This window comes from Centrocercus urophasianus, unplaced genomic scaffold, assembly GCF_019232065.1.
Source record: "Centrocercus urophasianus isolate 14NV4802_14NV808 unplaced genomic scaffold, USGS_Curo_1.0 seq_16, whole genome shotgun sequence".
Classification (NCBI taxonomy): domain Eukaryota; kingdom Metazoa; phylum Chordata; class Aves; order Galliformes; family Phasianidae; genus Centrocercus; species Centrocercus urophasianus.
The window spans coordinates 37,605,966-37,676,417 of record NW_024884711.1 but is presented as its reverse complement, the minus strand read 5'-3'; the positions used below and the strand labels follow the sequence as shown (position 1 = coordinate 37,676,417).

General features: G+C 41.0%; 3 protein-coding genes across 5 annotated transcripts; 2 read left to right on the top strand and 1 right to left on the bottom strand.

Annotated features, from left to right (window-relative positions):
* Positions 1-13,571: 13,571 nt before the first annotated feature.
* GTPBP4 (GTP binding protein 4) lies at positions 13,572-23,660 on the top strand. Its single transcript, XM_042817533.1, has 17 exons — positions 13,572-13,662; positions 13,930-14,100; positions 15,169-15,272; positions 15,351-15,487; positions 16,526-16,626; positions 16,916-17,008; positions 17,473-17,664; positions 17,751-17,816; positions 18,500-18,589; positions 19,254-19,364; positions 19,635-19,712; positions 19,821-19,872; positions 20,296-20,396; positions 21,005-21,202; positions 21,612-21,677; positions 22,808-22,942; positions 23,469-23,660. The coding sequence occupies exons 1-17, from the start codon at positions 13,615-13,617 to the stop codon at positions 23,619-23,621; spliced, it is 1,896 nt and encodes a 631-aa protein (XP_042673467.1). The 5' UTR covers positions 13,572-13,614; the 3' UTR covers positions 23,622-23,660.
* A 1,784-nt stretch (positions 23,661-25,444) lies between these two features.
* LOC122159741 (isopentenyl-diphosphate Delta-isomerase 1) lies at positions 25,445-29,160 on the bottom strand. Its single transcript, XM_042817566.1, has 4 exons — positions 28,910-29,160; positions 27,882-27,974; positions 26,824-26,954; positions 25,445-26,359 (listed from the first exon to the last, which is right to left on the bottom strand). The coding sequence occupies exons 1-4, from the start codon at positions 29,049-29,051 to the stop codon at positions 26,042-26,044; spliced, it is 684 nt and encodes a 227-aa protein (XP_042673500.1). The 5' UTR covers positions 29,052-29,160; the 3' UTR covers positions 25,445-26,041.
* A 4,778-nt stretch (positions 29,161-33,938) lies between these two features.
* WDR37 (WD repeat domain 37) lies at positions 33,939-69,963 on the top strand. Of its 3 annotated transcripts, XM_042817183.1 has the most exons (15): positions 33,939-33,981; positions 39,507-39,538; positions 42,533-42,710; positions 45,661-45,757; positions 47,958-48,053; positions 48,205-48,269; positions 50,808-50,943; positions 52,325-52,396; positions 54,561-54,605; positions 55,932-56,008; positions 57,333-57,570; positions 58,069-58,210; positions 67,687-67,821; positions 68,211-68,325; positions 69,392-69,963. In XM_042817183.1, exons 3-15 carry the CDS (start codon positions 42,573-42,575, stop codon positions 69,521-69,523), a joined length of 1,488 nt encoding a protein of 495 aa, XP_042673117.1. In that variant the 5' UTR covers positions 33,939-33,981; positions 39,507-39,538; positions 42,533-42,572; the 3' UTR covers positions 69,524-69,963. The 3 variants fall into 3 exon arrangements, with proteins under 3 accessions (XP_042673117.1, XP_042673118.1, XP_042673119.1); XM_042817184.1 differs by lacking the exon at positions 33,939-33,981 and having other exon boundaries at positions 39,251-39,538; XM_042817185.1 differs by lacking the exons at positions 33,939-33,981; positions 39,507-39,538 and having other exon boundaries at positions 39,794-42,710.
* The last annotated feature ends 489 nt before the right edge of the window (positions 69,964-70,452 follow it).

Here is a 70,452-nt window from a genome sequence, read left to right as displayed (position 1 = left end):
TGTCCGGCTCCCTCAGACAGAAACCTTGCTTATCCCAGACTGTTTTCCTTTCTTTCAGCTAAAACAGCCAATAGCAGTGCTGGCTCCTGCTTTCTCAGGATGTTTTCCCCTTTCTTCCAGACTGTTTTCACTGTGCCAGATGATAAGCTGCTGTTCCCATTCCTCAGTTTGCTCTTATCAATGGTATCTGCAGGATGCCTCCAGTTCCAAGGTGCTCAGTCACCCTTGAAAAAGGCAGTGGCGTCTCTAGCTCACAGGCCCAGTTCCTGGGCTGGCAGTTCTCACGCTGGCAGGCAGTTTCTTCTGTCTGGGATCAGCAGTCATTTACTGTCAGTATTTTTCCTATTATGGCCAGGTCACCTCTATGGCTGCTGCCCTCACTTCACACCTTGAGCTGTGGCCCCTTGTGATCACTAGGAGTGAGACTACACCACGCCTGGTGCGTCTCTCTTGCCTCCTAATGCGTGAGGCGGAGCAGACTTGTGTCCGTTAGGCCCAGTGTTGCACCTTCTGGGATGGTTTGCTAGCTGAGACATGAGCATACTGTACTGGTTTAGATAAAAGTGACACAGATGATGATTTGACATCAGAAACAATACAGAAAAGCACAAATCCTACAGCTATATCGAGAGCTAATATAATTAAAATTGCCATGTCCGTGCTTCAGGGTCTGCTATGTAAACCACAGCCATGACCAGTCTGCTGAGAGGACTCCAAGTGGGGCTTGTTGGGATTTTTGGTTTAATGTACAGATGTGGCTGAATAATGTTCACATTGTATTAGATTGCTTGGATTTGTTAGCATAAAAGCAACAGGCAGTATTTATTCATTCATTTTTGTGAGGCAAAAAAAGATAGTCCAAGGCCCAGTAATTTTGGATAGCCAGTTGTAAGAATGAATTAATCTCATTTTGGAGCCTTTAAATTAATTTCAAGGTGCGATAGAAAAATTATTTTTCACGGTTTGAGAGATCTGATTAAGAATTTTATCCCAACAAGAGGACCATTCCTTTCAACAAAAACTACCAGCCTGATTCAGAAAGAAAGCCCCACTTCTTGCACTCCCAGAGGCCCCACCACAGTCTGTCCTGAGAGTTAACAAGGTACTTAAGGAGTCCATCCATACCAGGATCATGTTCAGGGCTGCATCCACACAGGAATAATTGGCTAGAGTCCATTCTTCCCAAGAATGTACACCAGGCTTTGTTAACATTAGAACAATTTTCCTTCTTGGAAGCAGTCTGTAAGCTGGGGCTCTGCAACCATTGGGGTAGAGAACATGAGTGCACAGGGGAGTGCTGCCAGATTGTTCTCTAAGGATGATCACAGTTAACAAGGCTTCTGTCTGATGGAACAGAAAAACAAATTAGGATCTGTAAAGGGAAATAGTTCTGTAAACAGCTATAATAACTGCTTAGCCAAACTCTGGTATATTTCATAATTACAACATCTGTACATTCATCGATTATACACCAAGCCAGGCTGTGGCACAAGAGGAGGCTCAGGGGTGATCTTATCTCTCTCTACAACTACCTGAAGGGAAGTTGTGGTGAGCTGGGGGTTGGTCTCCTCTCCCATGTAACTAGTGATAGGACTAGAGGGAATGGCCTCAAGCTGTGCCAGGGGAGATTCAGGTTGGACATTAGGAAATACTTCTCTGAGAGAGTGGTCAGGCACTGGAACGGGCTGCTCAGGGAGGTGGTGCTGCCACCATCCCTGGAGGTGATCCAGAAACGTTTAGATGTTGTATTGAGGAGCATGGTTTAGTGGGAAATACTGGTGATAGGTGGATGGTTGGACTGGATGATCTTAGAGGTCTTTTCCAACTTTGGTGATTCTATGATTCTAAGTACCTGGCAGTTGTCTCTTACCAACATAAGCGACACAAAGCCAGAACCACCCAGGTATTAACAAGGTTGGTCACCAGCTCTATCCAGAGCCCATGCAATGCTTGTAGAATGAACACCATGGATTAGAAAAATAATTAAATTTCATTAAGCACATTTGGCTTAATTGGCTTCTAGTCTGTCACAGTTAAATTGAACGTGCACTTGGGTGTGATTGTAATATTAAGCCTAATTACAATTTTTCATCCTTTCCACCCAAGTTGAACTTATAACCTGGGGCACTGTAATGCTCCCTGGGGAATTATTATATGGATGTGCTACAAAAGTCGTCTTGTCAATAATTTGGAGTACCGGGGGTTAGTATGCCAAATTAGTTTGAGACCAAGATGCCTCAGGGATAGATTCTGCTGACCACCAAAATTTAGCATCCCATATGAGGGTGGTATAAGCAAACCCAACAACTTGATTCATTGCTCATTTGAGCAATCATCTTCATAAATTCAACAACATGACTGCTGTTCCACCCCTGGGATAAGAGAACAAACGTAATGATAATTATTAGGTATGACCCAATCACTGTGTACATAAAATAACAATTATAAGAGGGAAAGAAACTGCTCTCAGTGTTGCTTCATTTCATGGCAATTTGCCAATCAGTCCACGTGTTGAGTAAGGTAGGACTAGGATCCAAGATGATTTGAGCTTCTGGTTGCTGATGTTGCTGTCAGGGTAACCTAAAAGAAAAAACAAAATCGCTTCATTCCTTTTGGGTATTGACTAATTTGGAAATCCACTGTTCAAAGAGAAGAAGCTCATTACCCTGCTGATCTAGCACCAATCACACAGCAGTCTGAAGGAGTGTTTGTAATATGCAAGGAGAACTCTTCTTTGCAGGTGATTAACACACTTTATCCAATAAGTAAGTGATGACCATTTATGCCTGAAGTTGTAAAGTGCAAATGCTGAAGCTTGTCAATATGGGAGCCACTGCCAAGTACCAGCCCACCTGTGCAGGACTTGGTGTTTATACTCAAAGCCAGCAGGGCAACCGACCCACCTAGCTCCTATGTTCTGGCTGCTCCTGAATGCAGAGCCTGCCTTCCCCTCCCTTTCATTCCTCACAGCTGATCCAACCACAGACCAGGCAGCATCTTTCTGTAAATTGAGTGGAAATGATACTTCTTGAATGGGTGTGGGCAGCATTTCCAGGGGGTTCAATGCAGGCCCTTTTGGTGCCCACCATGGGGCTCAAAGCATTGAGATAACAGCAGATCTGTCCAGAGCACATTAAAACAAAATTGCTATAAACACTGTAGTAGAGACATTCAGACACTGAGACACACATTTAACAAAAGCCACCTGGTTAATCAACACCCAGGGATCTGCCAAAATCAAGCTAGTCCTGCCCAATCAAAACTCTTACATATTGTAAAAGGAAATAAATTCCTTGCAGTGCACATGAAAAAACATGCTGGGCGAGACAGTCAGGATTATTCTTGCTTCAGGCAAAAGCAAGCCCATTTGTGGAACTGTTTTTGCTTAAGGGCCTCATGCACTTGGTGGGCAGTGAGGAAGGATGGGGAAGTCAGGTGTGAACCTCAAAGGGATTTGATGTTGGGTGAGAACAGACAGTAATTTGAATTGTATGATGCTGGTCATTACATAATACTGCATGTCATCACTACTATGATTGTTATATCAATGGTATTACAGTAAGAATCACCCAGATTGAAGAATAACTTCTGATGGAACCAAAACTCGCTTTAGCATGCAACAGTCCAACACTTTGCATCATCCTCCCTGCTCTGAATGACTATTGTAACAGCCCAAAGTCATGGACTAAATAAACTCCACAGACTGTGGAGGGCCCACAGACTATGGGAATGATATATGTGTGTATATATCAAAAGGCAGGAAAGGTGATGTAATTAACTGAGATGCATGTGGTACCTGAGCATGATGAATACTATATGGAATAAGGAGTGGGTCTTTGTTTCAGGACCTTTCATTGTTCTTCATCAATGACCTTGATGAGGGGACAGTGTTCACCCTCAACAAGTACAGTGATGATACAAAGCTGTGAGGAGTGGCTGACACACCTGAAGGCTGTGCTGCTGTTCAGCAAGACCTGGACTGGAGAGCTGGGCAGTAAGAAACCAGATGAGGTAAAACAAAAGCAAGTGTAGAGTCTTGCACCTGGGAAGGAATAACTGTGAGTATCAGTACAGGTTGGGACACAACCTGCTGGAGAGGACTGTGTGGAGAAGGACCAGGGGGTCCTGGTGGATGACAGGTTGGCGATGAGCCAGCAGTGTTCCCTGGTGGCCAAGAAGGCCAGTGGGATACTAGGTGATGTGTGGCCAGCACGTTGAGGGAGGTGATCCTCCCCCTCTACTCTGCCCTGGTCAGGCCTCACCTGGAGGACTGTGTCCAGTTCTGGGCTCCCCAGCACAAAAAAAGACAGGGATCTCCTGGAAAGGGTCCAGCAGAGGGCTATAAAGATGATAAAGGGGCTGGAGTATCTCCCTTATGTGGATAGGCTGAGTGAACTGGGTCTTTTCAGCCTTTAGAAAAGAAGACTGAGAGACTATTAGTAAGACTGATCTTATTAATATTTATAAATATCTTAAGTGTGGGAACCAAAGTGACATAGCCAACCTCTTTTCATTGATAAAGGTGCACTTTAACATCTTTATCAATGACACTGATGATGGAATTGAGTGCACCCTCAGCAAGTTTGCTGATGACACCAAGCTGAGTGGTGTGGTTGACATGGTGGAAGGAAGGGCTGCCATTCAGAGGGACCTCAACAGGCTTGAAAGGTGGGCCCAGGTGAACATAATAAGGTTCAACACAGCAAAGTGCAAGGTTTTGCACTTGGGCTGGCAGAATCTCAGGCATCTATATAAACTGGAAGGAGCAGTCCTTGAGAGCAGCCCTGCAGAGAAGGACCTGGGGGTCTTGATGGATGAAAAGCTTAACATGAGCCCGCAGTGTGCTCTTGCAGCTTGGAAAGCAAATGGTATCCTGGGCTACATTAGAAGAGATAGGGCCAGCAGGGACAGGGAGGTGATTGTCCCACTCTACTCTGCTCTTGTGAGGCCCCATCTGGAGTACTGTGTTCAGATCTGGAACCCCCAGAACAAGAAAGACAGAGAGCTGTTGGAGAGGGTCCAGAGGAGAGCCACAAAGATCATCAGGGGACTGGAGCACCTCCCCTATGAAGACAGGCTGAGGGAGCTGGGCTTGTTCAGCCTGGAGAAAAGAAGGCTGCGGGGTGACCTCATTGCAGCCTTTCAGTACCTAAAGGGAGCTTACAAAGAGGAGGGGAATCAACTCTTTGAAAGGGTTGATAACTGCAGCACAAGGGGAAATGGTTTGAAGTTGAGGGAGGGGAGATTTAGGTTGGATGTCAGGGGGAAGTTGTTTACAGAGAGAGTGGTGAGGTGCTGGAACAGCTGCCCAGAGAGGCTGTGGATGCCCCGTCCCTGGAGGTGTTCAAGGCCAGGTTGGATGGGGCTCTGGGCAGCCTGGTCTGGTATTGAATGTGGAGGTTGGTGGCCCTGCATGTGGCAGGGGGGTTGGAGATTCATGATCGTTGAGGTCCCTTCCAACCCCAGCCATTCTGTGATTCTGTGATTTTTCAGTGGTCTGTGGAGACAGGACAAGGGGAAATGGACATAAACTGGAGCATAGGAAGTTCCACACCGATACGTGAAGGAACTTCTTCACAATAAGGGTGATGGAGCACTGGAACAGGCTGCCCAGGGAGGTTGTGGATTCTCCTTCTGTGGAGATATTCAAGACATGCCTGGACACCCACCTGTTCAGCCTGCTGTAAGGAGCTTGCTTTGCAGGGAGGTTGGACTCAGTGATCTCTGGAGGTCCCATCCAACCCCTACAGTTCTGCGATTCAGGTGAGATAGAGCTGATTTTTATTCAGAGTCTCTGTGTTTTGGCCAGCAGCAGTGTTGATAGCACACCAATGTTTTAGTTGCTGCCAAGCAGTGCTGCAGAGAGCCCAAGAACATTTCAGGTTCTTGTGCTGTCCTGCCAGTGAGGGGGGGCTGAAAGGGAACAAGGAATTGGGAGGAAACAGAACCAGGACAGCTGACCTAAACTGGCTAAAGGGATGTTCCGTACCATCATGCAAAAAACAATAAAACTGAGGGGAGTTGGCTGGGAAGGCAGCCACTGCTCAGGAACTGGCTGGGCATTGGTCAGCAGGTGGTAAGCAGTTGTGTTGCAAATATATATAATGTATTTATAGTATATATAGCATATCTATATATATATATGTAATTGCTATTTTTTCTTTTCTCTCTTCTTTTCCTGTCTTAGTAAAGACAGGTTGGAGAGGGAGTAAGTGAATGGCTGCATGGTGCTGAGCTGCCTGCCAGATTAAACTACAACTACCCTGTGCCATTGCATGTTATGCTCCATTCATTTCCCTATAGGCCTGGGTTCTCCTTGAAGGGAAGGCAGTATTAGTAGCCAGTAACTACTTTTTGCCAAGGTGAATATCATACCTGAGAACCTTACCACCCCTTTTATTCAAATCAGTATCTGGAGTTTACTAGGACTTTGCCACTGTTCTTGTTGATTTTCTTTCTGCAAGTCCTAGTCTAAAAGGGCACTGGTGTTATTGGAACCATAGCCTGGTGTTCTGAAACATGGCATACTGATAAGTAAAAGGCTTCTTCATGAGTGAAGTGTCCATTCCTAGGAGCACACTACTTTAACTGATAAGGACTGAGCAACTACACTAAACCCTAAGTGTGGGATCACCAGAGTCCTACAGTTCCTAAGGTTTTTCAGAACTTCTTACTGGAGGTGAATCTAACTCAGATACTTGCTGTAACGTATCAGAGGGAACATACCCTCTGTCACCTTGCCCAGTTATGCCTAAAATTTGAACCATCTGGCTAGAACCTTGTCATTTAGGTTCCAGAACTCTTACTTTCTGAATGAACTGGGACATGATTGTCCATTATTTGGATTTTACTGGGGAGGAATCCCCTTGATAGAAATGTCACCTGTATATTAACACACTTTCACCTCTAGTTCTCGTGGAACTTCCAATTCATTAGCCAAAGTCTGATGTGACAGTATAAGGCTATGCCTCAATTTCTGGGGTAAGCAGGTGAAAGCATATTGGATTCTTCCCAGATAAAAACAAATCTCAATCTTCAGCTTGGAGTGAGACCATGAAAAATACATCCTTCTTGTCCAGGGCAGCCATCCAAGGATGCACTGCAAAAATAACATTTGTAAGAGAGGGAAGAGCAGTATGTAAGAGTCCTCTATTTTCATTCAATTTATGATAATCTACTGACAAATGCCAGGTGCTGTTAACTCCCACAGGGGGGAGTTACACAGTGAGTGAGTTTTCTGAACAACACCCCATCATTCTAAATCCCAAATGATAGCAGTTATGCCTTGTGAGGCTTCAGGGCTAACATAATATTTTGTACACGACTTAAGCTACTTTTAGGTAATTTTGGTGCAGCCTGTAATAGAAAAGGGTTTCATCTACAGAGATTACAGGGATCTGAGTTTGATAGTTTGGCACCCAGGTGCCTAAAGGAACCTTAGTAGTCTGAGAATTTAACATACAAATCTATACCTAATACCTACTGCCACTACAGACTCAATGTTCTTCCATTGGGCAAAGCCACTTTTATGCTGGCTATGGGAAGCTCTTGTCTTTTTCCAGCAATTCCTGTTACACAAATCCTTTCTCAAGTTCTCATTAGCAATCCATGGATATCCCCCACTTTGATCACTGATTTGAGGCTTCTGTATCCATGAGAGAAGAGATAAAATATTTATCTTTCACTACTAATAGCTCACTTGCTAATATCAGTTCTAAAAATACTGGGCGCTTGGGACAGGTTGTCAGAACTCTCTAAGCTGGAAGTTGGGAGTTCTGTCAGTTTCCCGATACCGAGACCAGAGAAGTGCTCTGGTCATCTGGGATGGGGATGAGAGGAGCAGATGGATCAGTGCTGTCTGGCACGCTCTCAGCACTCACACTCGGGGTACTGTCACAATCTATTTTGCGATTGTCCCATAGTCTCTGTAAGAATGATGTGGGCATCTTGTCTAACTGACCTGGTGTGAATCCTATTCCCTGCAGGAGACCCCGTAAGTGCCTCCTCCGTTCCAGATCTCGTTCCTGTTTATCAGGGTCTCTTCTTGTACCAGATCGATTTATTTCAACAGGGAATTTACGAACATTTTGTCCTTTTTTGTGATTTCCTCTTGGTGCCTGGGTGGTTCTGACCCATCCTTCCCTCTGGTGAGCTGTTGATTTGGGGGTGCATTTCATAAAGGCTACCCAATATTGCAGACCTTGAGCCATTATAGTGTTCCAGTCGTAAGTCCTACTGTACAACATTAAGGCTAAGCCCTTTGCTCCTCCATACGCTGCATTTTCCAATAGTCTCGATTTCCCTGCTTCTGTCGCCATCAGAGACATCATGTCCTCAGGTATGGCACCTGGTGCCTTAAGGGCATCCCAGGCAGCCAGTCTCATCGTCCATTTGGCAAACCCATCCCGGGTATTCCATGGAGGAGGTGGACTATATCCCCACCGTACCTGCATTTGTCTAACAGCATGTATTATTGAAGATAATAGAGAAAAGGTATTTTTTCCAGCCTCTGCCTCGGGGTTGCGAAGAACTATTCCACCTCCTAAGAAGATTTGTCTAGCCTCATTCTGAGTAAGAATAAGAGCTCCAGCTCCCATCTGATAGCATCGTGCCACCCACCCGAGCCAGTCCTCACTTGACTTCTTGCTAAACGGTATGAACTTCTGCCATAGCTGTCTTACGTTCAGATTTATCTCGGTCATCGTGACCTGAGGTGGCAGGAGAGAGCCCTCACGTCCACCTGGAGGTGGGAGTTGGGTGATCGGGTACAGAGAGGCAGTTTCATCTGGATTAGATTCAGGCAGTGAGGTGGGGGTAAACAGCCCGTTGCTAAAATCAGAATCTTCCTCATTATCAGTGTTCAGTGTATGTGTTTCTTCAGTGATCTCACTGTCGGAGACTGGGTGCATGTGTTCTTGCTCGAGCTGGCTTAAAGCCAGAGGTGTGAGGTTAGTTTTTAATTGTTGAAGTAAGTGGCTCTTACTAAAACTACGAGACTCAAAGGCAGCACCTTTAGCTTGTGCTTCTGCATCTGTAGCTTGCTGCAAAGCCCCTTGTGAGGCAGTTTCCAGTTTCTGCCTTGCAGTTTTAAACAAACTGCCTGCAGCTGCTAATGCCTCTGTGAGGAGACCAATGAAGGACCCCTTCTCTTCCTTCCCATTACTTTTACTACTTTCTTGCCACTTCTGAAATTCAGCTCGCAGGGCTTCCCAATTGAAACAATTCTCAGCTACCCAGTTCCTGTCCCACTTAGGTGTTTGCCATCCCTTCTCCTGTTGCCATTTTCGCTGCTCTTCTACTGCCTCTTCCCAAGCATCCATGACCTGATATTTTACAGAATCCTGCTTCTGACACCAATTAATAACACCAAGCCTGTGGTTTTATAGAGATCACAACAGTGGGTTCACAGGATTCTGTAACACACAAGGTCACAGAAGCTTTATTTTCCAAGTTTCTCTACTTTATTAAATATTACCACAAATCTCAAGTATAATGCTAAGTAACAAAGCAGGTATATATCAAGCTATTTTGAACCGTTACCAGCAGAGAAAGTGCACATCTACTATTACGAATAGCAGCAGAAATCAATCCTGGTAGCAGTCAATGCAACAGGAAGTATATACATATATTAATACTATTGGTTAGGACAAACACAGCACTTATGAAGTAGCAAATCTACTCATGGTCAGTTACTGAAATGCACATGCATATACTTCTATCTATTTAAATGTTGTCAGCACCAACACTATGAAACAAGAACCACTAAAGACAGCCTGGCAGCAGGCCCCGCAGGGGCAGCAAATAACAAATGCACACAGACTCACTGTGAGGATGAGCCGCGTCACGGTGCTGGAAGCAGCCAGGCGTCCCCAGCAAAGGTTCGATTCAGGTCAGGAATCCTGAAGGGAAAGGATGAGTCCCTGCAGCACGGGGCGTTCTCCAAGAGAGGCTCCATCGGGGTGGAGGGCTGGTCCCTGTTATAGCATGGGGACTGAGGAGAGCGTGGGACACCACCTCTCAGAGCACCCAATGGATGCTGCTCCATGCTTGTTTCCACCTGAAACAACCAATAGGCGATGATGTGTCCAGCTCCCTCAGACAGAAACCTTGCTTATCCCAGACTGTTTTCCTTTCTTTCAGCTAAAACAGCCAATAGCAGTGCTGGCTCCTGCTTTCTCAGGATGTTTTCCCCTTTCTTCCAGACTGTTTTCACTGTGCCAGATGATAAGCTGCAGTTCCCATTTCTCAGTTTGCTCTTATCAATGGTATCTGCAGGATGCCTCCAGTTCCAAGGTGCTCAGCTGCACTTCAGAGAAGCAGCGGTGCTTCTCAGGGATGCTTCTGGCTCACAGTCCCAGTTCCCAGGCTGGGTTCTCAGGCTGGAAGGCAGTTTCTTCTTTCTCATCTGCTCTCACCAAAATCCAAATAATCCCACTGAAATAAAATGGCTGCCAGAACTAATATTTTCTGGCCAGCCAGTTAGTTGGGCTTCAGCTGCTGAAATCAGAGGATGAGAGAGAATGTGTACTGCTGCCAGACCAACAGGTTATCTGATGAACCCCACTCAAAACACTTTCTGATAAAGAAAGAGGAGGGTAAGCTTTTCGTTTGGAGACTGTTCACTGTGTGCAGTGTGTGCCTGGTAAACTAGATTTAAAACTTTAAGACTTTGAACACATATATACATAAGGACTGATGCTGAAGAGGACTTTATAATAGCAATCTGTTGAAATGATTGAAACTAGTTTATTTGGATGAGATTCTATAGAATCAATGTACTTAAAGAATGAAAGAGAACTATACGAATGGGATCTTATCAGTGGGTACAAATACCTCAAACGATGCCAAGAGGATCAATCCAGGCTCTTTTCAGTGCAGTTTGTTGACAGGGCAAGAGGCAATGGGCACAAACTCGAACACAGGAGGTTCCCACTGAGCACCAGGCAGCATTTCTGTGCTGTGCAGGTGATGGAGCACTAGACCAGTTTGCCCAGAGAAGTTGTGGGGTCTCATCCTTGGAGATCCTCAGAAGCTGTTAGATGTGGTGCTGGGCACCCTGTGTTGTGCAGCCCTGCTGGGACAGGGGTTGATTGAGATAGACCCAGAGGTCCCTTCCTACCTCAGCTACCTTATTCTGTAACTGTGAACTAGTCTTTTTATTTTGTGGGACAAGAGGGCAATGATTTGGACCATCTAAATGAAGCACACCTATTTGCTAAGTATATTCAACACACACACACAAATCTTTGTGTACATTAAGTGCAGACCAAAGAGTCTAAGGCTACTTTGGGAATTCTGGGATAACATTTTTGAGATACTATGAGTATTAAGCTAAAGTCACAGCTAGGCACTGTGCCAATGTCACACGTATTGTGCTGGAGTGCTTCCATGGTCCCCTTGTGGTTCCCCTTCCCACAGCCTTTTCTCCCAAGTGCTTCTCTGGACAATCAGCACAGAACACAATCCAGGTCTTGCTGGGTGTCATCAGCTGCTCTAAAAGCACCAGAAACTTGAGATACCTGTGGATATGCCTAGAGAAGAGCTCCTTCTGCTCAATGAAACTATGTTTTGGAGGCAAAGAACAATACAAATAAAATATGAAGTCATATCTCACTGCTTCAAGAATGCTTCAAAAAAGCAGACAGAAGTATTAGCATAAAAATATTTATGAAGAAGCAAACTCATCATAATAGGGCAGCTGTAGTGTTGTTGAGTAGCTACAGCAAACGGGATGGTTCTAACTGCATGTTTATGATTGAATGGTGTTTGTACAGTCGTTACTGAAATTAATTTCTGGAAAGGATTAAACTATTGGTTTGTCTCATTAGAGAGATTTTCAAGCACCTTAAAATTTCCACTGCATTGGACGGCTGTTTGAAGCATTGCAGCAAAATTAGTAAAGCAGTGAAAAAAAGGAAATGCAGAAGGAATTTATGCATTTTAATTTCTAATACTGCAGAAAAATGTGCAGTGATAGAATAATATGTAACTAAATTCTCTCAAGGGGAAAATGTCATGCTTCATGGAGAGAGAGAGGGGAAAATGTGTGGAGAGAATTTTCAGTTTTTCATCTAACTCATCTTCCAAAGTCTATCACATAATCTGTAATTCATTTAAAGCAGATCTATTTCGGTGCATGCCAACTTGCTATCAATGTCAAGTGAAAAAGAGGAACAGACAAGCACACTGCATTTGGGTGTATTTCAATTTTATGTCTTTGGTCTGTGTTTGGATTTCACTGTTTGCTGGAGATACGCAAAAAAGAAAGGACAGAGCACAGGGAGTACACAAAAAAAACTGCTCCAGAATTCACTCAGGCTGCACTTTTATCCGAAAGCTCTTACAGTTTAGTGTGAGACAAGCCACCAAAAGTTACTATTTAAGAAAACAAACAAACAAAACAAAACAAAACGTAACACCACAAACAAAAAACAGCAAAATGAGAGGTGAGAGAATGCATGTTTGGGGTTTCCAAACCCAGCATGCTGCCAGAAGTGAGGCTGCTGCTGCTCCATGGCCCCACGGCCAACTAGAATGAAGGCTGGGTTTGTTCCTGCCATAAACACATATACAGCCAGAGATGGAAACAGCACTCACACACAGTCAGCTGGAATTACCCCATCCTCTTCTCTTCCTGAGCAGCATGAAAGCTTGCCAGAGGATGTGTTTGATATATCAACTAACTGGTCTTGGGCACTCAGACCAGCTAGTTTCAGGGCCTAACTTTTCCAGGGGTCCACAGCTCCTGGCACTCATACTCATGAAGCTGTGGTCAGACACGCACACTGACCAGGCTGCTGACATGCTATGGACCTGTTTCATCTTCTATTTTCACACACCTGTTCCTCCAAACCCACCTTGATTCCTCCATTTTCGTAAAATAAGATTGGCTTGGGCTAGAAGGGACCTCAAAGATCATCCCGTTCCAACCCCCTGCCATGGGCAGGGTTGCCATCCACTACATCAGGCACCAGCTCAGGCTGCACAGGGCCCCGTCCAGCCTGGCCTCAAACACCTCCAGTGATGGGGCATCCACAGCTCCTCTGGGCAGCTGTGCCAGCGCCTCACCGCCCTCACAGTGAAAAAATTCCCGCACATCTTACCCAAATCTTCCTTCTTTTAGTTTAAAGCCATTCCCCTTTGTCCTATTGCTGTCTACCCATGTAAAAAGTTGGTTTCCTCCTTCTTCTAAGTTCCCTTTAAGTACTGGAAGGCCGCAATGAGGTCTCCCAGGAGCATTCTCTCTCCTCCAGGCTGAACAAGCCCAGCTCCCTCAGCCCGTATTCACAGGAGAGGTGCTCCAGCCCTCTGAGCATCTTTGTGGTCCTCCTCTGTGCCCGCCTATCAGCTCCACATCGTTCTTGCGCCGGTGCCTCCAGACACGCACACAGTTCTCCGGCTGGGAGCTCTGCTCCTCTCTGCAAGCACCCACGCAAGGCACGCAAGGCACGCTTCAGCAGTGCGCCTGGCAACGCCGTGTAACCCGCACACCCACAGGCGCAGCCGGATGCACCAATCCACGGCCGCCCCGCCCCGCCGCCCTGAAGCCGGGAGCTCTCGCGAGACTTGCGGCCTGCCTTCCTGTTTCCCGCGGCGTGGCGCTGAGCGGGCGGCATGGCGCTGTACAACTTCAAGAAGATCACGGTGGTGCCGTCCGCCAAGGTACGGCCGCGCGCGGTGCCGCGCTGATAGGAGAGCGGCTCCCTTTCCCTTCCCGTCAACCCCCTTTCGGCTCCGCGCCGTGCGGCTGCCGGCTGCCGTTGATGGCGCTGAAGTGCGGCCCTGGGCCGGGTTGTTCCCTGCCTGGCTGGGGAACTCCGTGCCGGTGGGGTGCGGGCGCCTGCCGGGCCTCCGTCAGAAGGCAGCGGGCTCTTACCGCGTTGTTACGTCGTGACGGCTCGTAGCTGACGGCGCTGCTTTGATTTGCAGGACTTCATCGATTTGACGTTGTCCAAGACTCAGCGGAAGACCCCGACTGTCATTCATAAGCATTACCAAATCCATCGGATCCGGCAGTTCTATATGAGGAAGGTGAAGTACACCCAGCAGAATTACCACGACCGGCTGACCCAGATCCTGACAGACTTCCCTAAGCTGGATGTAAGTGCAACCCCAGTGCTCACAAAGGAGCTTTCTGTAACTGGGGATAATTCTGCAGCAGTTCCAGTTTGCAGGTCGGAGTGGTGCCCAGAAGGTCCTGATGAGAGTAAATTTGGGCAGATGTGTTCTGTAGAAGTGTATGGAGAAGTAAACTCTGTGGGTGCTGAAGGGTGCATTTTGCAGAGATCTGGCTGTTGGACTCTACTGGCTGGAAATGCCGTTGGAAGTGCTGGAAGTCGGAGGTACTCGACCACATCGCATTGCCTCCCACCTTCAGTTCTTCAGAAATGTCACTTGGGTTGACAAAACGAATGTTAAGCCCCATCAGAGGTAGTGTTGGAAATGCACTCTGACACAGTGTGCATGGTCATCACTTCCCAACTTCAGCTGTGTCCAGGTGCCCGCTGGGGCTTCTTTGTGGGTAGTTTCACATACGTGCTTAAACTCTTCACCTGCAGCCCTAATTTTTCCTGCTGTTTTTATACCCACTGAATTCCTGCAAATATCACCTGCATTTTAATATGTCATGATGAAATTTCTCCACATAAATGTGTTAATAGCTAAAAATGATTCGTTTAGAAGAATTGAAAGTGTTGCTTTCTTGGAAAGCCAGGGGATTTATCTGGACATTGAATAAAACCTTATTATCCAGTCTTACCTGTAATCCAGCACTCAAACAAAAGGAGTTAACACTGTTACTGTGTTTCTGCTATAAGATGAATTTACTATTAGAAACTGCTTCTGCAGGCTTCTTGCAGTTTCATTATTCAACAGAGGAAAGTTCAGATTTGAAATCTGAAAGTATTTTGCAGTGCAAAAGACAAAATGGAAACTTGGTCTAATTCAGTCCAAGGTATCATTGCATAAAAATTTAAAGTATTGACAGTTATGCATCTAATGACAAAGCGAATTATTTTTGTTAGGCGAGATAGTAATGAAAATAGTTTGGGTTGTATTGTCACTTGTGTTGTTGTATTGGAGGAAAAAATGAACTTACGTAGTTGCCAAGAAATTGTCATCTTCAAGAAAATAAATTAATTTTTTCTTTTTTTTTTTTTCTGGTCTTAGGATATTCATCCTTTTTATGCGGATCTGATGAACGTTCTGTACGACAAAGATCACTACAAGCTGGCTTTGGGACAGATCAATATTGCCAAGAATCTGATTGACAAGTAAGGAATATTTCTTCCTTCAGTTCTGTACCTGTGAGGTTGGTTGCTGCATCACTTCCTATTTTGCTGTCCCTGCAGCGTTGCCAAGGACTACGTGCGCCTGATGAAGTACGGGGATTCTCTCTACCGCTGCAAACAGCTGAAACGTGCTGCTCTGGGACGGATGTGCACCATTATCAAAAGGCAGAAACAAAGCTTGGAATATTTGGAGCAAGGTTTGTGCAATAAATCAAAGAGTATAAAGAGTACATTGTTATTCGTACAAAGAATAACAGTTAAAAACAGAAAAATGTGTTAGATACAGAATGTAGGTAATGAAAGCAAAATAGTTGTCAAACCCCCAAACATTTAGAAATTAGTTTTCAACTAAATAGTTCTCTTATTTTAAGTTTAGAATGCTGTGGTGTTAGTAGTAGTTACAAAATGTCTGTACTCACTTAAAGATCATAGCCATGCTTGTGTTTATTATTATTTTCACACGTACATATCTGAAAAATACATCATAGAATCATAGAGTGGCCTGGGTTGAAAAGGACCACAGTGATCATCTGGTTTCAAACCCCTGCTATGTGCAGGCTGCCAACTACCAGACCAGGCTGCCAGAGCCACATTCAGCCTGGCCTTGAATGCCTCCAGGGATGGGGCATCCACAACCTCTCTGGGCCACCTGTGCCAGTGTGTCACCACCCTCTGTGTGGAAAAACGTCCTCCTAATACCTAACCTAAACCTCCTAATATGTAACCTAAACCTGCTAAACCTTGAACCTGTCTCAGTTTAAAACCATTCCCCCTTGTCCTATCACTGCCCACCCTCGTAAATAATCTTTCCCCCTCCTGTTTATACTCTCCCTTCAAGTATTGGAAGGCCACAATAAACTGAGCTAAACAAGCTCAGTTCTCTCACCTTTCTTCAGAGTAGAGGTGCTCCAGCCCTCTAATAATCGATTATTGCTAAACATTTTCCAAGCAGTGATCCTTATTTCAGGCTCATTATTGCTTGCCTCAGGTTTTGCTGCCTGACATGATGGACTCACTCTAGCTACAGGACAGTGGTCTTAATGTGTAAAGTGACATTTCCTTTTTTTTGTTGTGTGAAACTTCTGGACTTAACAAACAACAGTACATTTTCATAAATGACTGCTCAATCAGTTTCTGAAATTAAAAAGAAGTTGCTGAGCTGTGTTACATGAATTTTTTCTTCCATTCAAATGTGAATTAAGACAAATACTTCAGACATCTTTTAAATGTTTCAGTGCGACAACATTTGTCTCGTTTGCCAACCATCGATCCCAATACAAGAACTCTTCTGCTATGTGGCTATCCAAATGTTGGGAAGTCGAGCTTTATAAATAAGGTGTGTGATTTTTCTTTAAATAATATTGAGGTACTATTTATTTAAGGTAGAATAAAATGTATAGCACTGTCTGATCTGAGGGTTAGCAAATTCATATGGGAGAATACAGGCTGACTGAAATTTCTGGAGGGCTATATGTAAAGTTAGTGCAGATGAGTGATTGCAGAGAAACAGCCCAAATAACCATTCTTCAGCTTTCCTGTAGCAAATGCAGTGAGTTGTGATTATGATACACAGCTTGCAAGTTCAGGAAATAATCAGTAAATGTCCTATTAAATCTTGTTTTAAGGTTACAAGAGCAGATGTAGAAGTGCAGCCGTATGCCTTTACCACCAAATCTCTGTTTGTGGGACATATGGATTACAGATACCTGCGCTGGCAGGTAAGAACTGGTATCATTTTGCATTTTCTTGCCAGAATCAACTGGTTACAATTTGCCAACCTGCAACCTGAATTACAGTTTTTGCCTTGATGAGAAACACTGTGCCTGAGAGCTGCTGTGTGTCAAATGGGGACAGTAGTCCAAATCTGTTCTAAAAACATGCACATATGTATACGTTTTCTGTTTCGGGAAAGAAGTGGGACTGGAATGTCTGAGTAAGGCCAGGTCTCTTGTTGTTAGTATTAAATTCAGAGCCAGTTTGGGGCAGGCTGTCCATACTTGTTTGCTTCTTGTTTCTTACTCTGAAACCTGTTATTTTTGAATTATTCCATTTCCACAGTCTCAATTTAGCTGAGTTTATCGTCTTATTTATGACTGAAAGGAATATTGTAGTCTTAGAAGATAATATGGACAAGAAATCAAGAATATGTTCTAAAACAGTGTCTCAATTATGTTGATTTTAGGTCGTAGATACTCCTGGTATTTTAGACCATCCTTTGGAGGACAGGAACACCATAGAGATGCAGGCTATAACTGCACTCGCACACCTGCGTGCTGCTGTGCTCTATGTGATGGATGTGTCTGAGCAGTGTGGGCACAGCCTGGAGGAGCAAGTGGAACTCTTCAGAAATATTAAGCCGTTGTTTGCTAACAAGGTAAGTTTTGTTATGTTATTTGTAAAGTCAGTATTTTTGTAACGCGATACCTTGGATTGTGATTGCTCTTTCTTTCTCTTTATTAGCCGCTTATAATTGTTGCAAACAAATGTGATGTGAAGAGAATTGAAGAACTTCCTGAAGAGAGCCGGGTGAGCCTGAGGTTCCCACCCCTGTCTTTCTTCCAAAATTAGCAAAAGTGCTGTGTGCACAATTAGATTAGGCAAAAAAAATTAGACAACCACTTCTTAACTATTTAACAGTGTACTGGAAGGTGGTTTTCCAAGTCTTGATCTTTATGCCTGCTGTGTATACTTGCACTGTTTAGTATGCATACTTACCAGAGTATTGTAAATACCAAACTGAAAGCAACTCCTCAGCAGTTTTAGAAATCTCAGACACTGTGAGATCTTTTAATTACTGCTATAATTGGAATTAATAGATCTGTTCAATAGGGGCTGTTTCAATAGTTTAGAGATAATGAGCCCTAGACTGATAAGTGGTACTGGAGCTGATTTTAATAGGAGCTCCTATTGGGCAGCAGTTCCTTTGTATCTACAAGTTCGAGGACACATGCAGTTTGTGTTTTCCCTCCATCTCTTTTTCTGTATTATTCATGTGTCATTTACAGTTGCTGTTAACAGTGGTTATTTACTAACAGATTAAATGGAACTGCAGTTGTAAAATTTGTCATCTTTTTGGAAACACATTTTAATTAAGTTCCTCAGTAAAAAGTTGCATATATTGCCACTGGGTTGAAATTTCAGTCCTTGGTGTAATGGTGTATTAAGAAGTAGGCAGAATGTAATTATTTGTGATGATGTTTCCATTTCAGAAAATATTTGAGTCTTTTGAAGCAGAAGGATTTTCAGTAATAGAGACAAGTACCCTAACAGAAGAAGGTGTGATGCAAGTTAAAACAGAAGTATGTATCTCTTTTCTCTCAATTTCATTCAGAAGGAATCAGAGAATCATAGAGCCCTTAGAGTTGGAAGGAACTCTGAAGGCCATCTAGTCCAACTCCCCTGCAGAGAACAGGGGCACCACAGCTACTTCGGGTTGCCCAGGGCCTGATCAGCCTGGCCTTGAAAGTCTCCAGGGATGGGGCATCAACCACATGTCTGGGCAGCCAGTTCCAGAGCTTCACCACCCTCACTGTAAAAGACTTCTTCCTTCTATCTAACCTAAATCTGCCCTCTTTGAGCTTAGATTTTATTGTCAGTTAAACTGTTCTAAAAGCTTTTAGTGTGGTGTTCTTAATTGCACCTTGAACACATTGGGTGCAAAGGGAAATGTAGTGATTTGCATTGTGTTAGATACAATCTAGTTTTTGTAGGATTTTTCAGGGTCCTGTTGCTTTCTCTTATTGTCAGCTCATTATATAATGTTGGTTATGTCAACAAAACAGGATCATATGCATATACTCGTGATACTTGTTATATAAAATGTGTTGATCCTTTCTTGAGAGCTAGAAAGGTGAGGCAGAAGATTGGATGGAAGCTGGGTACTTGGGATTTAAACCTTGCTGTGCTACTTGTCATATCAGGATGACTTCATTCCTTACCTTATGTTGCCTTGTGCACTTTCAGGCCTGTGACAGATTGCTGGCCCATCGTGTTGATACTAAAATGAAAGGAAATAAAGTGAATGAAGTGTTGAATAGATTACACTTGGCCATGCCAGCCAAAAGAGATAACAAGGTAGGCTGCGTGCTTGCACTTTAATGTATTTTCCAGCACAATTTCAGTAGGACTAGAATTCTTTCTTGGCTTAACACATTAATGAAATGTATGTTGAGACTTTCTTGTTGCATTTTTTGTTATCTACAACTGACTTTGCTGACAGGTTAATCAGCTTGGGACTTCATTTCCTCTAGAAATACATTACATTAAAATTGTGATTTGTGGTATTATTAAAAAAATTGTTTCAGACAGTTTTTTTTTTCCTTTTTCCTGTTGCGTTGACTTCAGGAACGGCTGCCTTTTATACCTGAGGGAGCAATAGCACGTAAGAAGCGCATGGAAGTAGATGCACCCAAGAGGAAATCAGTAAGTGGTATCTCTTAATTAGGAAATCTGCAGATGGTTTTAAAATACTTAATGTTAGCAGGTGGATTTAAAATTAGGAGCTATGTAAAATCATGTGTGTCTTTGCAGGAGAGAGATCTTGAACTTGAAATGGGAGATGATTATGTTTTGGATCTTCAGAGTAAGTAGCTACATAAGTCAGTATTGTTGTTGGTCAGGAAAGTTTCATCTTATTGGAGAAAACTTGAAACGGATTCCTTTCAACTGAGTGCTACTTTTGTAGCCCTTCTGTTCCACAACTGGTGATGTTCAATGATCTTTTCATGTTTTCTGATGCCTCAGAGTGGCTGATCTGATGGTTCAGGTTATTTTTCCCTTTAATCTCATTAATTCTTGATGCGTTGGACTTTGTGATTCCTGACCAGTATTTGGCAGCAGGCAGAGGATTTTTTGAATATGTCGGAGATACTGTGAAATTTTTCCCATTTAGGGGTGTGGGTTTTTTTATTTTTATTATTGTGATCTGTTGTCTTCTGTCATTGAACATTCTACTTCGAAATGATCTTAATCTTTTTATTAACACTTTTTTTTTTTTTTTTTTAAGAATATTGGGACTTGATGAATTCATCTGAAAAGTATGACAAGATTCCAGAGATATGGCAAGGCCACAATATCCTTGATTACATTGATCCAGATATAATGAAAGTGAGTTTGCTGTCATTCTTTTCACCCTTTTTTACCTTTTCATCCCTTTGTTATTTTCTCTAAGTTATAATATTCTTAGATAAAAACAATGTTGTGTAAACCAGTTCTTCCACACTTGTCTGCACTTGCCATGAGAAGGACACTGTTTTCTGAGTGACTACAGTCACAGTTTCAGGAGAAAGGAGAACTGCTTTATTTTATCAGAGCAGAGGTTATCAGGGAAAGTTGTATTTCCTTACTCTGTGACTGTTGCTGGAAGGAATGTAGTTATCAAAATGTATTATTAATAATAAGAAATTAACCCATCGAATTTTTGTCTGCTGGAGCATGCTATTGAAGGAAATAGACTGAATTCTCAATTTACAGCATTTTTATGTAATAACAAGCCCCATCCTTATTTCTTGCTGCTCCTTAAGAAGAAGTTGTGAGTGCAGACAACAGATTCTTGGGCAGTTGGGTTCATCTGGTTTGCTGGTGCGCCAGAATCATGGCAAATGCAGAGAGAGAAGGTTTTCTGAGGTTGTGTTGCCAGAAGTGGCACAGTTACATTGAGGATTATAAGTCTAAGATTTGGTGAGCATCCCGATTTTCATTTAATCTCTTCTAAGAAACTGGAAGAATTAGAGAAAGAAGAAGAGCTGAGAGAAGCTGCTGGGGAGTATGACAGCGAACCAGAAAGTGAAGATGAAGAGATGATGGAAATCCGACAGCTGGCAAAACAGATCCGAGAAAAAAAGAAACTGAAAATCCTGCAGTCAAAGGAAAAAGATACTCGAGGCCCAAGGATGCCCAGAACAGCTAAAAAGGTGAGTAAAGAACCCTGTGGTTGCTGGTGCATAGTAAGTGTATAGGAATGTGTAGAAATTTGGGGTACTGGCACTGACGTTTTTCTCATGTTTGACCCTCTGCCTCACAGTTTGCACTTCTGTGCTCCTTACAGCTCTGATAACTGAATTATGGGGGGGTGTCGAACAAAAATGAAACAAGTGAGAGTTGCCTTTTTTATTCCTGTTATACAAGTGAGTCTATTGTATGATTCTGTATATATTATAGAAAAACTCTTTAGAACATAACTCAGCTTGTTTAATTGGGTTGCCTTTTTTGTTTTTTTTTTTGTTTTGTTTTGTTTTGGTTTTTTTAATACATTAAGACAAAGTAAGATGGAAACATCATTCTTTAGAAGAAACACACGCAATCTCCTAATTCTTTTTCCAGGTGCAGCGGAAGGTGCTAGAGAAAGAAATGACTGATCTTGGACTTGACATGACTAATAAAGATGATGTAAGTTTCTGCTAATTTAACACTGTGTTCATCTGAAGGAGATCAGTTCCACTCCATTTTTTTCAAGGACACTTGAATTGCACATTGCAGTTGGCATGAGAGAGAGGTGGGATCTGCTGAGAAGAAAATAGGAGGCTGTTGATACTGGTATTTTTTTTGAGTGCTGGCTGAAAACTTGCTAACGTTTGAATAGAGTCACTGCTGTATATACACACTGCATTCTATTACCAGTTGTTTGCAATTTGTGTAGGATTCAAGAATAGGATTTGGCTGAACGATTTTCATGATTGCTTTGTGAGACACAACTGTGTCAGAATTAGCAATAATGACAGATGGAGCTGATCCTTTTACAGTTCATTAATGCTGTGACTTATAAGTGAAGTTTTGATAGCTTGGCTGGAGTTTTTTTTATGTAAGGCAGTCAAAGTACTTTGAACCTTTGGGAGCCATTTTGTTTTATCATAAATTTTAAGAACTACTCCATTTTGTACAGCAAATCCAGCACTAATATGGCTGTGTGAAGCTTGAGACCTTGAATTTGTTAACTAAACAAGGGCTTTGGAAACAAGGAATGTCAACATTGCACATCTGAAATAAGCATTCATGCTTCTCAGGGCTGATATGCCGTGTTGATTCAGTTGCAGTCTCCGTGCAGAGGAATTTGATGTTTATGCTGTACACTGATAGCTCTTTGGGGTTTTGTCCTGTAAACAGCCACTAATTAGAGCAGGTTTTCTCACTGCTTTTTTGCTGTTGCAGAACTGCTTTAGTATTGCTATTCATTCCTTTGTGGGTTTTTGTTTTTTAATCCTTTACTTATGGATGAAGTGGCAAAAAAAGGGTTTATAAAACTGGAGTTAATTTTGAAAAGGATATAATAGTATTCACTAGGACTTGAATATTCCTGTGAGACAATGACTGACAGTTGGTAAGATACCATACTGTGGAATAACTGTGCAACTTCACATCTCTTTGTCTTTCAGTATCCAAAAGAACCATTTGTCCTTTGACAATGTACTGTAGCATTTCACTTCCTGTTGTGTTTTTTTTCCTATTGGTCTCATTAGAGATGGAGTATCTGAGCTGATTGTTTCTGTTGTTAATAACCCAAGCACTGTTCTGGATTTCAGGCCCATTATGCCAGAAGGTCTCGGAGTGTTACAAGGAAACGTAAACGTGACGAGTCTGAAACCCCTCAGTCTGTGGCACGCAGTCGCAGCTCCTCTCGTCCACCACGGGATGTCTCTGGTCTGCGTGATGAAAAGGTTTGTTGGAGTTAATTACCTCTTGCAGCAAATGAAACAGCATCATTGTACTTAAACTGGTTTCTGGGAAACTTCATACTAGGGCCGTTGTGCAGTTGAGAGTTCATCTCTCTTTGCAGCTTCATCTTCTGATCTTCTGAACTCTCTGTTCTTTAAAAAAAAAAAAAAAAAGCTTAGTTCATTAACTTAAGATGTAATAATACAAAGAAAGCACATTTTTAAATTTTAAGTATGAAGAAAAAAGATAAAAGCTGTACTTCATAACCTACTAGAAGGGCTCTACCCTTATAAGATTGGAGTTTCAGGCATAGGATGATGGCATTTTTAGTGTGTTGGGGAAGAGTTTTGTTTGTTTTTAAGAGGGATTAGTGTCATACTGAAAGTGTTATAGATAGCAGATGGTTGCTTACTCAAAGTATTATTTAATGTCCTAGAAAATCCTTAGTGTTTTTTTTAAAGGGCAAAGCGAATTACCTGAGCTACTGAGGAAGTCATTCACCATGTTTGTATGCTTGTTTTTAAATAGATGGTGAAGAAAGTCAAGACTATGGCAAAGAAGGCTCAAAAGAAAATGAATCGCCTGGGCAGGAAAGGAGAGGCAGACAGGCACATCTTTGACACCAAGCCAAAACATCTGCTGGCTGGAAAGAGGAAATCTGGTAAAACACAGAGAAGATGAGCAGAGCTCTAAATTAAAGCATACAGTTACTAAAACTAAGTTCTAGTCCTGGTTTTCCTTTTTGTAATGGAGAATATTAACAAGAGCACACATTTGTATTGTGGGCAAGACAGTTGAAGCTCGGGGGGGAGAGTTCTGATACAGGAGTTTGGAGTTCTCACAGAGCCAGTAGGATTGTAAGAGACTTATCAATAGCTGTGGCAGAAGCTGTTTCTAAATATACTTGAAAAATGACTCTTCTAGGTTGAGACAAGGATGGTTAAGTAGAAAAAGCAAAAGCTGTGCACGCAGGTAAAGCAAAATAAGGAATTAATTCACTGCTTCCCGTTGGCAGACCCTTTGCATCAGAGCAGTGCTCCATTACTTACTGGGGCAGACAGATGCTGTAACTCTTAATGCCTTCTCCTCTCCCCCAGCAGCTTTCATTGCTGAGAGTGATGCCCTGTAGTATGGGATTTCCCCCCTCCTCTTCCTTTCTCCCCAGCTTCTATTGCTGATCACAAGCTCCTGTGGTATGGATCCTTTGGTTATTTGAGCCCAGTGGTCCTGACAGTGTCCTCTCCCCATTTTTTGTGCTTCCTCAGCTTCCGAAGTATCAGGGTAGTGTGAGAAGCAGAGGAACCCTTGATTCAGTTCAGCAATATGTAAACATTGCGTTGCCAACACTGTTCTTCATCACAAATCCAAAATACAGCACTATATGAGCTATTAGTGAAGAAAATTAACACAGCCAGAATCAGCACCGTGGAGTGTTCAGGTGTCAGCTTGCATGTACCAGTGTTACCTTTATGGATTTCCACTTGCAGTCTGTCCCCCTTCATGTGATTTGTTATTAAAAATACTTATTGTGCTGCAAGGAAGTTCAGTGTAGGAAAAAAAATACTTAGAACTGTTCACAGGATTTTAAGAAGTGTTTGGCCAAACTTTGCTTTTGTCTTTATGCTGTTTCTATGGCAGGCTGTTTGCCCAGCTTTTGCCCCGAGTTGACTATTTGAACTCGTGTTAAAATAAAACCACACCTTGTTCACTCCCAACCATATCACTTCAGTGCTTAGTCAGCTTTTTGTTCCTATGTCTAAAAAGAAAAGCCCAGCCCAGGTTTTTAGGTTAACAGTTTTAATAGTCAGCCTCAACAGAACATTTAGAAGTAGTGCAGGTATTTCAAAAGGTATTCGAAAGAGACTATTTAGGTAGTGTAGCTGATGAAACCAAATTCAAGACAGCTGTTACACTGCATTGCTGCGTTCCCTCCTCCATTCTTTGCTTCAGGTCAGCATACAAAAGCTTGGCCCTAAAACCTCTCAGTGTAGAACTATGGACAGAACTGGGATAAGCAACAAACTAGAAAAGTTAGATCTACCTTGCCATCAGACAGACTAGTTAAAATCATGTTTCACAAGTAAGGGGAATCAGTATGGAAAATACCCTATTTCATCAAGAAAACACAGAGAACTTAAGAAATCTACGTGGGGTGGCTGTGGCTTAGCTCTTACCCTCTAGTTGATTTTCTAATTAACCAAAATTAAGAGTTTATGTATGCCTATAAATTCTCAATCTTGACTTTTGGAGTTGAGATTTGAGCTTTCCAGGACATTGGGAAGAAATCAGATGTCGCAATAAAAAGTTTGTCTCAAGCTGCCTTTGTTTTCTGTAAGGTGAGGAAGATTCTCCAGCACCCATCCCTTCTCCAAGGACAGGCTATGGTCAATAGGTAGTTACCTACCATCTGCATTTAGGGTGATTAAACATTACTTTCTAATTAAGATGTGCAGTATTTGCTCACTAAACAGGCAGGGGATGGCTTAAAAGATAAAAAAAATATATATTTTTAAAATCAGTGTTTATTATCTAAAGCTGTAACACATCATGTAGCAGTTCAAAGTGAAATTCAGTCCACACAGATGATCCAATTAGTTGAGTTTTCACATGTCTGACTAACTACACAGCACAGCAGCCAGAGATCTGTTCTGCAATTATAACACTCCTGATCACTTTGAATTAATTGTTTTTCTTCACAGACTCGTTCTGTCACATCAGTGCAGAACTCACATGGGTTTGTAATTAGCATTCTGGAAGATGTAGTGATATAAAATTGAAAATGCACCTCTCTACTGAAGGAGCTGGGCAGGAAGTGCCCACATCTTACAGCACATGTAAGTGTGGAAGGCAGTGAGAGCAAACTGGGTACACGCAGGCTGAGGGTTCTTTAGCACCACATGAGGTAACAAAGATGAATCAAGGGGGTTTCTTATGTTACTGGGATGGAAGAAGAGGTGAAGAGATAGGAAAAATCATTGGCTACAACCATCTGTTCAAAATCTCTTGTTAAACATGCTCCAGGTGGGCCATTTTCCCTGCACTTGAGTCACGAATTACCACACAGACATCACTTCAGCCTTCAGCATCTCTCACTGCAGCTGTTACATTCTGTGTATTTTTTCATGATCAACAAATTTGTTCAAGTTAGGTAAGTTATCCCACCACTTAAAAAGAAAAGTCTCTGCAATTAGTTTAAACCAGGGAGTAATCTTGACTTCGTTCCTCGAAGCTTTGTCCAGAAGTTGCTTCAGTTCTTTCTGGGTCACATAGCAGTAGCTCTGGATCTCGTTGGGATCAGGATTCAGCGTTACATCCTTCTGCACAAATAAGATGTAGTCTATCTCATGTTCACCCCAGATCCCATCAGACTTGGCCTTGTAGTGAATTCGTGTCAGATAGAAGATTTCTTCTGGAGTAACCTACAGCCAAAACACACGTGAGGACCAGCAGCAAAGCAGAATAACTGAGCTGCTTGGCAGCACACAACAATTACCAGACGCTGCTCTCTTCCTAGGAAATCATTTTTTTCGAGTACAATTGCAATGCATTTCTTACAAAAAAATTATGAAAAAAGTTACTATACATTGACCATGTAAACTGCACAGCATTTCTCTAGTTGGGCTTACCCTATAATATTTTGACCAGACTTCACCAATACAGTAAAGTTCAGATAATATTTACCAGAGCCTAATGTACACTTAGGAAAGTAGTGATGAACAAACATCTGCAACTGGCCCTTGACACTCCAGAATAACTGAAGAATTCTCCAATTCATCAAATCCTCTGCATTTCTAAAGTTAAATTCAGTTTCAGATTTCACACCTGCCAGATGTGAAGATTCTTAGTGCTGTTAAGAACCCCCCCTCCTTTCTCCTTCCTTTACCTGCTCCATAGGAATTCCTAACTCTGCTTTCATTCGTCTCTGTGCTGCTCTCCGAACTCCAATGGCATCGTTTTCTTCCAGTTCCAGTGGGTGGCTCAGCGGATGGCTACAGCAAGTGTTGGTAAAGCAATCTGAAAGAAGTTTTTATCAGTACACTTTTGACACTGTAAATTGCTACAAAAGCCCTGAGACGTAGAGCAGCCAATTGATGCACTACATTTTTGTTTCTCATTTATAGAGGACAATCACAGAATCACAGAATCACAGAATCACCCGGGTTGGGAGGGACCTCAAGGATCATGTAGTTCCAACCCCCCTGCCTAGCAGGGCCACCAAACACACACATTCAGATCAGGTTGCCCAGGACCCTGTCCAACCTGGCCTTGAACACGTCCAAGGACGGGGCATCCACAACCTCCCTGGGCAGCCCGTTCCAGGGCCTAACCACTCTCCTTGTAAAGAACTTCCCCCTAACATCCAACCTAAATCTTCCCTCCCTCAACTTGGATCCATTTCCCCTAGCCCTGCTATTGTCAGCCCTTTTGAAGAGTTTACTCCCCTCCTGGGTGTAGGTTCCCTTCATTGATAGGCTGCAATGAGGGACAATGAAAGGGAGAATATTTCTATCCCTTCTTCCTATGCATACTTCTGGATTTGTCTCTACCAAATACTCTTTTGTTCTTAACCAGAGGAATTAAAACACTCACTCTTCACATCTACCAAAACAATTTCTCCAATGTCATTAAATGTGTCTTGTGACAGGTGAGTGTATGGTGTTTATCCTTACTATAAACAGGACCAGGCAAGCCAGGGAGCAATAATTTCCCAAGATCACATATAATGATAAGCTAGAGCTCTCATTATGTTGCTTCATCCACAATAAAAGCACATCCCAAGCTCTTAAAAGTATCTCTTCTCAGTAAATCCTGGAACCACTGCAAAGGTTTTAGAACTTTATGTTACGTTCTGCAGGAGTTACACTGCAAAATTAGGCTGGCACATCTTAAAACACTGATTTAAAGCAATACATTCCATGTGCAATGTGTTTCAGTACTTACCTGGAAATGTGATTTTAGCGTTTGACCTCTGCTGCAGTAACAGTTTATTTTCTGTATTAAATAAGAAAACACTGAACGCTCGGTGCAATAAACCTAAAAAGCAAAAACACCGAAAGCCATTTTAAGGACAAGAATTATATGAAAACGTAAGGCTTGGAATTGCCCAACTTACTGGTAAACTAAATTCAAAACAATTCAAGTGTTTAAAAGCAAGGATTTGAGGAAAAACTCGAGAGCTTTCCCTTGGATTTCTGTGTCAGTTTATGCTAAACATTATGAAGTTAGAAGAGTATAAGAACAATGCAGAAGAGTTACACAAAGCTCTGTCCGTTCACCAGTCTTAAGATGGTCAGGCAAGCTAAGGACAGGTTCAACATTCAAAAAAAGACACAACAAAGGTGAAAATGCTGAAAAAGATACAGGAAATTTAAAGAAGATTCGTGAATTTCAAAATAGCACTGGAAAATAAACTTATTCAATTACAGAACAATTGCCTCCTTATTTTCCCTCCTTCTCAACACAACTTCTGTATTTGTTGTTCCTAATTCTTCTGGAAAACATTCTCCTAGACCAGAAAGTTGGAGGGCACAAACTGCAAAGTTCTGATACGATTAACCCAAAGGAAAGCCCATCAATTAAAATGACAACAAAAACCCTTTCCTAATAGAATTGGCTGAAGTGGAACACCGTGTTCTTCCTCCACGTTGTTTTATTTTAAAATATGACATTTTAAGGCCAACGGTACCCTGGATCACAAGAGGAGTGGTCAGCAGGGCGAGGGCAGCGATCGCCTCCCATTGCTCTGCCCTCCTGAGACCCCATCTGGAGCACTGCAAGCAGGCACAAGAAAGATGTGGAGACGTTGGAGCAGGACCAGAGGAAAGCAGTGAAGATGGTCAGAGGGCTGGGGCAGCTCTGCTATGGAGAAAGGCTTTAGGAGCTGCGCTCCTTCCGCCCACAAACGCCCTGCTTTAGCTGTCAGCATCCCGTAAGGACGCCCGGCTCCGCGGAAGGTCGCAGGGCCGCACCTCTGTCGATGTTCTCATTCAGATGGCAGTTCTTCTTCGTGTCCGCCCCGATCCGACGGTCGTTCTCATCGATGAGGATGCACATCTCGGCCAGCAGCTGCACCTGCTGCTCGTCCAGGTGCTCCGTGCTCACCTCGGGCATCGTGACGGCCGCGCGGGCTCTGCTGAGGGCAGGGAGGAAGACGAGAGCGATGCGGGGTTGCGAGATTCCGTGTCACCGGGCCGCCGGACTCCTCTCGCCCCGGAGAGCACCGGCCGAGCTGTCCCTCGCAGGCCGCCGCGCACGGCCCCGGCCCGCAGCCCTACCCCTCCTCACCTCACGGCCGGCTCTGAACGCAGACGTGCGGCTGGCGGCGGCGCTTCGCGGTGACCCCGCGAGCTGAGGCGGCAGCACCGCCCCCGAAGGACGGCGGGCCCGCGGCCACCCGCGGCAACGGCCCGGCGCACCACGCGCCACATCGCCGTCACCCCGCCACCGCCAATAGCGGAGCGTCCGGGCGCTGACGTCACCGGATCGCCCGATCGCCCCATCGCGCTGCGGGACCGCCGGGAGGAGGGGCTTTCGCTCACTGCGGAGTAAGGCGCCGAGCACAGCCAATGGCGACACGGCTGGGTGGAGGCGCTAGCCAATAACAACAGGGAATAGCGGAGAGATAGCCAATAAGAGCGAGGAAACCTCCGGCCAGAGCCAGCACAGCGGGGCGGAGCCGCGGTCTGACTAGATGAGCCGGGGCTCTGGCGTATGAGGTGGTGCTTTGTCTTGCATTGTTTGTCCTGAGCGAGTGGAGCTGGGTCTCATGGTGGTACCGTAAACATCCCTCGCCCTGTACTTCACTTGCTGGTTTCATTGCTCCAGAGGAAGATAGATCACAGAATGGCCTGGGTTGAAAAGGACCACAATGATCATCAGTTCCCCCCCCCTGCTGTGCGCAGGTCGCCAACCACCAGACCAGGCTGCCCAGAGCCACATCCAGCCTGGCCTTGAATGCCGGCAGGGATGGGGCATCCACAGCCTCCTTGGGCAACCTGTTCCAGTGCGTCACCGCCCTCTAAGTGAAAAACTTCCTCCTAATATCTAACCTAACCCCCCCCCATATCAGTTTAAAACCATTCCCCCTTGTCCTATCACTGCCCACCCTCGTAAACAGCCATTCCCCCTCCTGTTTATATGCTCCCTTCAAGTATTGGAAGTGAGGTCTCCCCGCAGGCTTCTGTTCTCCAAGCTAAACAATCCCAGTTCCCTCAACCTTTCCTTAGATCTGTCAGATTTGCAAGTCTCCCTTCCTTTTATTAATGTAACCATACATTAGCTATACAAATCTGTCTAAAATAGTCTAACTGCCGAGGACATCCAGCATCACATACAGAGACAGCCTAGTTGGCAGCACATTTTCCTGAGAATGAAGCTGTGTAGGCAAAGAAGCTTCTGCCCCAAAGCCCATAGGCTCTGTCTGTGAGTGAGGCAGAGCTGACGCTCAGCACATTTGCTCAGGAATGCTGCTCTCTGCCCTGCAGCAGCGCTGTGCCCATCGCAGAGGCTGAGCATGGTGCGTGCAGGTTACAGCCTGCTGCAGTGGGGATGTAAGGAGCACCTCACTGTCAGCAGCAGTTTATAGAAGACTGTTATGGTGTTGGTCAAGCACTGAAATTGCCCAACTCATTGATTTTTTCAGGGACAGAGAAAAGAAAGAAACACCTTTTCTGGGCAGGAATCGAGCACAGGCAAGATGTCAAGGTGAACTGCTCAGATCAGGTCATTCTACACGTGCAGATACACACAGTGAGTATTCAGGCTGTGCAATGGAGGCACACCAGAAGTGTTCCTACAGTATGAGGACGAGATTTCTTCCCTAGTAATGAAGCATTTTAGAACCTGACTGTCTTTAGCTCTGGGCAGAGAAGCAAAGTATTTCACCTGTACTGATGTTTGTGAGCAACATGTCCCAGTTCCCAGTGGATAATAAGAGATAAACGAGCAGCCAGAAAGGACAGCAGAGTCAAAACAAACCCTTATCACAAAACAGACAAGTGAGAGATCTCCCAAGCTTTTCACTAAAGGCACTTTCAGGGTCAGGTGTTTGATGTCATCTGTATCATCTTTCATCTCACTCACTCCCCCTCCTCCAGCCTTCAAACAAGCTATTTGTGTTGAAAATAAAACATCTTAGCTTTTGTAATGCTGTACACTACCTTGAAACCTCAGAAGTTTTGCTCCACCCTGCATAAACAGAAACATGCATTAAATGACACGTATATCTCTTTAAGACTTCATTTAATTTATGCGTTTCTTGAAGTCTGCTGATTGTTTTCAAACACTATACCAAGAAGGAAAACAAAGAAAGCAGTTTCTTTTCACTGCTGGGAAAGTCTCTCATTTCACCTGAAAATCCAAACAGCTTCAAATCACTGATTGAATTTTACTATCTGCTCAGTTAAAGGGAAATGCAAATCCAACAAACTGGAGCAGAACATCTTAATTATCCAGTAAGTTAAACTAGAAGGCAGCAAACTACAGGATAAATAAAGGCAGAGTATCATGGCATTGGACTTCAATCTACAACACACAGACTTGTGGAATAAACCTATCCTCAGTTCTACACTTGCCAAAGAAAATATATTGTTTCTCCATTCTTCACATCCAGTCTGCCTTTTTTTTTTTTTTTAAGCTTCCTGCTCACTTGTTCTAAAGCTTAAGACTGCCAGTTTGCTCTTTTTAGCAACAGAACTACCCAGCTCCTGATCTCCCTGAGGAATCCTTCTAGAAGTCTGCTTCTGGCCCGGAGTCATAGCTCTTCAGGAAATATTTGTCTGAAGGACGCAGAGCCAACACGAGCCTGGACTTCATCAGTTCTGGCAGGTAGTACCTCCCTGTCCTAAACAATCTGCAGTTTGCTTGGCCCTTCTTTCTTAGAACACCTTTTTCAGGAGAGTGCATTGCTTTTAGCTTGCTTCAGAGGATAGACAGCTGTGATGGAAAATGTTATGATGGAGAGCTTCTGGATGCTCCTGCACAGCATGAAGTGATGATAAATAATATAGTACAGTGCATTTAGCCAGGAGTTATTAAGAAGTTTCTTGTATGAAGGAAGAAATGATCTCCTACAGTGCTTTTCTCCTCTAAATCTGTTTTTCTTTCTTTTAGTTTGAGCACTAGATAGGCGGTCCTGCCTTTTCTTGCTACTTTTGCAGGCTTGGAATTTTTTTTTGTTTTGTTTTGGAGCTTGAATGTTCTGTTCTTTTGCTAGTTTCCTAAACCTTGTATCATGCGTTCTCAATCCAGCTATGAGTAAAGAAGTAGAGCTGCAGATGGTCTGGAAGGTGATATCCAGGAAAAAAACAAACAAACAAAAAAAAACCCACACAAAACCCCCTGACTTTTACCACTATACTAATGTTTATTTAAAAACAAAACAACAAAACCCCACATAAACAAAACAGCAGCAAAACAAAACCCTCACTTAACTCTTGATAAACTTCGTGCTGACTAATCCTGCCCCGTATTTCTCTAGGCTCCTATGTAGTTATATAAATGTCCTTTTTAAAAATCAAGTAGTTTGTGAAAAGCAGTTTGGTCTGCACTTGCTGCTGTAGACTAAACAGTGCCTTTCTACCCTTGGAATGCTTATCAGAACCAAAAGGGTCACAGGGCTGGTGTGATAGCAGTGCCACTTGCCACACATTTCCATATGAGGCCTGCTGGTGTTCAGGTGAGAGTTGGCCCTTATCGAGGAAAAAATCATTTAATCATCATTTCCTTACTGCGGTATTTCACATTGCTTCTTCAGGAAAGAAATGGTGCTATCTTTATTGCCCCCTGCTGTTAGAGAGTGAGCAAAGGAGGGAGTGTTGCAGAGAGGGTGTTACTGCAGGGAAATCTTGGATGCAGATTTCTGGACATATTTTCCCCTGTTTCTTCCTCCATAAAAATGTAATGATACAGTAGTATTGTATTAGGATGACGTGATTTTGGTAGGGATAATAAGGCTTAAGCATTTAGGTGGGGATTGAATCACTGGGAACTTCAGCTGTGATTTGGATAACATGGCTGAAATAACTGCAATTGCACTGAATAGAGAGAATTCAAAGTGGTCAACAGTGGCATCTGGTTGTGTTCCACCCCAGACAGCTCTGTTTCACCTCCTGTCCATCTTCTTCTGCCAGTGCTGTCTCCCTCTCCTTGAAGCTATTTAGATGCCGGTATGTAGCTAAACCACATGGATTTTGTCTGCATCGATACAGTTAAGACATGAGCGCACAAAAGGAGGTAGAAAGGAAAAAAGAATACAGAAGAGATCGGCTGGCACAGTTGTAGCTGGGAAGGACATGAAAAGAAAATGTGCTAATCATTTTAGCCCTTGCAATAAGGCACATGTTCTCTGGCCTTTCCACGGACCTCTTCTGAGGCTGCAGGCATCTGAGGGAGGAGAGGAAATAATTAGGCAGCGGCCTCTTTTGACTTTCATCATCTGCCGCAATGAATAGGAATGTGAGGTGGAGGCCTCTGAGCGTTAATCACCAAAGGAACAAATCCCATTTCAATTATGGGTTGTACGCTTCAAAGCCAGCAGCCTGCTCGCAGAACGCAGCACTCGCCCTTGATTTACTGTTCCTGCCACACTGCAGACAAACGAGAGCTACGGATCTGGCATTTCCCTGCCGAAAACCAAGGCATCCCAGCAGTGCTTTATGCACGTTTCCCCAGGGGCGCTGGGGCAGCCGTTTGCCCCCGCTCCGCTCAGGGGAGAGAGGCAGCGGGCGGGACTCGGGCCGACACAACTACACACCGCGTCAGCCCCACACGGGCCGCTCCGACCCGCTCGGCGCGGCGCTGACGGAGGGGCGGGGCGGGCCCGGTCTCCATGGCGCCGGGGCGGCGAGCGGGAGCCGCGCGTTGCTTCCGCCCACCGCCGGATGTCGCCGCGAGGGCCGCTCAGCCGACGGGCGCGTCGTTGTCGGAGCGCGGCGCCGGGCTGCTCGCCGCCGCCGTTCCCCTCCCTTCCTCGCCTTCCTCCTCCCCCCCCCGCCGCCGCCCGCAGCCCTGCCCCTTCCCGCCCGCCCGCCGGGGCTGACAGGTGAGTGCGGGGCCGCGCCGCCCCCTCCCCTCTGCCTCGGTGGGGCGCGGACCCTCCGCCATCTTCCCGCCCGCCGCGACCCCCTCGGCCGGCAGCGGTTCCCCGAGGGCTGCGGGCGGGTGGGCTGGGAGCCGGCCTGGGCCCGGGGCCGTTACCTGCGTGTTGCTGCCGACGCGGTCCCGTGAGGTGACCTGCGCGGCCATCCCTAAAAGAGGGAGCTACCCTGTTATTATTTGTGTAACCGCTAAGCCTCAGGCTGTAGGATCATCCGGTCCTGCAGCAATCGAAGATGGGGATGCCTGCTTAGGAGGCTGTGAACTTTGTGGGTGTACTGCTGTGTGTGCGAGGACGGGCCAGGCGCGGCGGCTGGGTAACGCGCGGACTGAGTCCTGTTCTGTGCGCAGATGGAGCGGGAATGGGAGGCGAGGGCAGCGGGCAGAGCTGGGCTGCTGGCAGAACTGGGTTGCTGGCAGAACTGCCCTTGGGCAGCAGGAGGCGGCCTGGAACTGGGCTGCGTATGGCTCACCTCCATCGTGATTCGTTTGCAGTATTTCTTTCTCTTTGCCCAAGCTCAGTATTGTGGAAGTGAACGTTGGAGGAGAATGAATATATTTCTTATATTAAAAGGTTGAGTAGGTTTCAGTTTGCAGGTGTAGAAGGAGGAAGCTATGAAGATTGTGCTTGTGCAGAGGTGAGGAAAACTTTTTCAAGCTGAGCCTTGAGTCGCTGTTCAGGACTGTCTGTTCTCAGTGTACCTGAGAAGACAAACTTCTGCCTGTCCTTATCCTTGCAATTGCCTCTTCCAGCCTGTCAAATTTTGACTCGTTACAATGTTTCTACGTATGCATTCTATAACAGTAGCTCCTGGAAGATTTACTTAAAGAACTGGTGGAACCACTTTGGAGTGATTCAGTGTCACTAATACACCTTGATATTATGCACACTCTATTGTTCAGGCACTCCGTTTGGAACATCACAGCAGTATTTTTCTCGATAAACAAACTTCTGAAACAATTTTCCAGGCAAGCCTGCTGTTGTCATTTTTCGTTCCGTGATATTTTAAAAAGCAAGCTGGTAACCTCAAGATTTCAAAGATATATTTTCATACAAATAGTTTATATTTGATAAGATCTCATGCTTGCATGTGTCGTTCCTAACGTGTCTTTCTGTAATAATGTTAACATAGCTTTGTGTGTTGTGGGCTGGGGCAATTTCACTGAGAAGTGCATCCATGAGATGTTAGAATTCAAGGCAAAGGCCAGTATCACTTGTATTTTTAATGCTGCTTTCTCTATGTGAACACTTGTCTTTAAACTAGGTCTATTATGTTACATTTAAATATAACTTTCTCTGAGGCTGTCTGATGTGGACATGCTCATACCTTGTCTTACACTTAAATTTAGGACTTCTTAATAGTTGCAGAGCCTCTTGACCAAATTGCCTGAGAGCGTTGGTAAGTCATGTGAGGAATCTTGTGAGTGGGGTGAAAATGAGAAGCTTCTGCGTGAACTAGAAACTGCAAACCAGAGTTACTACACCATACAGGGAGAAGTGGTGGTGTTATTGGTATGTTTGTGATGAGGGTAGGATTATGTTGTGGAGTTTGTAGGCCCTGGAGCAAAGGCTTGCAGCTTGTTTTGGGAGATGAAGTCCAGGCTATGAGGCCTTTTTGGGATGCTGCTGCTTCCAGCCTCTGCAGGTGAGTGGGTCAGCACCAGGAATAGGGAGAGTTTCCTTCCAAGCCAGAGGAGTTTGTTGTATTTTCACCATCCGGTAATTCCTGCTGATGGTTGTGAGACTTAGTGTTGCAGAGCAGTAGGACTGGGGAGTCACTGTGCTGTTGCACGCTGTCCAGAGATCTGGTAGGCCATATGAGGAAATACTTAGAGAGTGTGTTGTGTGAAGGTTGCTTATCAGCACTTCAGGAAAGCGTGCTGAGTATGCTAGACTTAATGTCAGAGCTGCTTGCTTATGTTGCTGTCTGAGCAGTAAAATATTTTAATTTATTAGCAACTGATGTATTCCTAAATGAAGGTATTAGAGATCATTCTGCTTGCATGAAAACATACTATCAGTTCATCTGCTACACTGGTAGTAAAAGCCTGATCATTGTTTGTTTAGAGACAGCACAGTAAGATTCTGGCCTCTAAATGAGCTGCAGTGCTTCCTTAAACAAATACCTTTGTTTAAGGTAAAACCACCTTTGAGCTTGAACTTCCTTGGGATTCCTTACCCTCGGGTCTTGTATTTGCATACCTGTACATGCAGCCAGACTGCTCCTGAGCTGTTACAGATTTGCTAATACAGGAATGAGAGCTAAAGGGTTTGCGAGACAGGAAAGGAAACAAAGCATTTTTGGAGGCTGCTCTTTAGGACTGAACTAGCAGAAAGTCATTTAGCAGGACTTGATGTTCTTTATTGAACTGTCCAAGAAAAATCAGCTGATCAATACTCATTAATAAAATAAAGCACAATACATTTGGGTAGATAGGTGTTCACAGTGTTTAATGAAAGATTGTATGGTATGTTGCATGTAGTATTTAAGCTAATTGAAAGAGCATGTTCAGTGAGTGTGGTTAACTCAGCCCTCTGAGGAATGCTGTATGCTTTCAGCACTTCAGCAGTTCTACTTCAGAGTTCTTTGCTCTGATGATATCAGTGGACCCAACCAGGTTTCTTTTATATCCTGGGTAAAAAATCATCTATTTTTAATAGTAGTTATTGTTTAATATCAGCTAGAATAAGTACATATGGTGAAGGATATAGCTTTTTTGCTGTGGTAGTTGGCAGGCTCAGTCAGTGATGCATTTTGATGGGATTGCAACATTTGCTGACATAGTTGAATTGGCAGCATCAAAGCTTGCTAGCAGCAAAACTGGACTGCTTCACACTTCAGTTTTGTGTCAGAAGTTTGCTCAGAGTGGATATCTGCTAATGTGCTGCAGTCTTTATCACTGGCTTCCAGCTGCATAATGTAATTAAAATTCATTTCTGCATTTTCTTTATGAAAGAGGTTGTCACCTTTTCACTGGTGGCTGATTTCCCCACTGACATGTCAAGTAAAACCCAGTTTTGTTTGAAAGCATGCAGTACTAAATTCAGGAATAAACAAGTCACATTGTAATGCTTGATTGGGTTTTGTAATGTTTGAGTGCACTTATCAGTGGTTCTGGCATGATCTGTGGTGATCTGAAGTGCTTTTGTTTCCAAAAATTTATCTTTAGAAAAATGTCTAGTATTACGAAGAAGTCTGTTTAACCTGAACTTTCTTGGGAGTGCTGTACTCTTGGAATTTGTACTGAACCAACTACATATGAATATATAGTGTCCTTGAAAGTAATTGTTCACTGAAGTCCAGATGTGGAGTTCTCAGTACAGGAGGGACATAGATCTCTTGGAGCACATCCAGAGGGCCACAAAAGTGATCCCAGGGATGGAACACCTCCCTGCAAGGACAGATGGAGAGCTGGGGCTGTTAAGCCTGGAGAAGAGAAGGATTTGAGGTGACCTGATAGCGGCCTGTCAGTATCTAAAGGGGAGCTACGGGAAAGAAGGGGACAGACTCTTTAGCAGGGTCGGAAAGAAGGGAAGAGGTTTCAAGCTTAAAGATGGCAGATTTTGGCTAGATGTAAGGAAAAAGTCTTTTACATTGAGAGTGGTGAGGAACAGGTTGCCCAGAGATGTGGTTGATGCCCCATCTCTGGAGACTTTCAAGGTCAGGCTGGATCAGGGCCTGGGCAACCTGATGTAGCTGTGGTGTCCCTGTTCACTGCACGGGAGTTGGACTAGGTAGCCTTTAAAGGTCCCTTCCACCTCCACAGGTTCTTTGATTCTGTTCAAAATGGAAGTTTCACTCTTTTAAACTTGACGCCTTTGCATATTAATGAAGGTTGAAGGTATGTAGATTGACTTTCAAATTCCCTTAACTCACAAGAAATGCTGTCAAAACTGAGTTATATGTAATTAGGAACTTAGTAACTGTAAAAGTTCTTCTGTCTTTCCCTTCCTTCACTGCTGGATGAAAACAACACGTTAATTGGCATCTTTATTTCTTAAGGTGTTCTTGTTGCACAGGACAGTTTCTGTTGTATTAAGCCTTTGTTTCTTATTTAGTATGCACTGGAATTTTGTTCTGAAACATGTTTGCAACAGAACGACCTGAAAGAGATTTAAGAGCACACAGAAATCCAGTACAATTGTTTTGATACAATCCTTTAAATAGTAAGTGCTGGTATTGCTGAAGTTTAAACAAAATGGAGCAGGGGGATCTTGGGTAAGAGATGGTGCTGAAATTTCCGGATGCTTTCCCTTTCCAGACCTGTATGTTGTTTTGAATGAACAAAAAAGGAAATGAAGTACTGTAGCTGTTTGCTCTGAGCTCTGACACTTCTTAAAACAGATTTTCTTCCTGGCTTCAGCAGTATCCACACCCCAGGAGTTCCTTTCAGCAGCCTGCTGCTCTTATTCCATGTTCAGAAGTAGAAGCATGCAAGTAGAATTGGTTGATTGCTGCACTGAATTAATTTTTGAGTAGTGAGACCAGTGTGCATTGACAACAAGACCAAAGGCATCTTTGTTAGTGCCATTTCTTTATTGTAGCTGAATAAATTGGTAACTGGCTGCACACATCTGCTGTTTACTGTTACTCTAATGAACTATTCCTTGTGAATACATGGTAACATCTGTTACGGAAAGGTAGGTGACAGAACTTTAATTTAACAGACTGTAAAGTATGATTTGAGTTTAATTAAACAGCGTAATTGAAATACTGAATGTCTTCACATTCAGGAAGTAGTAATCACCTAAGGTCTCTTTTCTAATCACCTGTGGATTCTTTTCTAGGACATGTGGGATTTTTTTTTTTTTTTCCCTCCCCTGCTTCTGCTGATTGTCTTGGTCAGAAATTCATTTGGTGCTGTTCTCTTGAGGCTCTGACAGATCGCTGTGTGAGGAGCACCATGCAAACATGGCATTTTCCAGCACGGCTGAGCAGGAATGCTCGGCATGGTTTAGAAGCTCACTTGTAATAATGGGGTGCTTGTTTACCTTTACCTGTGTGCCTTTACTGAACATGCATTAGTTATACCATTCTTTTTTCCCTTTTCTATTTTTTTTGGAAGCACTTTTCACTTTTATGTATTCTATTTTTAGCTTCTGTGAATTCAGCTTCGTTTATTCAGGAAGCTATTCCCATCCTTCCTGGTGATATTTCATACTGCTTGCCTTATTTATAAGGGGGGGGGAGGGGGGAGGCAGAGAATGAATGCAACTTCTCAGAACCCGTTTGTAACATTTGAATGTTCTGATTAACACTGTGTGACTAATGATAAGTGAGGGGTCATTTTAATGCCTTTTTTCTTAGTTTGCTCGACTCAAATTTGTTGCTCAGCCTTGACGTGTGTTCCCTACTCCATTGCCCCCTTCCCATCATCTGCTGTGTTCTAACTACACATGTTTCAAAAATGTGAAATACTTTGTGTACTACTGACTGTTTCACTAATCAATATTTAATGTGGTTTTCATAGGATATGTAACATGACACTGATATTCTGGACAGGTAATTCTCGCTGTTTGACAACCTTACATAATGAGGGGAATCAGGTAACTGCTAGAAATGAGCACCTGATGTATTTATTTTTTTTAGCATCGTATTGCCAAGGATCTGTTCTGTAAAACCAACTCTTGGAAAATCTGCAGCTGCTTACTGTTGTGGTCAGTGTTGAAAACATTTCTGAAATTTCAAAGAGAAGTTTGTGTTTAAAGGGACACCGTCACACCGTCATGACTTCTGTACTCAGATTTATGTCTGGCTTTTATAAGCTGGTCGTTACTGCTCCCTTACTAAAAGGTGACGTGGCCTTTTGGTGGAAGTAAGAGTAACATGAAAGGTGGTAACATTTAAGCCGGACCCCCTGTGTTCCTCTTTCCTGTCTCTGTGTGCACATGCCTGCTTGTCGCCTCTCGGTTGCAGCTTTGCTCTGGCTGCGTGCAGCCCGCTGCAGGGAGCTGTGCATGCTTGCTTTCCTAAACGGTGCATGGATGTGGTCATGCTGGGGCATGAGCAGAGCACGGCGAGTGCTTCGTATCTGGCCTGTTCTGTTCACTGTGGAAGTAGAAACTCCTGTGTATTTCATGTGAGGATTTCACCCTGTGAAAATAATCGTCCTGCCTCCTTGACCGTGTCCCTTTAAATTCTACATGGCACAGTGTGCTGCTCTGTGGCTGCTGAATCTGTGTGTCCCGGAGCAGTCCAGAACAGTGTTTCATGATGAAGTGCTCTGAAATGAAGTAGCTTGGCAGCAGAGGGCAAGTAGAAGTTGACACAGTAAAAACAATGCATAGTAAGGAGTAAATATAAACCATATTAATGCCTCTGTATATACCCACAGCTTAGAAGCCAGTAGCTGTCAGGAGCTAGAAGTTAGATTTCTTTTTCTGGCATTTAAGTGAGTGGTGTAAGCTGATTTATGTGATTGTATGCAACTGTGTGTATGTATAGATGTATAACTGTTCGGTGCATCTGTCTGCACGCAGTTTGCATTGGGCCATGCTGCAGGAACCTCTAAACTGAAATGCACCAAAAGAGTGATTCCCAAGTGAGGTAACACAGAATAGAAAAGAGGAGAATCTTCAGTCATGTTTGGCGTCCAGTCATAGCTTGAAAAGAAATGCAAACATGATGAGTGCTGCAAGCCTGTTCCTAATTCTTAGCCGTATGTTCAAGAACAGGAAGATGCTGCCAGTTTTCTGGCTTCACTGAGTAACTTGATTACAGGGTTGACTTTTTTTTTTTTAAGTTTCAGCCCTGTATTTCTGTGATAGAGGCGTGTAGCCACGGGAAAAAATGAGACCTAGTGAAATAAGGAACTACCTAATGGCAGTTCTTTACTTTCTTTTTGGGTTTGTATATATTTATAGCTAATTAGTTACTGCTGATTAATCACATGTGAAAAGCTCCCGTGGGATTAGGTGCGGGGGAGGACTGTGCAGAGTCCAGTGGAAATTAATAAAATCCTTTCAGTGAAGTACAAGATACTGGGACAACCTGAGTTTTTGTTCTAGATTCCCTGTGGGATTTGTGTCAGGTTGCTGAAATTCAGATGTTCCAGTAGCTAATAAAATACAGAGTACTTATAGAGAATATGTGAGGATTATAAAACCCCTAGTTAAATCTAGTCTTATTTGTATATCCTTATATATTTTTATGCTGTGGTATAGAAACAAAGGCAAACTTAAAGCTGTTTTTATTCTTTTAGTAAGCAATGCTTTTCCTTGGCTTTACGATACGTTAAAAAGTTGAAAATACCATGTTGAATTCACTAAACTGGTTAAGGCTGGATCTTCTTCATAGTGCTGGTGCTCATTCCTAGCTTGAGATCTGGTGTGTTGGCAGATCTTAAATTGGAAGTGGCCCTGGGTTTGGTTTATATTTTTCTTTGATCAACTTGTCTGAAAGGAAGCTCAGTTGCCTCGTCAGCTTTGCCAACTCTGCTCTCCTATTTCTCTGCAGACTGTTGCAGTTATTTTAAGTTGTAATTGTTGTTTTGGAAATCATTTATGCTGGAGAATGAATTTTTATTTTGTTCTCAATGTTCACGATTAAAAAAAAAAATTGAATAATAATTCCTAAAATCCTTGGAACATTTAACAGCTGGTACCTCATGAAGCTAAAAGCAATTTCTGCTGAATATTGGGTTTAATTTAAAAAAAAATAAATCCAGAAATGGTTTTTTTTTTTTTAAAAAAAAAAATATTTTGACTGAAGAACATCTCCACTTGTTTATGCAAGAAATCAAACACTATTTGATTTTTCTTAAGCAGGGGAAAGCAGTAGATCATGCATGGTAATACCATTCAGTGATACTGTCAGGTGTTGTAAGGATACTAAATGCATTTTTGACATTAACGAGCTGCCAAAGTTTAAAAACTAGAGACAGCAGCCTCGCAAGTCAGGCTCACTTTCACTGTCCTGATAAGTCAAATGCACTTTTACTTTCTAATAAGGTGAAACTGTGAGCTGTCAGAAACGTTGGAAAGTCATTGGACGTAACTTCTGCTGCATGTAAACAAGCACATGCACTCAATTTCGTACACTAGTGCTTAACGTTGCGTTAGACATTCCTAACCTGACAGTGTCCCTAAGTTATCATGTCCGTTTGCTTTCATTTTCCAGCTGGGTTTTAATTTTGCATGCATTTCAGTGAAATATGGTATGCATAATAATTGTTTCCTGGAAGCGTTTTGGGGCTATTGCTGCTGGGACTCACCAAAGTCAGGAAGGCGATGAAATCTCTTTTCCTTTTGTGGTGGTTTGTTAGCTAAATCAAAAGCAGTGCAGAAAATGATCCTGTTCTTTGTTTGTATAGTAACTTACATGTTTCTGAGTTTGATGTTGTTTGCCAAATAGCTCTAAGTAACAAGGAGCTCTCTGCTTAACGACACCCCAAACAACTCCAAAATGTAGTGTACCTAATATTTTTGTTTGGAGGAAGAATGTTAAACTTTAGTTGCTTTGGCAGAGCAATTGGTGACGTTTAATGCTTGTCCTTAGTTTATTGTAGGAGCCTCTGTGAAGCTGTTTTTTTGAAGTAATGCCAATAGAAAGTGGAAGCTGTGCATCTGCTCGCCAAGCAAAGCAGAAACGCAAATCGCACAGTCTTTCAATCCGAAGAACCAACAGTTCTGAGCAAGAACGGGCAGGACTGCAGAGAGACATGTTGGAAGGGCAGGTAAAGTAATACACCTCTGCTTAGGTGACTTCCTTAGTGAGGGTGGGATTTTTTTTTTTTTTTTTTTTTTAAGAACAGTTTATTCTATGTGGAAAAAAAAACAAAAATAAGTGATGAAATACATGTAGTAAAGCCAGAGAAACAACAGACTTGTTTGCTTTCAATGTTGACCATCTTTGAAGGACGCTCGATGCCATTTCCAGGCTCATGAAACCTTTTATTAGCTTTTACATATTCTTACATGAGTGGTAAAACCTTTAACAAAGAAACACCCTGTTCAGCATGCTGTGCCTCCCCCTGCATCTCCCCACGTCTCGAAGTCGAAGACTGATTCATGATTTCACAAGTTTGAATTTGGAATAGTAGTTACTCAGGACTACGAATAAACTGAAATATTTGTGATTACAACTTTGAAAGGCAAGGTATTGGTGGGTATGCAGTCTGGCTTTCCTTCCTGCAGAGTGAAATACTCTCTACTTGGCTGTATTTCTGCCTGCTTGACAGGTGTGAGCTAACTTACATTTTTCAGTGAGGTTTTTGTTTTGTTTTTGAACTCGTTTCAGTTGCAGATGCGGTTTTTCTGCACACGTAAATTTAAGTGAACAACAATCATAAACTTCCATAACGTTTATAATCATGTCAGCCTCAGTAGTAAATGTAGTCAGGAGCCTAATGCTTCACCTTACAGTATTGAAATTAACTGTAGCGAAGACTCCTACAGGAAGTGTTTCAAGCAGTGCTGGCTAACATAAGCAAATAACAGCCAGGAGACTACTTAGTATCAAACTGAATATGCAGTGTTAATGTGGGCCTGGCAAAGATGATGTAAGACTTGATTTGTATCAGAGAGTTATTTTGAAAGACTGTTTTGCTGTGTGAAACCTCACTTTCTCTTCTGAGCTATCTGCTGGTACTCCGAAATGAACAGCTTGTATTTCACTGGTGTGACAGGCTTTCCTACTGAATCTGTTATTCAATTAACTACAATATTAGTTTTGTCATCCGAAAGTTGTATCTAAATACTTTCCTGCACGGCAGACTGCTCATGTCCTGTAACTGAAAGCAGTTGCAGCCTTCCTTCAGGAACAAAGGACAGCTGAGAGATCAACCCTTGCTACCATATCTGTGTAGAAAACAAAAATATTAACTTATTTTGGTATTTCTTATGAAACTCTACAAATGTATTACACTATGATATGTAGAATTTTTAAATGCTTTGTCAGTTAATTTATTAATTTAACCTTGAACAGCCCACTGGCCAATTCTAACTTGTAGAGAATATTAATGCCACAATTAATATTAGTGAAAATTAATGAATATTAATCACATTGGAGCTATAAACAACATGAGATCTGGGTAGTGTGTTTTTTTTTTTCTTTTTTTTTTCTTTTTACCATGTTGGTTACTTTAACCAACCATGTTGGTTTAGATTTGCTAATGCTTCCAGGCTCTGAGAAGGAAGTTATAAACCTTCTCTATATTCTGAAGTTTTAGTAGGATTACTGAATTTCTTTTATGATCTGGAATTCGTGGGTAGTTGAATCTGAAGTATTTGTTCAATCTTCAGGGTTTCTCTTAACAGTGCTTAACTTGTGAGGTGCACAAATTGCTCCTTTCAGCACTGTGCCTGTTTCTGTGAGTTGAAAGTAGCAAGCTGAAAGTATCAAAAAAACTGAATCATGCTCAAAGCAGGTGTGCTCTGTGCACATCTATTAGTGATATCTCTTGCTCTGGTCCTTAAATTCCATGTCCATAAATAACCTATCTGGCTTTTTGGAGATAGTCATCCTGAACGTAAGAACTACAGTATTATGTTAAGTTGTGGTTGCTTAAGTGCTGACTTGATCAAAGATGCCTGCTGCCCTCTAACGGCTACCGTGCGCATTTGTTTGTGTTTCAGTTTACGAGAACAGAAGCAATTTCTTTTTGGTTTGGCTTTGCTGGAACACTGAAGAACAAAACAAACCATAATCATCGTTAAACTTCCTTTGAAATGATGTTCACTGTAATTTGGGTGATGTCCCGTATTAATGTTATGTTCTGTAATGGTTTTTCTGTAATTTAAGGCCTCTAATAGTGGTGATTTGCATTGTGGCAGAAGCAGACTGATTTTTCTTCTTTTTTTTTTTTTTTTTATAGCTGATGATGTCAAGACTTTGAAATTAAAAACTTTTTTCTTTTTCACGATTTCTTTTTTTTTATGTTGCTAAGTGCACACGCCCGATGTATTTGATAGGTGAATGCTGAGATGACAGTTATGCTTGAAGGGTCATTGAATATGTTCTAGAATGTCATAGAATGGCCTGGGTTGAAAGGGACCACAGTGATCATCTAGTTTCAACCCCCCTGCTGTGTGCAGGGTCACCAACCACCAGACCAGGCTGCCCAGAGCCACATCCAGCCTGGCCTTGAAAGCCTTCAGAGAAAGGAGTAGTTGGGCCTTTTTACTGTTAGGATAAGGCTCACTATGCAGAAACTCTGCTTGAAACATTTGGCTAACTAGATAAGTAATAACTGCATAAGCCAGCTGCATGTTGCAGTGTATCAGCAACTGAAGAAAAGAATACTTTTAGTAGAATTTACTTGCATATTGTTCAGTAGTAAAAAATAAAAATAATAAGAAAATCTGTGCGCTTGAGTTTTGTCCTTTGAAAAAGAGTACATGAAAAAAAAAAGTAAAGTAACATGAGTTACCTTATATTGTACAGAAAGGTCCCCCAGTCTTTTTATTTTATGTTACATTGCAGAAGAAGGTTTAAGTTTTCTTTTTGTCAGGAGGTAGAAAACTTCTAAAGTGGGCTTAAGGTTGGAACGCAATTGGAGGTGCATGTATATACATCTTCAATTTAATGCTAAGTTTAATTATATGTATATGTGTTACGTATGTTACATATTTAACTTAGTGTATGTATATGTAACTAAACGTAAAACCCAGTGTTTTGCCTCCTAGGATTCTAAACTACCATCTTCTGTTCGGAACACACTCCTCGAACTTTTTGGACAAATAGAGCGGGAGTTTGAAAATTTGTATATTGAAAATTTGGAATGTGAGTATATAGTTTTTCCAGCAACTTCAGATCTAGGATATTCAATCTAGGATATAGTACTTGAAAAGATTGCACTGAGTGCTGTAATGTAATCAATTGAGTTTTTCTGTGAGGCATTTGAAAGTTGTTTTGAACTTGGATTGAAAGTGCTTGTTAGTGCATCGTGTAGCCAGCACCTGCAGCTGCTCATGAGTTTTGAAGTTGAGCACTCAGTTAAAACACTCAGTGAAACACTCCAAGTATTATCTGCAAAAAAAAATATGGTGTAATGTAACATATTGAAGTGATCTAAAGTGATGTACAACCTGGAGTAACACAAGCAGCTATATAGTAAAGTCCCTGCTAAATTTTCCTTGTTGGGTTTTGGAAGCTTGGCTTCTGCATTGTCAAACCTGTCTACGTTGGTCCCACGTCAAACCTTTTTCCACACTTTAGCTATTCTCACTGTTAAACCAAACACTCAAGTTACAGTAACATTCTTGCTTTGTTATTGGAAATGTGCTGCTTTTTTATTCTATTAAAAGCTGAGATTGTGTTGGTTAAATGCTTTCAACACTACACCATTTTTTACATTAGTGGAAGTTTGCGCACCTGACTTTCAGTCTCCTGCTAAGTTGGCTGGAAGTGAGAAAAGTTTGTTCTTGGATTTTTTTTTTCCCCCCACACAGAACATTCATGAAGCTTCAAAAGCTCATCAGAAAAGCAAACAGTGAATTTGCCTGTAACCCTCAGAGTGTAATTTTCCATCAATCCCATTTCTTTTACTTCTGCATCTTTCTCCTTCACCACAGTGTTTTTTTCACTCCTGGCATTTGTGATCTCTCAGCTCCCAGGATGACTTCCAAGTTGCTCACAGTTATTTTGGCTCTTGGTCTAACTCCTTCACTGGTGTTGCAGTTACATTCAGTAGAGAATCTCAGGTTTTCCTTCCTGGCTATTCATGTATTCTCTTTCCCTTATTACAACTAATTTCTAGTCTCTTGTAATTCCTTAATTAATCCTTAATTCTTTCAGCTGTTTATTTTAATCTCCCTGACTTATTTGTTTTAGTCATCTGTTACTACAAGCTTGTCTTTGTTTCGTGTTGTGTTTAGTAAGTTTAGATGTTTGTTACTAGGAACACAGGAAAGAAAATCCTGCTTTGCTCATTTCCAGCAAACTGGAGGTGGTATGCAAGTGTAATCTGGCTTTTTATAGTGCTTATGACTGAGACTTCTGTTTTGCATTTTTCAGAAATTAGGAAAAACCATGATCCTAATGGATCGTGTTTTCCCAGATCAGAACTTGTGTCAAAGCCTGGGAACAAATGACCTTTTTGAGGAAGTTGTAAGAATTTGTAGGAAAGGCAGACCTAGTCTTCTTCTTGAGAACAAGCTGAAAACTGCCTGGCTAACGACTTTCAATGAAATCTGACCTGAGGAAGATGTTTAAAGTTATCAGCCCAGATTTTAGGGAATAACTATGAGCCACTGGGAATGTTCTTTGTGAAGTGAAATCAGACTATTTAAACCAGCGAAGCATCTGGAAATCTCTTAAAAGTACCTGATCTTGCTGTACCATTGCTCTGTTGCTCGAATGACACTGGCAAGGGTTATAAGTAATTGAGAGAAAAGCACGTTCTTGTTTCAAATGAATACCTTGTATTTTGTGCAAAAAATAATCTGATGGTACTTAATGTTTCTAAAACACTTGAATGTAAAATATATACATTATTCTTCTGATTTTTAATGAATCTCAAAGAATAAAATGTATCTTTGGGGTCCTTTCTTGTGGAATCTCTAACTGTAAACAAGAGGTCAGGGAAGAATACTATTTGATGGTTACTGAAGTCTTTGTCAAGAAGCAACATACATTGCCATAAATGTACTAGCTGCACAATTAGTAAGTTTTCTGCCTTCTGTTGGATTTGAGTCAGTGTAGGTGGACCATATATTTTATAGAAATTGCTTTGTTAATATTTAGTCACATTTAATAGTAAAAATATCTAATCAGAAGCCAACAGTGCTTTCCTTGGAATCTGGGTCAAGGTAGATCTCTGGAAGATTTTGTTTATGTCATTGTGAGAACTGCTTCTATGAGTTCGTCTCTTTTCCTGTCCTCAGTGCAAGACATGTTTCTTGTAACACTTTTTATTTACAATGTTAATGATTTTGTTAATGGTACTCCTATTTTTGTATTAATTTGAATTTTTTGTTGTCAGTACGTAGAGAGATTGATACACTTAATGAGCGTTTAGCAGCCGAAGGACAGACAATCGATGGAGCTGAACTGAGCAAAGGACAACTGAAAACAAAAGGTCAGAGAACCACAAAGAATCTTAAATCATATTTTTGAATGTAATTTTTTGTACTTGGCTGGTCCAAACTCGGAATCTATTGACGAGTTACTTATAAAAATAAGCTAATATTGTTTGAAATATCTTCCTTTGTATTTATTTGTCTCAACAGCCAGCCATAGTACCAGTCAACTTTCTCAGAAATTAAAGACAACTTACAAGGCATCTACTAGCAAGGTATGAGACAAATTAAATCTCTACTCATTAGTGTGTACTCATGAGACTAATATGGCTGTCTTAAGTGGTAAATTATAGTTTCTTTAAACTAAGTAGTGCTGTTTTTTATGTAGATCTGCCTCGGGAAGAACAGTATCTTTATCTTGGATGCATCAATTTCTCATTACTTCTATCACACCATTACCTTTTTTTATAGTAACTACTTATTTAAAAAAAAATGGATGGTGGAGGGGGGAGGACATTTGCGTGCATATGCATGAGCAGTAGCTCTTTAAAGAGAATTAGCATTTTGATGAGGGAAATGAAAATGAATTGTCTGAGTTTACTTGCAGAGGATTAAGTTCTCTGTATAGAAGGCAGTATGTGAAGTTATATGGATTTAACAAATATGGAATTAACAAAAAGCTGAAACATAGTCAGATATTACCTGGTTATCTGCATACGAAACTGTGAGATCTGCTGAAATAATATAAAAACTTTCCTCAGGTTTGTAGAAAGTTGCATGGCATTTAAACATTTGCTTTCTTGGAAAAATGTTTATGAATACATAAAGAACCAAGAAATGACCTTGACACCACCTGAGCCAATAACTGGTGTACAAAGTGAAGAACAGTTAGTAGGAATTAAAAAACAAACAAACAAACAAAAACCCAGAGATCTCATGTGTAGAGAAATTATCAATTAAATCAGTATCTATAGCTGTCTATAAGTATGTATGTCCTCGAAATTCTGACTCCTCCTGTTTGTAGAAAATGGCTTATACTAAAAAGGAGTATTATGGCCTTGCCAGTAAGTAATGATTGAACTGTGCAGCAGTTTTGGAAACGTTTGTACTTGTCGATTAGTAGGACAGGGGGTTTTCCCCAGGAACTTTTGCATGAGGATTTGACTCAAAATTAGAATAGCAGTGTGCAAGTGTAGTTTGAATGCAGGATTGAGAGTTGAGAAACTTATTTTGAAATCTGAGAGGAGCACTGTGTTAGTCCCTAAATGTTTACTTAATTCTACTGTTCCATTTCTCATCTGTTACTCAGTTTAGTTCAAGGACCACGTTCAGTGTTAAAGTTTCATCCATATGGTTGTAGTAAAACTTATGAAACTGTAGTGTGAACTATTAATTTTTGCCATTAACCTGTTTTCCTTTCAATGCAGCCTCAATGGTTTTTGCTTCTGTTGATATAAAATAGGAATGTGCACTAACAGTTAATTTGAAATTCCAGCAGGGCATTGTCATTTTACCACTGGAAAGCTGTCATGCTCAGGATTTGGAATATCCTAGTTTTAAGACTTAAAGATGTCCTTTAACTTGTAAAACCTTAATTTGCTTTAATGACATTTCTCAGACCCTTTTTGTTACCACAGACGAATAGGATTTTAACCTTTTATGTTTTTTGTATTTTACCTTTTACAGTATTTGGAATGTATATGATTAGTTTCCTAATCTTTATGAAGTTGAAGATGTGGTTTGTGTTGAAGTATTCAAAGGTTTTGAATCAACAGGTCATGTAGATAGATACTTTCCCATAATTGCATGCTGAGCAAAGCGCTGAAGAATTGCTTTGTTTGTTTGTTTTTGTTTTAACAAAGCTTTTCAGAAAGTCTTTTGCAAAGCACATTTATGAATTTGTGGGATAAATATTTGGGGGTAATAATAGGATATTTATAACCTTAGCTTTTCTTTTTTTCTTTTTTTTTTTTTTTTTTTTTTTTTTTTGAGTAATCTTTTAGCAGTCTTGCTTTTGGTTGTCTGTGGAAATGTTACAAGAAAGCAAGAAAGTTTGTTTATTTTAGAAGTATTACAGTCCTCTGTTACCTGAAAATTTCTGCAGATGTGATACCTTTATTGTCTGGAGGTTTCAGTTTTCTTTTATTACAGTATCTTGTAGTTCTCCCAGTTTTGCTACATTTTTTCTTCCTTTAATTTAGTACGATTTATGCACACGCTAATTTGAATCTTCTCGATTTTCCCTTAACATTGAGGGAATGTAATTGTCGGATTTATCCAAATGTTTGATGAACCTTGAAAATGTGTTATTACACAGAACCTGGCATGTGTTCTCAGGTTAGTGTTTGATGTGGTTAGCTTTTTGCAGTTCTGAAAAAAAATGGTGTTGAGTTTGTGAAATGGAATGTTTCTGTATTCTATTGGAATAGTGCGTATTATCAAAGACAATACACTCGACTTCACAGACTGTCTAAGTTGTCTGATGAAGTTGTTTGGGAATAGACTTTTTTTTCTTTAATAATCCTTACCTATACCTGATGGGAAGTTCACACTGCATTTGTACAACTGATTACTCCAGTGAGGTTATATTACTACAGTACAGAGTAGTTTAGCCTTATGTAAACAGGGGCGCACTGTAAGAAATCAAGTATGTTTGCATTGCAACTCGCTTTTCTATCATCAAATGACAAATTCTTAGCAGTAGTGAACGGTAAGAAAATGGGTATGAGCAACTTAGTATCTATTTGTGTTTGTGAAGTAATTACTTAATCTTGTGTCTGTGTGGGAAAAACTTGATCTTTCTGCTCTTTCAGATTGTATCCAGTTTTAAAACTACAACATCAAGAGCAATCTGTCAACTGGTAAAGGAATATATTGGCCACAGGGATGGCATTTGGGATGTCAGTGTTGCGAAAACTCAGCCAGTGGTTTTGGGAACTGCATCTGCTGGTAAGCTTTTGTGTTGCTTGCACATTCGGACAATTCTGGTTTAAACTCTGAATAAAAGCAAGTGTTCATCAAGAGCATACCTGAATTCTTCATACCACCACTGAACTGTACTCTGAAAGAGTTGATTTAAAGGAGTTCAGTAGCTCAGAAATAAATTGGACTTTCCTTGAAATGCATTTATCCTGTAGAAAATTCAAACATCCTCGCTGTTCTTAAGCATGTGTCAGTTAGCTTTGGTGCAGGTCACTCTTCCCTTAGGGCCAGCTCTAGCTTGTTGGATGGTGTAAAAGGAAGGTTCTTGGAGCTGCTTGCTTGAAGAGGTGTCTTGTACACAGTGCTGTACTCCTCTATTCAGAGATCCCTGTAAGATTCTGTAGCAGTGTTACTTAGCATTATAAGAACAGCTGACATGGGATCATAGCTTGCATATTCTTGTGTACTCAAGTTCTTTGGGCTGTTGCTTAAGGATCTAGAGGCAGCTAAAAACCTTATTTTGTCAGTTGTTAAGCATCTAACTAGATTTCTCACTCTCTGCTGAAGAGAGGAAACATTTACTGACTTATTCAGTAGTACCTGTGATGATCCAAAAATGAGTCTAGAGGCTTGTGTGTTTGCAACAATTTTAGGAAATAAATAATAATCAGTTAGAGTTGGTCAGTTTGAGTTGTCAGTCTTTTGAAGAGGAAATAGAAATTGAAGACACCATACACAAATACTATGGACCAGAAACCTTTTTTGCTCCATAAACTGAGCTGTAACCATTTTTATATGCCCACTGAGAGGCACATTTTGTCTTTGTACTGATTGAACTTGGAAACAGCCGTTCTCCAATTCAGGATTAAAATTTTCCTTGGTTAAAAAATACTTGTGTTAATAATTCACTTGAGGTTGTGGGTGGATAAAGTAGTGACATTTGGAGTCCTTTTTAAGTAAGTTTTCGTAGTGTTTGGCAGACTCAGGCATTTGAGACTTCTAGGCATAAAGTAAATAGTTTGTGCATAGAACTTTTGTTCCTAGTGACTCATTGGGATTTTCATCACTGAACTCTTTGTGTTTCTTAGTCTCATTCAGAACATTATACATAAGTATATACTCAAGTTAGGAAAAATACCACAAATAGAATTTGCCTTTCTGTACTTATGCAAAATCATTCTGACTGGGGTGGCTCCATTTACTTCTTCTGAGAGATGTGTTAAGTTGTAATGATAGGAACGTTTTTCAAATATATGTGTAAGATAATGATCAAGAAGCCTTTTCTGGATTTGAAGTTTATTTCCTTTGGTGTGCCTTACAGTCCAAGTTAACTTGCTTATTGAATCAGAAGTAAAAGTGAAAACTATGTTTGTAACAAATATTTACTACTACTTTTCAATCTTTATAGATCATACTGCTTTGCTGTGGAGCATAGAAACAGGGAAGTGCCTTGTCAAGTATGTAGGGCATGTTGGATCAGGTAAGATGGGAGCATGTTGTGAAAACTGGAAACAGTGGTTTTGGGAGGGGGAAGTGCCTTTTGTACACCTGCAAAAAAGTTTACTGTGGTTTGACTTCGTAGTTTGCCAATACCATTAGCAAATTAATTGTAAAATTCCATCAGTCTTCTTACAGGGAATATCTTCTAATATGTTTTTTTTTTTTTTTTTTTTTTTAGAGAGGAGTATTAAGATAGTTCTGTAAATTCTGAATGAATAAACAAAAACATATTCAGGAATTTATGGACACAATTACAAGAAGAGTTAAACCATGCACTTAAGAGTGTTGTCTAAATGCTTCTTGAATACCAACAGACTTGGGTCTGTCACCACTTCTTCAATGAGCCTGGTCCAGTGTTTGACTCTTGGTCCTCCTGGTGAAAAAGTTTATTTCCCAGTTCCCAATCTGAGCTTTCCCTGATACAGCTTTAAGCAATTCCTTTTCATCCTGTAGCCTCTCTACAGAGAGATAATAGGCACTTCCCACTCCACTCATGCCCCGTGAGGGAATTGTAGACAGCAATGAGGTCACCCCTTGTTCTCTTCCAGGATGAACAAACAAGTACCTCAGCTTCTCATAAGTCATATCCTCAAGTCCTTTCACCATCCAAAGAAGGGCATTTCTATTATTTTTATATTCTTGTATTGTGAAGCCTGAAACTGCATGCAGTACTTGAGGTGAGGCCACGTCAGTGCTGAATATAGAAGGACAATTACTTCTGACCAGTTAGCTATTCTGTTCATTCTGGGATACAGTTGGCTCTTCTGGCTGACAGGGCACATTGTTGGCTCATTCTGATCCAAAGCCGAGCCAGCTGTCCCCTAGTTTATATATACTTCCAGGATTGCATTGGTGTAGGTGCAGAATCTGGCATTTGTTCTTGTTAAATTTTTCATATGATTGATGGTTGCCCATCTAATAAGACATCTCTGTAAGACCTCTCAACCCTCAAGGGAATCAGTGGCTTCTCTTAATTATCATACATAAACTTACTTAGCGTGCACTCAACTGCTGTGTCGAGGTGATTGATTAAAAACACTGAAGAGAACTGGTCCTGAAATTGAGCCCTAGGGAACACCACCTATGTGGTTTAAAAACTCCAACCACTGGTGATTTTTTTTTCTTGATTTTTTTTTTTTTTTCTTTTTTTATCAATTGCTACTTGGATAATGATGAAATCAACAAAAGGCTCTAAACTATGTTTAAATAGATATGTGTAAACTGTTCAAACCAAAGAAAAAAAGAACAGTGTTACATTCTAGTTTATGTAGCTTCCATTTAGTAAAACTTTGTTCACTTGCTTATGTGTGACAGTTGAAATGTTGGATGTCAGCAGTTATTACACTATTGAGGTGATTTAGTGTGAACAATGAGTATCTTTTTCAACTCAATACTAAGCAAATTCCAGCATTCTTCTGAGAGCATAGGCATCTATTTTACTTAAATGATGAACACAAATGATTTTTAAGTTCTTTCTCCAACTGTTGAAGCGAAGCTTATGGGTTTAGCAATTAAAAACGCTTAGTAATGTAATTAAATCTTATTCATTGAAATAAAAAATGAAGAGCAGCTTTGTAGGCTGACAGAATTCTTGCAGGGTTGTATTTTAAAACAATCGTGCTTCAATTACATGTAGTTGCAGGACTGAAATCTAATTTGTTATTTGCATTGGATCTTTAGGCATTTGTTCTTGCAGTCTATAGCAACAATGAGGAAGTTTAATGATTAGGTTAGGAATAGTTATGAATAATTAAATTCACCTTATGGAAATCTAGAGCATTATTTCCAATCAGCTTGCACACAATTGCTTGAATGTAGTTTGTTTGTCCTCTTTAACATGAAACACTTGTAGTAGGTTCAGGAAATAATTTGCTAGAAAATGTATATTGTGGTATCTGTGATTGACTTTCTGAAACTAAATCTCAAAGGACCTTTCCAACCCAAGTCATTCTATGACTGCTTTGTTGATACTGCATAGGCTTATGTGCTCCAATATTATGGTTTCTCTTAACTAAGGGGTTGCAATCCTACAAAAAGTCAATTAAAACTGAAGGCTTCTTGATGTCTCAATGCTTGTAATGGTAAAACATTGTGAAGTAATTCTTTTAGTACACTAGCTTAAAGCTCTGCTTTGTTTTTTGCAGTAAACTCGATAAAGTTTCATCCAACTGAGCAAGTGGCTCTTACAGGTATGGCTTTTTTCATTTAGCGTCTATTTAATCATTTTGGAAAAATAAGTGTGTCATTTCCTACTGTCTTTTTGGTGTTGTAGGGGCCTCTCTCTTCTACTTTGTCAGTACCACTGTTGATTATATCGTTATTTTTTAAGGAATAAGAAATCAGACCTACATCATTCTATCTATGTTTATCATGCCATACTGACATTTGTGCTTGGTCACTTGGAATCGTACATCTTAATACTTTTGAATTACTTAATGTTTCTGGAAGTAAAGTAAAAGTTACTGAATATGCACAAGAAAAAATGAAAACACAAATGGTAGTGTAAGGATGTTTTCAGGACAGAGAGTCAACATCAGTACAAATTTGAGTTTGCAGGTGATCTCATGTGTTTAATGCTGTGGACTGTGCAGCCCAGCAATTGCTGCAGTACGCTTAGGATTAAAGAGGTGTGACTGCTTAGATTTTCCTGTTTACATATGCTACCTGTAGTCAGTGTTGGAGTACCATAAACAATATTATGCAAGCTGACTTGCTGTCCCAGAAATCATTCAGAGTTAATGAGCTGTCTTCTACCCTTCTTGGTCTTTCACATAAGAAATTTTTTAAACGCATTTTTTATGGTTTATGTGCCAAGCCTGTGCACATGCATAACAAACTGCTTTTCACCTCAATGTAGGACTCTCAGTGCTGCTCCTGAGTATTAGAAACATGTTTGTTTTGTCCATAGCAAAGAAAATCTTGGTTAGTAATGGATAAATCTCTTTCAAAAACAGTAGATCCTGAAATCAACTACTGAGCTGTGAACTGGTACCAGTTAAGCTGAGTTGCTTAATGTAAAGGCTGAATAGTTTCACTCCTGCTGTTTTGGCTTTCTCATAAAAAATGGGCTAGAAACATTTAGTAGATGAAATCATTGAATGAAGAGGAACTTCAGCATATTTGGGAAATAGCATATGAAAGATGGTACTTGATGTATAAAATACTTTCTTCAAATCCAATTTATTAGAAAAGCAGTGAAATTAGTGTTCTGATTTGTAGGATTTAAGTGGATATTTTCACTGCAGCAATGATCATTTTGGTAGCTAATTAAATTTTTACATGAGTTTTGTTCTCATCTGTGTTGAAGTCAGGGAAGTAACCGTTTCATTAATATTGAGACTTGCTTACCAAAAAGGTTGTAACAGTGTCTGTTAAAAAGATGCCATGCAAACAGTATTGCCAAATATGTAACATGAAAGCTTGTTTTGATTGTTCATAGAAATTCTCAAATTTAATCAGTGCTCCCTTTCTCTCTCCCCCTCCATTTCTTTTTTTGCTTTCTTTTCCCTGTGCAGCATCTGGAGACCAGACAGCTCACATCTGGAGATACATAGTACAGTTGCCTACACCTCAGCCAACTGCAGACTGCAATGTAAGCAATCAACTTGCTGCAACTAAACTAATTGCACAGCAATTTCATTGGATATGGGTGTTATGGTAGTACTGAGCATTACATTTATACATAATTAAAAATTACGTGATTTCAGGATTGCAGAAGGTGGGGGTTTAAGGTTTTATTTGAATATGTATATTTCTGTATCTTTAAAAAAAGAAAAAGTAATTCCTTTCATGTTTCTGAAGAAACTACAATGCCCAGCTACCTTGAAAAAAAGTCAATTAAGGTAATAAGCATATAAGGTATAAGTAAATGAAGTGGCAAGTGCAGTTTTTCATAACAATTAATTATAATCACAAATAATAATAAAATTATTTCTGAACTTCTTAAGTTTTTGTCACATACCTCACTGAGGTATTTGAATAAACTGTAGTTGCTATGAATTCAAAGTTGATGATAAAGTGTGTATCTTTGGCATTTTCTGAACCATATATTTAATATGATTTCTAATTGACCTTTGCCAGCATTAATCACAGTCTGGATATTGCTGACTGGAAGAAAAATAAAAAGCCTGTGGACAACATTTTCTGGCTGGCAAATGCTGTATGCAGCTTCAAATCAGCCTTACTGAATTGTGAAGACAGATGTAGTTTGTAGCATGAGCTTCTCAGTAAATGAAGTAGGGGCAAGAGGTGGCCATGTGATATGAAATGCGTGGATAGATTTCTGCATGGCAAATGCTTGATTCAGATGAGTTGATTTGGAATTTTTATTTTGAAAGAGCAGTGCAAATGTTACCTTTTCCCATCCAAAAATAGTGAAAGAGGAGTGCGTTTGTCTTGCGTGAGTAATGTGGGGTTCAAAGATCAATGCTTTTCTTTCGTATCCAGTTTACATACAGGATACGTTATTTAAAGACCAAAAGGCAATGCCAAGATATTGATTCTAACAGATAAAAACACGACTCTAAATGGTTGTCTTCCCAAAGATTAAGACCGGTGCCTTTAAAAATTTAAAGGGAAAAGTCTCTTGATAATATGCATGGGAATGAAACTCATGGGTAATATAGGGAGAGGAATTACAGAAGAGGCTTGCCAGACTATATGTTGGACAGATATTTAAACAGTTCAATAGAGATTTTAAAATGAAGAAGTTATTAAAAATTCATTTAATTCAACTGTCTTTTCCCTTCAACTATGATTTTGAAGTAGGCACTTAAATAGACGAGGTTCTGCAGAATTCACTACCCACATTCATGTTACATGGAGTTGGAAGCATTTACACTGTAAAATGTAAAAAAAAACCTTAGAGGCATTCTTTTCCATTTGTTTTTATTCTTTTTTCCTCTTGAATTTTATAGCAAGTGTCTGGAGAAGATGAATTTGAGTTCTCAGATAAAGATGAACCAGATGGAGATGGAGATGGTTCTAGCGATTGTCCCACTGTTAGAGCTCCGTTAACTTCACTCAAAAGTCATCAAGGAGTGGTCATAGCAGCTGATTGGCTTGTTGGGGGGAAGCAAGCAGTGACAGCTTCATGGGATAGGACAGCAAACCTGTATGATGTAGAGACTTCTGAATTAGTCCATTCTCTTACAGGTATTTCTTCACTCAAAAAAGGTATAATTGATGGTTTATTTTTATGGGGATCCCTTATTGTGAAAGTTGTATCTCTGAAGTATGGCGTGAATATGGTGAGCAACTTACCTTGCTGCTTGGTGTTGCAGTGGTTTCTAAAATTCCAACCTTGTAAATTCACAGAGCATGACTTTGTGTTCTTTCAAGCGTGTGATAGAGCCAACAGAGCAGTTGTTTTAAACTGAATATAGCCAAATTTTCATTCTTGCAAAGTATTTCTGTTGTCTTTATGGCATATTAAGTAGCAGCAGTTTCTTAATCATCATGTGAAATGAGTAGCACTTTTTTGGTTTTAAGTATAGTTCTAAACTTGGCATCAACAAGCAGCATCAGAGTTTAAAATAATTAGTACACTTTTACTGATTGTTTAAAAGAGGCTATCAGCATTCCGTTCCAAGCACGTGTGGAAATGAAAGGTCTTGTTTTCACTACCTTATATGTTCTCATCTGTGATTGTAGGGCATGACCAAGAGCTAACACACTGTTGTACCCATCCCACCCAGCGTCTTGTGGTGACATCCTCACGTGATACAACCTTCCGCCTGTGGGATTTCAGAGATCCTTCTATCCATTCTGTGAATGTCTTTCAGGGCCACACAGAGTAAGTGGCAGTTTCTTCAATTTCTTTTTAATATTTTTATTTTTTACAAGTTATAAATGTACTTGGTTGCTAATATGAACAAAACTGTTTATATTCTCTTTTTGAGGTACTAAGTTAACTTTCCTACACTGTAAGACCTGCTTTCACAGACCAGATGAGCTGTGGACAAAAAGCTGTACATGAGGCAGCAACGTGTGCTTGCAGCCCAGAAAGTCAAATGTATCCTCAGCTGCACCACAAGAGGAGTGGCCAGCAGGGCAAGAGAAGTAGTTGCTCCCCTCTGCTCTGCACCTGTGAGGCCGCATCTGGAATACTGGGCTCCCAATGTAAAAAAGATGCAGAGCGATACAGAGCTGTTGGAGTGGGTCCAGAGGAGGGCCGTACTGGTGACTAGAGGGGCTCATCTCTTGTGAAGCAAGGTTGAAGGAACTGGGCTTGTTTAATTTGGACAAGATACCTCACTGTGGCCTTTCAGTACTTAAAGAGAACTTACAAGCAGGTGGGGGACTGACTATTTACATCATCTGATAGATGATAGGACAAGGGAGAATGGCTTTAAACTGAAAGAAGGGAGATTTAGATAGGTGCAAGGAGGAAATTCTTTATTCAGAGGGTGATGAGGCAGTGGAATAGGCTACCCCATCCCTGGAGGTGTTTAAGGCCAGGCTGGATGCAGCCCTGGGCAGCCTGAGCTGGTGGGTGGTGACTCTGCCCACAGCAGGGTTTGGAACTCGATGATCTTTAAGGTTCCTTCCAACCCAAGCTGCCCTGTTACCTCTCGGAGGTCCCATCTGTCCTTAATGTTCTGTAGTGTGGTGATTTATTTCATGTATTGTGACAAGCAGAGAAAATGTCTGATCAACTGTATTACCCCTAATCTACGAGCATAACTAACACACACACACACACACACACAAAAATCAACTAACTATCCTCATACCTTAAATCACCTTTAATTATAAATTTTATCTAGATATAATGTATAAATAATATCACACCATAAGCTATGGCTGCTGGCTTGAAAACAAAGTAGTGCTACGTAACGTTTCAAAGAGAATAGTTAGGAGTTTTCTCTGAAAATCAGATTTTTTTCACACATACAGTTAAGATTGTTCCTGCCTTTTTGTACTGATCTGAGATCCAAACCATCATCAAATCCTAGCAATGCACAGTGGTTCAGAAGTTTCATTCCTTTGTGCTGCACTTGATACTGCAGCTGGCTTCTCTCTTGGATGCTGTAAAAGGCTTGCATTGGGCGTGAGTGCTTCTCAATGCACTGGAACTAAAATGTGAATCTGAAGAGGAAAAACAGTTTTTACTAAATACTTCAGTGTCTGTGGAGCCTGTGAGCAGAGGCAGCAGACCTGTCAGCAGATGGCACCACAGCTCTGCCATGACTGCCAGACTGGGTGTCCATAGCTCCAGCTCACAGCTTCCAAAAAACTTCCCTCAAAAAGAGGCTCAGAGCTCCAGCCTCTGAAGTCGGGTGATAGCTGACCACCCTACCACTTCTGTCTCTTAAACTTTGCTTCAGGCACATGATTCCTGGTTCCAAGAGCAATTTTTAGTTTTGGAAATTAGACAGAAAACCAAGGATTCAAACCTGATGAGATTTGCTTTTTTTCACTGCCATTTTATACTTTGTGTCTGTTTGCTTATTAAAGGCATAGGTGGATAGTGTAATTTCAAATTCCTTCCTTAGTAGCTGTAATGAATCAGATTTAAGATTTAGTCAAAATGGCACATGATTTATTAGAGATATAATGCAATGATACTGATGTTGAGAGGCTAAGAGACTTACATGCTGAGTATGATTTTATAAAGCTAATTGGCTTAAAAAAATGATAAACAATTACTGTGCATTGCCTTGTACTATACAGTGATATGCTCTCAAAGTAAGTATGTATGCCAGTGATGAGGGACTGTTTGTATTTAAAGTAAATGGACTAAGAATTACCTGTTACTTTGGTATTTGAGCATATAACTGTTCACTGTTAAAAGTGGGCTGTTTCTTGTAGTTTACTGCTGTCACAGTTCTGCTACAGTCCAAGAAAATAAATCATTCTTCAGCAAAGGCAGAAGGAGCCTGTTGTGACTGTCACCACTGTGCTGGCCTTCTTACACTGATGCCTTTTGATGTTTTGAATTAGTTGTAGTGGACTTGTCCGATTGAAGATGAGGCTCTTCTAGTGATAATGATTTTAACTTAGGCCTTGGTAAATCCTGTAAGTTGCTCATTCCAGTATTTAATCTCCCTGTTAAACTTTTTGTGCTTTCCTAGTTGGACTAGCTTCAATTTCTGGTAACTGGATTTTATCTTGCCTTTTTAATATGAAAGAGTTTTGCATTCTGTATTAATAGATATTTAGGTGATGATAAAGGTTTCATTTATTTGTTTTTTATAAACAAAGCATGTTTTCCAACATGTTTTGGCATTTACTAATCCAGAGGCCAAGTCAGTACCTGAATAATACTTCTGTACTTTAAGCCTGCATTCAGCTGAGTCCCTAAAGGGCATTCAGGTTATCTTTTGAAGATCTGTAAACTTTGTTGACCTTTTCCTTGTATATGACTGTTTCAGTTCCTAACTTGTGTCACATTTTATCTTAGGTTTGGTGCACCTCCAGTTTCCCTCACTTGTTATTTCCTACAGGTTTAAAAATATGAATTAGTGTGGAAATAATACTAATTTTTAATTAAATATGCTTTTTCTCTGCATTTTGTGTGTGCACCACAACAAACTTTTATTCCTAGTACTGTTAATCCCTATCTATCTATGAGATGTCTATCAGAACCCTTGGAAAAGCTCATGTTTATGTCATCATCCATCCACTCACTTGTTCCATGTTAATTGAATGGACTTCCTAGGTTAGAGCCTTCCAGAAATTATGCTAGAATGGCTTGGGTTGGAAAGGCCCTCAGAAATCATTTAGTTCTAGCCCCAGTGCTGCGCTGCAGTGGGTGGTGGCTTGTAGGACTTCCTGACTACTGCATTCCTCCTTCCTTCATTAAGATTGTGTGGTTCTAGGAGAGGAATGGAAAGCTCCAGTATATCAGCTAGATCATAGAACCACAGAATGGCCTGGGTTGAAAAGGACCGCAATGCTCATCCAGTTCCCCCCCCCTTGCTGTGTGCAGGTCGCCAACCAGCAGACCAGGCTGCCCAGAGCCACATCCAGCCTGGCCTTGAATGCCTGCAGGGATGGGGCATCCACAGCCTCCTTGGGCAACCTGTTCCAGTGTGTCGCCACTCTCTGAATGAAAAACTTCCTCCTAATATCTAACCTAAACCTCCCTAGTGTCAGCTTAAGACCACTGCCCCTTGTCCTATCTCTATCAACCCTCGTAAACAGCCGTTCCCCTTCCTGTTTATTGTGAGAACTGTGAAGCTAGTGAAGAGCAAATATGTCTTGCCTCTTCAACTTTTTATCTTGTAAATCCTACGATTGCTGGAAAATCTGAATTAAAAAGATGTAAAAATATTTGATTTCATTAGAATGCTGGGCTGAATTCTGATATTTAGTGAATTTGGAATTAATTTCAAAATGGATTTCTTTAGATACTAATAGTTCTTTTATTTTCATGGGCACTCAGGTTTGCTAAGGTCAGCAGGCTTTCCCTGATTCTTTGTTCCTCAAGATTTAATTCTCATTCTCTCTGATGTGTCTTACTTAGTGAAATGAATGTGTAACTGCATGCTGTTTTACATACAAGTTCTGCATCTTTGACTAAAATCTGTGCAGTGAGAAGGAAGTATTTACAGGCTTCCTATGACAAACAAAATGTCACCAATTTGCTGCTCTCAATGGAGTTCAACCAGTTTAAAGACTGGTTCCTCTGAAGATATTCCTGTTCCTACCTTAGCTGTTCCTGCCATCAGTGATACTTTACCTCCCATTTTTTCTACTGCTCTTAATCATTCCCCATGAGTTGGTTTCGGTTCAGCTTCTGTTGGAAGTGCAGAATTTTTCTCAGCTTTCTCCCAAACCTTTCTGACTAACTACATAATTCTTCTGTTACTTTAGTGGTACTGCCTTGTTCTGTTTCCTAAAAATTGTTTCATTAGGCTGTCACTGCCATGTTCATATAAAGGCAACATGACTTGAATTACTGCACAATGATTAGTAGTAGTCAACTTACAACTTATAATATATAGTCAAACTATGAGGGGAAGGCATTAAAATATGAGGTTATGGAGTTGATATTAGGTTCTGTAACTTTTTAATGAGGAAAATTAGACTGCTTCTGTTTTTGAAATACTTTTTCATCTTTATTTTAAGAAAATAATGAAAAGCTAATGACTTTTAATTGCTGCGCCCTATGAAAGAAATGTGCATAGGATTGTGGTGAAAATCAGTTGCAAGGAGGTTTTCCTACAGGAAATACTACTTAAAAGTTTGAAGTGACTGATCCTACCTTAGCCAGTTCTCTGCTGTATAACCAGTGGCATGCCCTCTTTAAGCTAGAAGAGTAAGGAATTGAAGTTAAAAGGTAAAATAAGAAAATCCATTACACGTTTTATGTTAGGGGATTGGATATGTAACATACAAATTTTGAATGCCCTTCATGTTAGGCATTTTAGTCACTTCAAAAAAAGATGTGGGCAGATGTGGGTTGAAAATGAGCACGATGATCATCTACTTTCAATCCCCCTGCCATGTGCAGGGTCACCAGGGTCACTAGACAAGGCTGCCCAGAGCCAATCTAAACTCTGTTTATGAATGCATGCTCTAAAAAGTGCTCTGTGTGTGTGTGTATATATATTTTTTTTAATTTACCCACATAAGAGTGTGGCCAAAGACCTTTTCTTTGTATCCTGTTCAGTGGAGTCTAACACTGTATAGTGTTTTGTTGTTCTAAAGCTTACATAATGTATGCAGCAATACTGCAGGGATAAATGAACCTTTTTTATTCCATCCTAAAGGTAATGAAATTGATTTTAAAGACACCATAACTAATTTGCTAACTTGCCATTGAGTAATTCTCATAAAAGCTACTGATTGGTTTTCAGTACTGCATCATTTTATTATTTTAAGAAAGCTAGAAAGAAAAGGAGATATTTGTTGTTTTCTCTTGGGTATCATGAAGCACATATCTCTGGAATAGGCGTTGCTGATTTAGTTGCTAGAAAATGACATTTCAGTGCTAACAACAGTCTCTGAACTCCCACCTTTTCTATGTTACTTTTTCATAGCTTGTTCTTAGCCTTTCTCAAGTTGGAGGAAAAAGCTCTGCTCATATTGGGAGATAAACTCAGAAATAGACTTAAGCATACAATTCCCTATGTCTTCTGGGCATTGAGGTCCTTTAGCACTCCTAAAACCTAACTATGCACTCAGATGTGGAGGTATTGGTGTGTTCCTCACAGGGTATTTACGTGGCCAGGGCAGCAGTCCTTTTGGCTGGCATCTATGGGTATAGATGGGTGGGTTTTAAACCCAGTTCCTGGCTTCCCCTCAGGCTGTGGGCTGCTTTGTGTAAGGATGCGCTTTATTCCCCTAATAGAATATACATTTTTCTTTAGATTTAGTTCCTGAATGTTACCACTTACAATGTAAGACCCGTATTTGAACACTTAAATGTTGTTTTTTAACTATGATTTAGTGTACATATTTATCTGAAAGCTCTCTTAGTTCATTTCCTCCAGAATTTAGTCCCTTATGCCTGTTAGCACTCATGAACTTAGTCCATGTGCCTGCTAGTTCTGCTGCCAGGAAAGCATGTTTTCTCCAAGTATTCAACTGTAAATCCCAGTATGGGTTGCAAATCAAAATGGAAACAGAAGTGCTCACTTTTTTTTTTTTTTTTTTTTTTTTGGATGCATTGCCAGTAAGTGTTCTGCATCAGCATTTCATGGTCCAACATTTTCAACATCACTTTTTTTTTCTCCCTGTGTGTGAAATTTCAGCAGATTGTTATGCAAAACAGTTTTGTGTCTCAGTATGACTGGGGAGACAGCTGTTCGGCCTAATGAGGAGTGCTAGCACTTCAGTATTTCTGTTGATTGAGACCCACGGAGGGAGCAGAATGTTCGAGGCCGGGCAGTGGTGTGTGGTGAGGAAGTGCCGCGCTGTCAGCTGGAAGTACACGCTCGGCTGCTCCCTACGACAAGATAAATGAGTTTTGCTGGGGTTTGGCAGAGGCTGAAGCTTTTCTGGAGAATAGTTGTAGCACACCAAACTCCTCCTGGGACCCATGGTTTGAAGTGTCATAAGACTGCTTCTTTTTTGCCAGGCTTTTTTTCCCCACTGTCCTACGATACCTGTCATCTGTTTGATTTATTAAAAACCTAATGTCTTCTAGCATTCCCTTAACAAGGGTTGATGATCTTTTGTTGACACTTTTTATTAATGTAGCCAAGGATATGTTAACCACAGGTTTAAGTTTAGATAGAACAAACTGAAGATTACTAATGATGGAAAGTAAAAATGGCCAAGTGAAAATGCAGATCGATGTCTTTTAATGTTTTGATGCAAGTGGAGTCAGGCAATACCGAAAGGTTTTTGGTGTATTGGCTGCTCTGTCAACTTATTTCTTCCTATCACAGACTTTCCTTTGCTTGCTACTCAGGAAGTAGGCTTTCTTGTTGCTATTTTGCAGTAAGTAGGGCTTTTACATCTAGTCTTTGATTTCTGAGCTTTTAACAAGAAAGGCTATTTCTGTAGTCACTTGTGCTTGCAAACAGTGCATATCCCAGTCAGCAGTGCCTTTCAGTGATGAATTTTGGGATGGTAGTCAGTGGATGAAGACTACTAAACACACTTGTCAAGGTGTCGTGGAAAAATGCAAGGCAGTCTTCCTTTTCATAGAATCATAGAGTGGTTTGGTTTGGAAGGGACCATTAAGATCACCTAGTTCCAACCCCCTGCTATAGACAGGGACACCTCCCACCAGACCAGGTTGCTCAAAGCCCAATCCAGCCTCGCCATGAATGCTTCCATGGAGTGGACATCCACAACCTCTCTGGGCAACCTGTTCCAGTGTCTCACCACCCTCACAGTAAAGAATTTCTTCCTAATATCTAATCTAAATCAGACTAGATATTAAACTCTTCCAGTTTAAAACCATTTCCGCACGTCCTGTCACTACATGCCGTTACCAAAAGTCCCTCCCCAGCTTTCCTGTAGACCCCCTTCAGGTACTGGAAGGCTGCTATGAGTCCCCCAGGCCTTCTCTTCTCCAGGCTGAAGAGCCCCAGCTCTCTCAGCCTGTCCTCACAGAGGAGTTGAGGTGCTCCAGCCCTCTGATAGTCTTCGTGGCCCTCCTCTAGACCTGCTCCAACAGCTCCAGGACTTTCTTTTGCCTTTCTATCCTTTACCCAGTCATCAGAGTGCTACAGGGGGAGCTTCACAGCTCTTCTGTTTTACAGGCTTTCTCCTGATGCGCTCAGTAGCATCTGTATGAATAGTTAAACTGAAAGTAGTACAGACGAAGATTTTGTTTTATTTTGAAAATCATTTTCTTTTGACAGGAGCAGGAAGGATTGAGCTAATCTAGGACTGACATTCTGTTTGCATGGCAATGGCTTTGACTGTTTTCATTTGAAAGATGATAAATCTAAGAAAGAGAACTTTATGTGGTCAAAAAGACTTAACTATGTTTGACAGTGATAAGCGATAAAGGAGAACCAATATGAGATCAAAGAAGCTGGAAAACTGTTTAAAGTTGTGGAAAAAAGCATCCAAAATTGGAGGGTTATTTTAAGGCAGTTTCAGAACATATTCCAGCTATAATTGGAATAAAATGTATGATGGGAAAACAGATCATATCTGTGTGTTGGTAGCAGAATACTAAAATACTGTGTGTGTATTCACTCACGTGGAGCCTTTCCATGACTTGAATTCTTCATACTGCCATGTATAAGGAGGGCTCACAGTGTGTGTGAAGTGTACAGGTTTAATAGTGTGAAAGTTCTAAACCTTATTTCAATGTGCTGCAGCAATATGGAGGTGTGAAGCATTTTTTTTTTTTTTTTTGCAGCTTATGTGAAGAACTGGTGAGAAAATAAATGAAGAAAATTAGTAAGATTTGTGTAGGTTAGGCAAGCGGAAATCAAGTTGTGTGCAAAGAACACTCAAGCTCTAGTCTGCATTAATTTGATTGTGTGAATGAATTATCTTCCCAAATGCAAAAGTGCCTCTAGAAAGATTCATCTGCTGTGGCCTTCACGTATCTTTTGGCTTTTTGTCTTTTGGTTCATGAATTCCAGAAGATTAGGTGAAGACCTCTTGATTCTTGTTATAAGCATCTCTCTGATAGCTTAGCTGCACTCTGATAATGCATTAGGAAGCTTGGTGTCATGAGTAAAGTGGACCTTCATCCTAATTAAAACTTAATTTGGTGTCAATTTAAATTAAGAGGCTCACATAAACTGGTCCATTGTGACCTGGCTAATGCTAATTTCAATCAGCAGTTTGGATAGGACATGAATTCAAATTTCTGCAGAACAACCAAAGTGACAGTAACGACTGACAACTTAAATTAAAATCACTAAATTCTAAGAAATTGATATGCGTGACCCCAGTTACAAGATAGGTCATTAAATCAGTTCTGTAGAAGCAGAGTTGAGAAGCCTCCCTAATGATTTTAGGCGCAGCCAAAAATGCTTTGCTAGTGTGCTCTGAGCACAGAAAATAATTGGTTTTCATTTGAGAATCTGCGTAGTGTTTAACTGAAAACAGTACAAAAGTGTTAATTGCTTACTATGAAATAATAGGTAAAAGATGTAGAAAAGAAGTCATGAGAATTTTTCAGTTGAGCTCAGCAGTGTGCTGTTCTTGGAAAGTATAAAATCCAAATGTAATAAAATCCTTTGTGTATGTGAATAGAATGAATATTTAACAATTACATATACATAAAAGTACATAAAATATGGTTCCTGGAAGGAGTAGTTTGTGTTTCTATTTAATAGAAAGGTTCTTGATAGTCATTCTCTGGCTGACTGCCCATTTGTAGCCATAGTGAGTGACGTTTAAAGGATTGGCTGCTCATGCTTCTTGATATTACTACTTGCCATGTGTCTTATCTGACTTAGAATTAAGCTACTTGTAAAACAGGGATTAAAATCAGAATTTGAAATTATTAGATTGAGATAGCTGCTGCTAGCAGAGTTACTCTGGAAGCTCTGTGCTTGTGTGTAGTACCATGTTTAGATGGATTTAAAAATAGCATTGGTTACAATCTCACATGGGGAAGTCTTTTAATGGGTACTAGTGATTCAGTTGTAGGTGTCTGATGTTCACATTAATACAGAACTTCAAAAGTGAATTAAGGTTTAATGAGCTATGCATTTCCTGTCCCATTAGGATAAATGGAATATGAGAAATGCCTCCAGACTGACTTTCCACAGAAGGAGAAGGGGAAAAACAAGCTGTACATTCTAATGGAAGCATAGGAACAGAAACTTTAAATCGCTTGCTAGTTTAATAACAAACCTCAGGACTTGACAGTTTTCTTTTTTACTCTTAATTGTTTAGCACTGTGACATCTGCAGTTTTCACTGTGGGAGACAATGTTGTTTCTGGTAGTGATGACCGTACTGTAAAAGTTTGGGATTTGAAAAACATGAGGTCTCCTATTGCTACCATTCGTACGGATTCTGCAGTAAATAGGTAAGCAGACCTTCAAATTATTATTTTCTTAATTGAGAGAAATTTAGTTTTAGTCACTGCAATTAGAATTGTACAGTGAGATTTATGAGATTTTGAAAAAGGTCTGAAGTGGTTTAATAAACTAGAGATTTTAGTCAGCATTCATTTTCAATAAATACAATGCATTGCTTTTCTGAGACGTTTATATTGGATGCAGAAGTTAAGCCTGTTAGAATATCTGGCACAATGAACTATCTTAACAATTTAATGCACTTTACTTTTGGCGTGGATTCTATCCAGAAGGAATTGAGCTATATCACTTCTTGAGGTCTTAAACGTGCATTGTCGAGTTCTGTTTGCCAGGCTCACTGTTGTATGCATAACCCGCCTTTTTTTTCTCTTCTGCACAGGATTAATGTATGTGTTGGCCAAAGAATCATTGCCCTTCCCCACGACAACCGACAGGTTAGGTTATTTGACATGTCAGGAGTGCGATTAGCACGCCTCCCTCGCAGTAATAGACAGGTAATGGAGTTCCTGTACCCTTAAAGTATGTCTCTTCTTCTCTTTATACAAGGATAAAAATAGGGTTTGATGTCTTTAGTGCAGAAGCTGACGAAATGCTGAAAGACACTCATCTGTACATGCAGACTGTAACTGAAAATGACCAGCATGCAAATAAGTGACGTATTGTAGATTTTTTTCATTGGCATTTGAAATGGTGTTTGAACTGAGTTTCATGGCGTTTTTCCCCTTGTGAAAATGGTAGTAATGTCTGCCTTCTCTGTGAAATAGAAAAAAAAAATGTTTGAGCGTTTTAAACGTGTTTTCATGTCTTGGTGTGAATCTGACTGTCCTGTATTGCTCAAGCTTTATGGACATCATGGATGCATGTAGATACAGCTGACAGACTGTACAAAAGGGTTTGAAGAGCTGTTAAGTGTTTACCTCTTGTTTACCTTCGTTACTGTGATTTTTGTTTTTTTTTTTCTTTATTTTTCCTTAGTATTCATTAAAGCTGACACAACAGAAATGGAGGATTTTTTTATTTATTTGTTTTACTTGAGCACTTGTCAGAATCCTCCTTGGGGGTTGCTATTGAACAATGCATAGGGCATTATTCTTGCTCAGTAGGACATTCCTCCCACTGTACTGTTATCCTTTCTGAGTTACAAACACGATCGACAGAAAGAAAAATCAACACTTCGTCTTGCAGGTTCATAAGACAGTTGTTGCCAGCAAATTGTTTCTAGTTTTAAAGTTGCTTTTATAAGCAAAAGTGGTAAAATTTCAGTTTGCTTTTGTAAATAAAATGCCAATTAGATAGCAGACATACTGTGAAAAACTCAAGTTTTGGAACTCCTGTTTGTTTGCTCCTGTATTTTTGGACCCAGTGCCAGCATTAAGCAGTCTCATTATCAGAAAGATTTTACCTTGCAGATGAAAATAACTATGACCTTTAGGATTCGCAAATTCTATTTATGAAAATGTAGAGCATTAGCAAGTTTCCATTTTGACTCTTGCCAATTTGTTGACACAGAAGCTTTCAAAAACGTTGTAAGTAATACTGACATCTCCTGATCTGTTGTAGGGCCACAGAAGAATGGTGTGCTGCTCCGCCTGGAGTGAAGATCACCCAATATGTAACCTCTTCACCTGTGGATTTGATCGTCAGGCTATTGGCTGGAACATCAATATCCCTGCTTTGTTACAAGAAAAGTGAAATGCTGGAAGAATTTTTGCATTTTATGTTGCCGTGGACTGCTGTACTTCTGCAGACTTCTCTGAATACCAGTCTGCTATTGGTCTAAAAGCTCTTCCTTAAATGGAGACTTCAGCAGATGTTGTTCTTGTTACCACATTGTGCACAGTTTGCATGAGTTGTACAGAAAATGTGATTTTTCTTTTTTAAATTAGTTTGTCCTGTGTATGAACTTTTATATTTTGGCATCCACTGGTCAATATGTTCACTGTTGCATAGAGCACATAAGTGTTCATAAGTTATTTAGCATTTGATAGATAAACAGTAGGGCATTACATTTGTGACATAAATGTGAAACTGATGTAGTTAATGTAGAGAGTGTATAGCAGTCTGTTACATTTTTCCATGATCTACATATCTGCCTTGTGTTAAAGAGAATCTGCAGGGCTAAAAGTTTGAAATGAAGTGTGAATTTCACTAGTTGTATGATTGTAAACATTTTCCTGTTTGCATCTAATTGGAACAGTTATTTTTAGTGCAGCAGTATAGTGCTACTTCAACTCCATTTTCAGTCCAGTTATGGGAGAAATAGTAGACTTGAGAAGGAAAATGTAAACAACTTGTAGTGATTATAGACTGCAAGGTGTATTCTGAAAGCTTTTTGTACTTTTTCTTTGGAAAAAAGAAAATGTTCATTCTGCCCTTCTTATATAAAGTGATTCTAAAAATCTCATGGCATTTCACACTAGCAAAAATCCAGAATATTATGATCCAGTCAAGCAAATTTTGAAGCACTTTAGTTTATAGCTATTGTTATAAACCATTTATGAAAGTTTGACTTTACCAGTGAATGTGAGCTGACCTTTGTAAGAAGGATTGCTTCTTTTTGGTGATCTGCCCAGAAAGGATATAATTTTATCTTTTTTTTGTCTTTTTTTTCCTATACCTAC

What these genes read in the sequence shown, in the direction of transcription:
- GTPBP4 (XM_042817533.1), top strand. Translation starts at nt 13,615, where the DNA reads ATGGCGCTGTACAACTTCAAGAAGATCACGGTGGTGCCGTCCGCCAAG. An exon ending in AACTTCCTGAAGAGAGCCGG is followed by an intron (nt 17,817 to 18,499) that starts GTGAGCCTGAGG and finishes TTTCCATTTCAG; the next exon opens with AAAATATTTGAGTCTTTTGA. An exon ending in TTGATCCAGATATAATGAAA is followed by an intron (nt 20,397 to 21,004) that starts GTGAGTTTGCTG and finishes ATCTCTTCTAAG; the next exon opens with AAACTGGAAGAATTAGAGAA.
- LOC122159741 (XM_042817566.1), bottom strand. Translation starts at nt 29,051, where the DNA reads ATGCCCGAGGTGAGCACGGAGCACCTGGACGAGCAGCAGGTGCAGCTG. An exon ending in GAATGAGAACATCGACAGAG is followed by an intron (nt 27,975 to 28,909) that starts GTGCGGCCCTGC and finishes TTTGCTTTTTAG; the next exon opens with GTTTATTGCACCGAGCGTTC. An exon ending in CGCTAAAATCACATTTCCAG is followed by an intron (nt 26,955 to 27,881) that starts GTAAGTACTGAA and finishes AACTTCTTTCAG; the next exon opens with ATTGCTTTACCAACACTTGC.
- WDR37 (XM_042817183.1), top strand. Translation starts at nt 42,573, where the DNA reads ATGCCAATAGAAAGTGGAAGCTGTGCATCTGCTCGCCAAGCAAAGCAG. An exon ending in GTCTTTCAGGGCCACACAGA is followed by an intron (nt 58,211 to 67,686) that starts GTAAGTGGCAGT and finishes TTAATTGTTTAG; the next exon opens with CACTGTGACATCTGCAGTTT. An exon ending in ACGGATTCTGCAGTAAATAG is followed by an intron (nt 67,822 to 68,210) that starts GTAAGCAGACCT and finishes TCTTCTGCACAG; the next exon opens with GATTAATGTATGTGTTGGCC.